Raw genomic sequence first — 60,948 nt, 5'->3', positions numbered from 1 at the left:
TAGTGTGTGTTTACGGTGGCATTTTAACTTTTCTTTAATATGATTCTAAATGTCGGGTTGAAAAGGCAAAGTATAAAGGATAACTTTTAGAAAAAGAACATTCCCTTTGTCCCACAATGCTTTGTGGATCAAAAAGACTGTTGGTATGCTTTAACATCAATTAATACTTCATGTAAAACATAAGTGTTTATCTGATTGTGTGTATCTGTGTGTGTATATATATATATATATGGTTCTGTGCATATCTGTGTGTGTGTATAGATGTATGGTTCTGTGTGTATCTGTGTGTGTGTGTATAGATGTATGGTTCTGTGTGTGTCCAGGCAGATAAGGAGTGTGCGTGTGGGAGTGTGTGTGTGGGAGTGTGTGTGTGGCGTGTGCGCCTGTGTGAGTCTGCCAGATCAGGAGTATGTGCCACGTGCGTATGTGAGAGGGTGTGTATGTGAGAGGGGATAAGGAGTGTGTGTGTGTGTGTGTGTGTGAGAGATCAGGAGTGTGTGTGTGTGTGTGTGTGAGAGAGATCAGGAGTGTGTGTGTGTGTGTGTGTGTGTGTGTGTGTGTGAGCGAGATCAGGAGTGTGTGTGTGTGTGTGTGTGAGAGATCAGGAGTTGTCCACCACCTGGTGAGGTAGGGTGACGGAGGAGCCGTTGATGAAGGAGCCATGTTTGTCCCGCCCCTTCAGGAAGTAGGTGAGCAGCTCTCCCTTCCCCTTCACAAACACCGGCCCCCGCCGCACGAAGCGGAAGCCGTACCCCTTCAGGATGATGTAGCAGTCCTCCACCACCTGGGGGTAGCAAAAACAGCTGTATTGGTGCTTCATAATGTGTGACTGTGTGTGTGTGTGTATATGTTGTTTGTGTGTGAGCCAGGTTCTCTGACACCAGTACTCCCAGATGGTTAATGCAATTGAAGCCTCTCTCTGATGTTGGGGGACCAGGGTTGGGGTTAACCCTATAACCCTTTAGTGGAGTGGAGGAGAGGGGAGGTAGACACAGGAGAGGAGTGGAGTGGTTAGGGTTAACCCTATAACCCTAACCCTGACTGATCTGTCACCAGACAAGATCGGCTTAATGCTGTTGTTATTGTAATGATGTAGGAGTTCTTCTCTGCAAGCTTTGCTTCTTTCTCAACCAACACCACCGCACACCCCCCTCTCCTCCACTCCACTCCTCTCCTGTGTCTCCCTCCACTCCTCTCCTGTGTCTCCCTCCACTCCTCTCCTGTGTCTCCCTCCACTCCACTCCTGTATCTCCCTCTCCTCCTCTCCTGTGTCTCCCTCCACTCCTCTCCTGTGTCTCCCTCTCCTCCACTCCTCTCCTGTGTCTCCCTCTCCTCCACTCCTCTCCTGTGTCTCCCTCTCCTCCACTCCTCTCCTGTGTCTCCCTCTCCTCCTCTCCTGTGTCTCCCTCCACTCCTCTCCTGTGTCTCCCTCTCCTCCACTCCTCTCCTGTGTCTCCCTCCACTCCTCTCCTGTGTCTCCCTCTCCTCCACTCCTCTCCTGTGTCTCCCTCTCCTCCACTCCTCTCCTGTGTCTCCCTCTCCTCCACTCCTCTCCTGTGTCTCCCTCCACTCCTCTCCTGTGTCTCCCTCCACTCCTCTCCTGTGTCTCCCTCCACTCCACTCCTGTGTCTCCCTCTCCTCCACTCCTCTCCTGTGTCTCCCTCTCCTCCACTCCACTCCACTCCTGTGTCTCCCTCTCCTCCACTCTTCTCCTGTGTCTCCCTCTCCTCCACTCCACTCCACTCCTGTGTCTCCCTCTCCTCTCCTCCTCTCCTGTGTCTCCCTCCACTCCTCTCCTGTGTCTCCCTCTCCTCCACTCCTCTCCTGTGTCTCCCTCCACTCCTCTCCTGTGTCTCCCTCTCCTCCACTCCTCTCCTGTGTCTCCCTCTCCTCCACTCCTCTCCTGTGTCTCCCTCCACTCCTCTCCTGTGTCTCCCTCCACTCCTCTCCTGTGTCTCCCTCTCCTCTCCTCCTCTCCTGTGTCTCCCTCCACTCCTCTCCTGTGTCTCCCTCCACTCCTCTCCTGTGTCTCCCTCTCCTCTCCTCCTCTCCTGTGTCTCCCTCCACTCCTCTCCTGTGTCTCCCTCCACTCCACTCCTGTGTCTCCCTCTTCTCCACTCCTCTCCTGTGTCTCCCTCTCCTCCACTCCACTCCACTCCTGTGTCTCCCTCTCCTCCACTCCTCTCCTGTGTCTCCCTCTCCTCCACTCCTCTCCTGTGTCTCCCTCCACTCCTCTCCTGTGTCTCCCTCTCCTCTCCTCCTCTCCTGTGTCTCCCTCCACTCCTCTCCTGTGTCTCCCTCCACTCCACTCCTGTCTCCCTCTCCTCCACTCCTCTCCTGTGTCTCCCTCTCCTCCACTCCTCTCCTGTGTCTCCCTCTCCTCCACTCCACTCCTTAGTCTCCCTCTCCTCCACTCCTCTCCTGTGTCTCCCTCTCCTCCACTCCACTCCACTCCTGTGTCTCCCTCTCCTCCACTCCACTGTGTCTGTCCCATGTTTCTAGTCGTCAGTTTGTAAGCCAGCAGTAGTTTCTCTCCTGACCTGGATGTTCCCCATCACCCCAGTAGACTCCATCCTGCTCGCCACGTTCACAGTGTTGCCCCAGATGTCGTAGTGAGGCTTCCGTGCTCCAATCACACCCGCCAGCACCGCCCCCTTATTCAGACCTGGCAGGGGGTTCAAAACACATCAAACTGTACTCACATACACAAACACACACACAGACACACGCACATACACACACACAGACAGACATACACACACACACACACACACAGTCACACACCACAAATCCCATTGCGGCTCAGTCCTCACCTATACGTAGCATGAAGTTGTTGAAGGACTGGTAGTTGATGTTCATCAGGGTGATCTTCATGGCCAAGGCAAAGTCTGCCAGGTCAGCCAGGTGCTGCCAGCGCTCGCGCTCACACAGCTCCTCCTTCTGGTCACAGCAGGAACTGCACTCAACACCCTTGTGTCTTCACCATCATCATCACCAATCCCACTATAACCTCTAAATCATGTCCTCATCCTTCCCGCCCACTCAATGACCTCTAGATGACCTCTGCCTAGCCTGAAGGAGAACTGTGGATGTTCTGTTTAGAAACTCTGGATACTTTTGATTGTTTGAGATGCGGTTCTAAATAAAGGGATCATCCTCATCAGTTGGGCATCTCATGTGAGTAACTCCTAGATTTGACATGTTTACATTCTTTTAGCCCACGCTTTGATCCAAACAGACTTATATCTAGAAAGTACAGCAGAACACCATTAGAAGGGCAGATATCTACAGTATGTTGTGGTCAGCATCAAGGAGGTGAGTATTAATCATCAAAGTACAGTTTTGGCTGGTCCTCACTGAACCTGCGCAAGCTTAAACTAGTAAACATTGATTTATACCATGGTCTGGGTGATTGGCTGCAGGGGTGTCCATTATCAGGTGATATATGGACACCAACTAAGTAGTTCCAGCAAAACTTTCACCTTCAGTCTTTTCAGTCTTTTCACCGTTCTAAATTATTGCGCTGACTACATAGTATGAGCCTGTACAAAGTGTCTGAAATAAGTAACCAGAACAACAGGACACAGTCAAAGCCTCCATTTACAATTTTGAAAGGGTTTAACAAGCTAAAATGTAATTACAACAATGAGTGACTTCAATATTTCTTTTAACCTATTTGAAAAATGTTACTATTCTGAATTTTCTGTGTCAGTGTCACATAGCTGCTCATCTCACATCCCACTCGCTAGTCAATCTACACTACTTCTTTGAATAAATGCCAACCTCTAATAAATGCTGCACCAAAAATGAACATTGTGTAAAAACGCCACCCTCAATTAAACGCCACACCCCAAAAAATAGTGATGATTTTGCGAATTTGCCTTTCATCACTAGGCTTTTTGTTTGACCTCCTTGTCTATTCTTAGTTTGTCTATGGCCGCACTGTAGCTACAATTCACAAAATGTATCTTACTAATTAAACGCCGCCTTTGAATAAACGCAAATCGTTGGCAAGTGACCATGGTACAAGCGGGATAATGCCCTTCGAGGTATACAATATCATCCGCTGCGCATCGGACGGTTCACGCCACCGCATCGTCCATTATTGGATGATATTGTACACCTCATCGGGCATTATCTCTAACTTGATTTATAAGATCATGTACATTTGTCTTGTCTGAAACACTGTTCAACCTGTTGCGGTTGAAAACATATTAATTATCTCACACACGCAAATCATGAATAAAGACATGAGCGGCAGTATTCCAGGACGTATCCTGTACCTTCAGACCCGCGTATCCATAGCTGGCGTCTGGGGTGACGCCGGAGGCAGCCATGTAGGTGCTGCCGATGGTCTTGATCTTGGTGATGCAACGGAACTGAGACTCGTCCAGGAGCTGCGGGGACCGAGGTTAAAGGTCACGTCTTAGTTAAAAACATTACAAATCACTTCCTGTTCCTGTTAGAGCGAAGCTCCTGTCTCTCTAGGGACGACAACATCACTGCTTACGCTGTCAAAGTCGGAGATGATCTCATTGAGGAAGCGGAGGCACTCAATGCCCCCGTTGTTGATGCTCTCCTCCGTGTAGAAGTCTGAGAAGTTGGGGATGGAGGCAAACATCACCCCGATCTCGTCGTACGACTGGCTGTACAGCTCCTGGAGGGGTCATTAGGAGGGGAGTGAGGAGAGTGCTGGGGGGGTTCAGCTTAGAGTATCTGACTTCAGATCAAGGGTTGCAGGGTGTAAATCCCTCCTCTCTACACTGCAATCTCAATGAATACATGATTATTATTCTTATAAATATCACGTTCAGTCAATTTCTTTGTTTCTGTTTTGTTGAAATAAATATAAGATCTTACAGCTCAGAGCTCCAGTAACCTCCCTCATTCTTTCCTATCTCTCAACCCTCCCCCTGAATGTCCTCATCCCTCCCCCTGCATGTCCTCATCCCTTCCCCTGCATCTCCTCATCCCTCCCCCTGCATGTCCACATCCCTCATCCCTCCCCCTGCATGTCCACATCTTAGTTAGAGGGTCTGTAAAGAGAGTAGAGTTAGATAGTGTATACAGAGAGAGGAGATAGGTAGTGTATACAGAGAAGATAGTTTATTTATAAAGAGTAGAGTTAGATCGTTTATATATAGGGCGTAGAGTTTATACATATAGAGAGTAGAGTTAACTACTGTATACATAGAGTAGAGTTAGGTAGTGTATACAGAGAGTAGAGATAGTGTATCCAGAGAGAGGAGATAGTATATATAGAGAGAGAATATAGTGTGTACAGAGAGAGGAGATAGTGTATACAGAGAGAGGAGATACAGTGTATACAGAGAGAGGAGATACAGTGTATACAGAGAGAGATGATAGTGTATACAGAGAGAGGAGATACAGTGTATACAGAGAGAGATGATAGTGTATACAGAGAGAGATGATAGTGTATACAGAGAGAGAAGAGCCCCACCCACCTCGTCCCTCTTCTTGGAACCAAGGAAGTGTTTGGCCACGTGTTCCGGCAGCATGTTGGTGACCAGAGCCTCGTTCCAGCGCCGCATCTCATACACCTTCTCCTTCTGCTCATGGACCTCGATCTTCCACAGGAACAGCGTGCGAGCCAGCTTCTCCACCTGAGGGGGGAAAAATGCCAGAAGCACAGTGAGCTCGTACACAGACCCACCTTGCTGAGGACCCACCCTGATGAGGACCCACCCTGATGAGGACCCACCCTGATGAGGACCCACCCTGCTGAGGACCCACCCTGATGAGGACCCACCCTGCTGAGGACTCACCCTGATGAGGACCCACCCTGCTGAGGACTCACCCTGCTGAGGACTCACCCTGATGAGGACCCACCCTGATGAGGACTCACCCTGATGAGGACTCACCCTGATGAGGACCCACCCTGATGAGGACCCACCCTGATGAGGACCCACCCTGATGAGGACCCACCCTGATGAGGACCCACCCTGCTGAGGACCCACCCTGCTGAGGACTCACCCTGATGAGGACTCACCCTGATGAGGACCCACCCTGCTGAGGACCCACCCTGATGAGGACCCACCCTGATGAGGACTCACCCTGATGAGGACTCACCCTGCTGAGGACCCACCCTGCTGAGGACCCACCCTGATGAGGACTCACCCTGATGAGGACTCACCCTGATGAGGACCCACCCTGATGAGGACCCACCCTGCTGAGGACCAACCCTGCTGAGGACCCACCCTGCTGAGGACCAACCCTGATGAGGACCCACCCTGATGAGGACCCACCCTGATGAGGACCCACCCTGATGAGGACCCACCCTGATGAGGACCCACCCTGATGACGACTTACGTGGCGAGAGAAGTAGTAGAGGCTGGCCATCATGACGAGGATCATGGAGGTGGTGGAGTACCTGGAGGGCACCTGCCCCGACCTGGCAGAACACAGGCTCGTCTGAGGGGGGGTAAACCACACCTGCACCAGCACTGCCATCCCATCATAATACACTCACCGGTAGTCCTGAAAACGGGCCATGTCGTAGCGGTCGAAGATGTCCCTCCAGCTGTAGATGTTGACGATGCCAGTAGTCACGGTGATGAGGAGCATGAGTGTGAGCTTGACCATGTGACTGACCTGGACCAGCATGGTGGTCGCCATGAGTGCCAGCACAGACATGTAGCTGTAGTATTTTGGGTTCTGAACGCAACCCTCCGCACCTGACAAGATGGCCGCCGAAGAGACGGTGGCGTTCCCGGGAGATACACAGCTCAGCTGTGGGGGAGGGGAGGAAAGACAGGGAGCGACAAGAGGGAGAAGGAAGGGAGGGATGACTCAGAAAAGCAGAGACATCACTAACATATTTAGTGACGAACATAACACATTTACCACCACCCCACTATGGTAATAGGACTAGCCTGACTGAGCTTCTCACCATGTCCACAATGTCGGCCATGGTGAGAATGAAGATGGCGGCCATGGCCCAGGTATTCCTGGCCCAGCGTGTGTGGTCCATCCAGGTGGAGAAACACACCAGTTTCTTAGGGAACACCTGAGGTAAACAACATCAGGTGTAAACATCCTGAGGTAAACAACAGCCTCATTCACCTCAAAACCAACAATCCTTCTTAATAACACCACAATGGGGTAGCCAGCGAGGGAGAGACAGAGAGGGAGAGAGAAAGATGGAGAGGGAGAGATAGAGGGAGAGACAGAGATGGAGAGGGAGAGACAGAGGGAGAGAGATAGAGGGAGAGAGACAGAAGGACAGAGAGAGAGACAGAGAGAGAGAGACAGAGAGAGAGAGAGAGAGAGAGAGAGAGAGAGAGAGAGAGAGAGAGAGAGAGAGAGAGAGAGAGAGAGAGAGAGAGAGAGAGAGAGGGAGAGAGAGAGGGAGACAGAGTGAGAGAGAGTTTTTATATGTGCTATTGCAGTAGGCCCTTCAGAGAGTCAGGTGGCTGAGCGGTTAGGGAATCTGGCTAGTAATCTGAAGGTTGCAAGTTCGAGCCAAATGACGTTGTGTCCTTGGGAAAGGCACTTCACCCTACTTGCCTTGGGGGGGGGATGTCCCTGTACTTACTGTAAGTCGCTCTGGATCGCTCTGCTAAATGACTATATGTAAATGAAATGTGCTGACGTGTATGTTCGTCCATTATGTTCATGGACTTCAAAAGCCTTGAAGCATGAGAAAGATAGCGAGCATTACAAGCTAAGGGCACAGTACCGATCAATATTTGTACATAACGGCTGCATCAATCAAAGCTTGTACATAACGGCTGCATCAATCAATACTTGCACGTAACAGCTGCATCAATCAATACTACAATACATTGCTGTTGTCAATACATTTAACATTTCCATGAAGTGCCTGGGCTCTGGTGTTTCAGGGTACCAAGCCCTTCATCAACACCACATGACACTGACACTAAGGCACGTTACACTTCCATTCTGCTGCACACGGCACAACATGGTTGTTCCACAGCTGTTTGATGGTGTTGCCGTAAGCTGCCTAAGCAGAATTCAACAGACCCCGACTGTGATGTGCATTTCAGGTCATATTTCTTTGTCAATAGACGACTGGCTGACTTCTGCTCTCTGATTGGTTGTTCTTAAGGAAGAGGAGGAGGGAGAGGAAATGGATGGAAGAGAGGCGGAGACAAGAAAGGGGACAGAGGGGGGAGACCTCTCACCCGAGGGAAGATGGCCGCCAGGGAGCAGATGGTGAGGATGAGCAGCAGGATCTCTCCCACTGCCAGGGTGAGATAGTTGGCTATCAACCTATCAGGAGACAGAAGAGAGAGGTGAGAATGGAACATGTGCAGGGAAAGAGAGAGGGAAGGAGACAGAGAGGGAGAGACAGAAATGGAGAGACAGAGAGGAGAGAGAGTGAGGCAGAGAGAGAGAGCAGCTCACTGTGGGTCTATGAGAGCCTCCATGGCTGCAGTGAAGAGCAGCACCACACAGGAGCAGCTGAAGGCAGCGCCGCTCTGTTTCTCCTTCTCCACAGAATACCTGGTCTCCAGCTCTGGGTCCACGAAGCGCAGCGACAGAGGGTTGGTGTGTCTCCCCTTCAGACTGACGGAGGGAGGGGGGGAGGGAGAAAGAGAGGAACAGAGGGAGAGAGGGAAAAAGAAAGGAACAGAGGGATAAAGGATTGAAAAAGAGAGAAAAGGGGAAATATGTTGCTGGTCCTCTAATGAGACTCACACACTCACACATACACTCAGACACACACGCACACACACACTCACGCCTGGATGGTTTCTCTCTCCAGCAGAGCCTCGTTGAGCAGCTTGTTGAGCTCCTGCTCGTTCTCCTGGGCATCGATGACGCGCTCCGCAAGGTCCCTCAGCCTTAGCCTCCGCCGGGGGTTAGGGAAGGACGGGTTCACCACCTGGGGGTGCGGGAAGGTGAGGAAAGGAGGGAGGGAGGGAGGGAGGGAGGGAGGGAGGGAGGGAGGGAGGGAGGGAGGGAGGGAGGGAGGGAGGGAGGGAGGGAGGGAGGGAGGGAGAAGGTTGGGGGAGGAAGAGAGGGTGGACGAGAGAGAAACAGAGAGAGACAGAGAAAGGGAGGAGAGGGAGAGAGAGACAGAGAGAGACAGAGAAAGGGAGGGAGAGAGAGAGACACAGAGAGACAGAAAACGGGAGCGGAGGGACAGAGAAAAAGTGGGTATGGCACAGGTGTAGAAAGCAGTATTTGACAATGCCACAGGTGTACTGAACACTGTGTGTGTGTGTGTGTGTGTGCGTGCGTGTGTGTAAGTGTGCATGCGAGTGTGTGTGAGTATATGAGGGTGTGTGTGTGTGTGTACCCGTGTGTCCAGGTCCTCTGGTTCCTCAGGTGTGGTGCAGGCTGTGTTCACACTCCCGTTACACTCCCTGGTGTTGATCAGCAACGGAGAGTTCCCATTGGATGAGGTCACAGACAGCTTCTGATAGGAGGAGGGACAGGAGCTGTGAGGTCATACATCAGGTGTGTGAGTATGTGTGTGTGTGAGTGTGTGTATGTTTTGTATATATGTGTGTGTGTGTGTGTGTGTATGTTTTGTATATGTGTGTGTGTGTGTGTGTGTGTGTGTGTGTGTGTGTGTGTGTGTGTGTGAGAGAGTGTGTGTGCTCTTCTCACCACTCCGTTGATAGCATTCCGCCCCATGGGGTCCTTGGGGACGACCACCAGGTAGGTCTGGATTCCTCGCTCCTTCAGGTAGTCACACCTCTCCCCCCCATCCCCCGGCTCCACCTCAAACTCCCCCTGCAGACACTGCATGGTGCTCTCCGAGATGTGCACCCGCCTGGGGGGAAGAGAGGCGGGGAGATCTGGATGTTAAACCTGCCATCTCTTTCCAGGAACTAACTAGGCTAGCTAACTAGGCTAGCTAACTAGGCTAGCTAACTAGGCTAGCTACCTAGGCTAGCTAACTAGGCTAGCTAACCCTGGTCTTCAGGGGTGGTGGCTGGTCGGCAATGTCTCACCCTGGAACCCCTCCAGCCTCCATCTTGTTGGCAACGGTGACGTCGGTGGACCAGACGTCGTACTGCCACCTCTTCTGCCCCAGCACACCCCCCAGCACGGTGCCGCTGTGGACCCCCACGCGCATGTCCACCTGTGTCTGGGTCTTCTCACGCACATACCTGGGGACACACACCTGTCACACCACACAACACTACCTCCCTCCTCCTAAGACCTGTCACACCACACAACACTACCTCCCTCCTCCTAAGACCTGTCACACCACACAACACTACCTCCCTCCTCCTAAGACCTGTCACACCACACAACACTACCTCCCTCCTCCTAAGACCTGTCACACCACACAACACTACCTCCCCGCTCCTCCTAACACCTGTCACACAACACAACACTACCTCCCTCCTCCTCCCTCCTCGTCCCCCTCCCGCCTCTCTTACGAGATGGCGTCCACCATGGCCAGTCCCATCAGGATGGAGCAGGCGGCGTGGTCGTCACGGTAATCAGGCAGGCCACAGATGCAGTAGTAACAGTCTCCCAGGATCTTGATCCTCAGTTGGTGGTGTTTCTACACACACACACACACACACACACACACACACACACACACACATGTACTGTATGTCAGTGTGTGAGTGTTTGTGTGTGTGAGTGTGTGTTTGTGTTTGTGTGTGTGTGTGTGAGACTCACGGCGGCCAGCTTGTCGAAGCGAGCAAACAGCTCGTTGAGTAGCTTAACCAGCTCCTGGGCGCTGCAGGAGGAGGAGAGCTGGGTGAAGCCCACGATGTCAGCAAACAGGATGCTGAGGAGAGGACACATGTTAGCCAGGATGCTGAGGAGAGGACACATGTTAGCCAGGATGCTGAGGAGAGGACACATGTTAGCCAGGATGCTCCTCCTGCCCCTCCTCCTCATGCTCCACCGGGTGCCCCCCACCGGGTGCCCCCCACCGGGTGCCCCCCACCTGGTGCCCCCCACCTGGTTACCCCCACCGGGTGCCCCCCACCGGGTGCCCCCCACCGGGTGCCCCCCACTACCTGACGTTCTGGTGGCGGTACATGTACATGGTGTTGAACTGCTGCATCTCTTTCTGACTGGCCTCCTTCTTCATGTCCTGCAGCATCTCGTCTGCGATGTGCTTGGGCAGGATGGACAACAGCAGGCGCTCCTGGGGGGAGGGGGGAGTAGGATGAATGGATCCAGACTTAAAACGACACACACAATCAAAACAGATGTTTGCACTATGCCTCCACCCAGGCCTAGCTACAGAGCCTGAATCTAAGTGATCAAACACCAGCAATATAAACTTGAATGTGTCAAGCAAACAAAGGCTTAAATACACACAAACCACATACACACACCACATACACACACAACATACACACACACAACACACACTACACACACCACATACACACCACATACACACCACATACACACCACATACACACCACATACACAGATACACGTACACATACACTCTGACGCATGCTGATGAAGACACATGACTGTGTATCCCCTTCACACACACTCCCAGTGAGAAGAGGTTAAACACAACAGTGAGAGAGAGAGAAATAGACAATGAGAAAGAAAGAGAAGAGAGGGAGAATGAGAGAGGAGAAAAACCTAACTGCTGTATTTTAGGAGCAAAGTATGTATCAGCCTGTCATGGCCTTCGAGACAGCCACAATGAGAACAATGTATAATGTGTCAAACATAACATGTTTTCATTTTTGTTTTCATATTTTGTAAAAATTTTACTGTAATTAAAAAAAATTCTAATCGATCATTTGATTATTACTATTATTATTATCATTATATAACCTTGTGTATGTGCGTATGTATGTGAATTTATGGGTAGATACATGTGTATATACTGTATACGTGTGGGTGTATGTACACGTGTGTATGTGTATATATATATATATGTGTGTGTGTGTATTTATTTACTTATTTATGTATTTATTTCTACCGATTATTTGGCAACATTGATAATATACCAACTTGAATAATAATAACATGGATACAAGTTGTACACCTGTGTGGTGTAGCTACATGTATGTATGTGTTTATTTACCGTGTGTGTCTCTCTGTATGTAAGTGTATGAAATACAAGTATATATAAGGCCTTAATTTACATTGATGAATATTTGTCTAATTCTACCGTTGCTTTGGCAATATGAACAATTGCTGTTTTCATGCCAATAAAGCCCTTTGAACTGAACTGAAGAGAGAGAAGGAGAATGAGAGACAGAGAATGAGAGAGAGAGGCAGAGAGAGAATGACAGAGAAAACTGGATGAGCGAGTCAGCACTGTGATTACAGCTGACATCGTCTCAGGAGATTGGTCACCATGGTAACCTGCAGCGACCGGAGGCTTCTTGATTGGCCAGGTGCCCTCTTCTCCCAGAAGCCTCTGCTTCTCCATTAGTATTCTGGGACTTCCTCCCCTCATGGTCTTATCAGACTCTCTACCTCTCTCTCCCTTTCTCTCTGTCTCTCTCTACCTCTCTCTCTCTCTGTGTGTCTCTCTGCCTCTCTCTGTGAGTGTGTGTCTCTCTCTCCTCTCTCTCTGCCTCTCTCTCTCTCTGTCTCTCTGCCTCTCTCTCTCTCTGTGTGTGTGTGTCTCTCTCTCCTCTCTCTCTGTGTCTCTCTCTCTACCTCTCTCTCTGTCTGTCTGTGTGTGTCTCTCTACCTCTGTGTGTGTGTGTGTGTGTCTCTCTCTGTCTTTCTCTCTCTCTGTCTCTCTCCCTGTCATTCTTTCTCTCTGTCTCTCTCTGGCTCTCTCTCTCTTTGTCTCTCTCTCTCTCTGTCTCTCTCTGTCTCTCTCCCCCTTTCTCTCTCTACAAACCCCCTTGCCACAGGAGAGACTGCAGAGGGAGTGATACCACAAACACACACACACACTTGTGCATGCACAAGGCATACATAAACTGTCCACATGTGACTGTTGGTATGTATACCTGACTACCACATACACACACTGCTGCCTATGCCTTTCTTCTCCTCTCTCTTTACCAGCCGCATTATGACCTTCCAGTACTTCCTCTGTCTCAGTCAGTCCCCCCAACCTTCCTTCCCTCCCTCCACCCTTCCCTCCTTTCCCTCCCTCCACCCTTTCCTCCTTCCTTCCTTTCCTCCCTCCACCCTCCCCCCCTCCATCCCTGTCCCCAACCCCCCCCCCCCCCCCCCTCCGTCTCTCACCTGCTGCTGGCTCTGCTCCTCCAGGTTGAGCTTTACTTCCAGGGACTGGCGCGCCTCCAGGAAGGCCTTGCGGTGCTTGCGGTCGGCCATGTAGTAAGACATGACTCCCACAGTGATGGAGCACATGTAGATCACCAGGTTAGCCAGGAGCTGCTCAGAACACACACACACATATAAACACGTACACACACACGTACACACACACATGTACACACACACATGTATACACACGTACACACTCACCCACACACACATACATACACACACACTCATGTAATGCGGGGGCTGAGGCAGGGTACTGTGGTCTGAACTTTCCTGATCGTCCCGGTCAAAGCTAGAGTAGCTATAGTGGCAGCTATAGTGTCCCCTGGCCTGGCAGCTATAGTGTCCTGGCCTGGCAGCTATAGTGTCCTGGCCTGGCAGCTATAGTGTCCTGGCCTGGCAGCTATAGTGTCCTGGCCTAGCAGCTATAGTGTCCCCTGGCCTGGCAGCTATAGTGTCCTGGCCTGGTAGCTATAATGTCCCCTGGCCTAGCATCTATAGTGTCCTAGCCTGGCAGCTATAGTGTCCTGGCCTGGCAGCTATAGTGTCCCCTGGCCTGGCAGCTATAGTGTCCTGGCCTGGCAGCTATAGTGTCCTGGCCTAGCAGCTATAGTGTCCTGGCCTGGCAGCTATAGTGTCCTGGCCTAGCAGCTATAGTGTCCCCTGGCCTAGCAGCTATAGTGTCCCCTGGCCTGGCAGCTATAGTGTCCTGGCCTGGCAGCTATAGTGTCCTGGCCTAGCAGCTATAGTGTCCCCTGGCCTGGCAGCTATAGTGTCCTGGCCTGGCAGCTATAGTGTCCCCTGGCCTAGCAGCTATAGTGTCCCCTGGCCTGGCAGCTATAGTGTCCCCTGGCCTGGCAGCTATAGTGTCCTGGCCTAGCAGCTATAGTGTCCTGGCCTAGCAGCTATAGTGTCCTGGCCTGGCAGCTATAGTGTCCCCTGGCCTAGCAGCTATAGTGTCCTGGCCTGGCAGCTATAGTGTCCCCTGGCCTAGCAGCTATAGTGTCCTTGCCTAGCAGCTATAGTGTCCTGGCCTAGCAGCTATAGTGTCCTGGCCTGGCAGCTATAGTGTCCTGGCCTAGCAGCTATAGTGTCCTGGCCTGGCAGCTAGCGTGTCCTGGCCTGGCAGCTATAGTGTCCTAGCCTGGCAGCTATAGTGTCCTGGCCTGGCAGCTATAGTGTCCCCTGGCCTGGCAGCTATAGTGTCCTGGCCTGGCAGCTATAGTGTCCTGGCCTAGCAGCTATAGTGTCCTGGCCTAGCAGCTATAGTGTCCTGGCCTGGCAGCTATAGTGTCCTGGCCTAGCAGCTATAGTGTCCCCTGGCCTGGCAGCTATAGTGTCCTGGCCTGGCAGCTATAGTGTCCTGGCCTAGCAGCTATAGTGTCCTGGCCTGGCAGCTATAGTGTCCTGGCCTAGCAGCTAGTGTCCCCTTGCCTGGCAGCTATAGTGTGCTGGTCAGACGATAATGTGCCAATATGATAGAGAAACAAGAGAACATGGAGAACAGAGGACAGGGAGGTAGAGAGCAATAACTCTGGCAATATCTAAGAGGCCTGTCTGGGTCAGGACACTTCAAACCGTTGCTCTGTTTTCCACTCTGCTGTTTCATAAATTCAGACATGCAGCAGAAGGATCAATATGGTCGTTTCATGGCGGAGACTGCAGCAGGGGCAGAGCACGTGCTCAGCCACACCTCCATGTGATCAGCACAGCTGCTCTGGGGAATCAGCCCACACTTCCTGGATGGCTAGTTATGACATGTTAATGAACGGTCATGTGATTTACTTCCTCTAAAGCAGTAAACAAGGAAGAGCTAGCATGCTGCACCTCTGGCTCCCATAGGTGTAACTCACCAGGTGAGTAACTAACCCTAACCCTAACTCACCAGGTGAGTAACTAACCCTAACTCACCAGGTGAGTAACTAACCCTAACTCACCAGGTGAGTAACTAACCCTAACTCACCAGGTAGGTAACTAACCCCAACCCTAACTCACCAGGTGAGTAACTAACCCTAACCCTAACTTCCCAGGTGAGTAACTAACCCTAACCCTAACTCACCAGGTGAGTAACTAACCCTAACCCACCAGGTGAGTAACTAACCCTAACCCTAACTCACCAGGTGAGTAACTAACCCTAACCCTAACTCACCAGGTGAGTAACTAACCCTAACTCACCAGGTGAGTAACTAACCCTAAGCCTAACTCACCAGGTGAGTAACTAACCCTAATTCACCAGGTGAGTAACTAACCCTAACCCTAACTCACCAGGTGAGTAACTAACCCTAAGCCTAACTCACCAGGTGAGTAACTAACCCTAACTCACCAGGTGAGTAACTAACCCTAACCCTAAATCACCAGGAACTACTCCCCCATCTCCTCTTCCCACCTGTCTCCCCCGTCTCTCCCCCCTCCTTATTTGTCTCCCCTCCTCGTCCTCTCCTGTCTCCCCTCCCCACCTGTCTCCCCCGTCTCCCCCCTCCCAACCTGTCTTCCCTCGTCATATGTCTCCACCGTCTCCTGTGTCCCCTCCCCACCTGTCTCCCCCATCTCCTGCCTCCCCACCTGTCTCCCCTCTCCACCTGTCTCCCCTCCCCATCCCCATCTGTCTCCCCTCCTCACCTGTCTCCCTCCCCCTCCTCACCCGTCTCCCCTCCCCACCTGTCTCCCCTCCCCACCTGTCTCCCCCGTCTCCCTCCTCCTCACCTGTCTCCCCTCCTCACCTGTCTCCCCTCGTCATATGTCTCCACCGTCTCCCCTCCTCACCTGTCTCCCCTCCCCACCTGTCTCCCTTCCTCACTTGTCTCCCCCATCTCTTCCCTCCTCACCTGTCTCCCCTCCTAACCTGTCTCCCGTCTCCCCCCTTTTCACCATATGCCTCCACTGCCTCCCCTCTCCGCCTCCTCACCTGTCTCCCCAGCGCCCCCGCTTGGATGTGATCCTGCTGCTGCTGTGCGATGGTGACCCCCAGTACCAGGGTGTGAATGCTGCAGGTCACGGCAGTGATCAGCACGATGGGTGTGAGTCTGAGTGGCAGCGTGAGGAAGCAGGAGAAGCTGAAGAAGGCCTGCCAGCCCACCGTGTCGCTGGCCTGGTGGCAGCGGCCGTAGTTCAGTCCCAGGTAGCAAAACACCTGCGCAGCAATCAGCACCCACAGGGCATAGGGCACCACCCTGCGCGTCACCCGGCCGGGCAGCAGGCCAAAGCGACACAGCACGTAGAGCAGGATGTCGGACGCCAGCCCCACTGACGCCACCGCCACTGACGCCATCTTGTCACCGGTGTACACCACAGCACACATCACGATGATGTAGCAGTCGAAGAGCGCGGCAAACACCACCAGCACCAGCAGGGTCTCGTGGCGCTGACGCCGGAAGTATGTCTGGTACAGGTTCTCCAGAGACTCAGGGGCAAAGGTGAGGCGCATAAAACGGGGCAGGCAGAGGCAGCAGCCAGAGCTGCGGACCGTTACCTCGTGCGTCCGGCCCACCGCCTGGCCCGGGTCGGACGGCAGTGTCACCGAGCAGTCGGCAGAGTACTCTGCTGAGTACTCCGGCTCTGAGAAGGCCCGGTTGCGAGGCATGGTGAACACAAACCAGGGGCTTGTAAACAACAACAACTCTGTTTAGGGTGACCTTTACGATGGAGGAGCAAAATCACCTTCAGAGCCTGTTTTGTAACATCCCCCTGTTCTGTCGATTGGTCAGAGGCTCACCCTAACCTCACCCAAACTGTAAACGTGCTGACAGTCAGGCCCTGTTGTGTGAGGACCAGTCACTCCTACATGCTGGTTTTGTGTGACTGGTCATTTTGGTTCTGGGCCATGGCGAGGCCTCTTCCGGAGGAACGGAACACACACAAGCTTCCACACACCTCTAACCCTAACACCTCCCTTCACAGTGTCTATCAAGTACTCAGGGTACAAATGTGTCTATCAAGTACTCAGGGTACAAATGTGTCTATCAAGTACTCAGGGTACAAATGTGTCTATCAAGTACTCAGGGTACAAATGTGTCTATCAAGTACTCAGGGTACAAATGGCGGCTGATGCGGTTCCTTCAGAAGCACCAGTCCAGGTATAAGGGCCGTAATGCCAATATAGTCCCTGAATTGAGCTCACGGTGCCACATGAATGTCCTTGTTTCCTTTAAAAAAAGCCTTGGTGTTTATTTCCTATCTCCGTTCTCGGTCCACTGCAGTCGGCGCCATCGTTCACGTGGGGTTTCCATGGCGAAAAGTAGCATAAGAAAAACACCGGGAAGGTGGAATGCAGAAGGGGCACGGTAGTTGGCAAAGCCCCTTCCATCCAACCTTCAAGACTAGATATAGTAGGCTACAATCTCTCACGCCGCTCCAGTCGCAGAAGTGCAACTTCTTGATGACCAGCGGAAAAGGAAAAAACGAATGCTGACATGTAGCCTAGGCTGGGCCTTGACTGTCCATATGAAAAGACGGCATGTAGTTCATTACAAATGTGTCCCTTGAGTAGATAGCGTATGTGCTTTAAGAGGATAATATCCCCGGAGCTCTATGCTGGAGTGCTGCTCATTTCATAGAGCGCGTCCAGGAAACAGGCTACATGTTGCGCTCTAAACAACACTCTACTGAACAAGAAAATGTATTTCTAAAATAACACAAAAAACATCGAAAGGGAATCCTCCATTTAAATTGCACAAGACTGCTGTGTTCTTGCCCCGAGTATGAGTGTAAAGACTATTTTAAATTCTTGGCATAGCCTAACGATAAGAAGAGTCAATTTAAACATAGGCCTCGGTGTGAAATCGGTTTTGCTACATTTCAGTTTAAGATGAATATGAAGGCTTGGTTTGGTATATTCACCGAAACCGATCGACTGGCGAAAAAGGCTCCATTTCACACATGTTGTTAATTTCACACATGACTGACAAAAATAGCCAAAAAAACGTGATCTTTCAGTCTGTCATCTGCCGATGACAAGATGTTTGGGATCTGTGAGCCTCCTCTCTAACGACTCTGAGCCGAGGGTTAGTGCCAGATGCTGTGAAAATCATCCGCATATTGTTGCATCCGCTTACCGAGCCATGAAAAAATGGACACTTTAGGTCCCCTTTAGATTGCTGTCATCTCAGTGGGGATTAATGTCTCTTTCGATCATGAAATCAGCACCCGGCTGGCATCTTGGTATCATATAAAACCCTGTACAAGCCTCATCGACAAATGTAGTGGCTGTAACGCCGAATACTGCCTTGATCTTCAACAGCCTTCCGTAGAAAACGCGGAACAACACTGCTCTCTTACTGGCTACTATGACACTTTCTCCCCCCGTTAAGCCCGCCCCCATGCACAACCGAGAGCTTTCTGTCACCAAAAGAAGGGACAAACTTTGAGATCAGAGATAGACATTTTGCAAAGTTGCTTGCATTTTTTTATTATGCTGAGTAAAATGTTGGCGTAAGAATGACTTTTCGTCATATCAAGTCATATCAAATTGTATGAAAGTATTAAAACATATTTATAGACTTGTTCAAATATTGATCTGAATTGCCATGGGCAAGGGCAGCCTTTATCAGCCATCAATATCAGACTTTATCTGGCTCATAAAATGAAAGAGAGAGACAGAGAGAGAGAGACAGACAGATAGAGACAGAGAGAGACAGAGACAGAGAGAGACAGAGACAGAGAGAGACAGACAGAGACAGAGAGAGACAGAGAGAGACAGAGACAGAGACAGAGAGAGACAGACAGAGACAGAGAGAGACAGAGAGAGACAGAGACAGAGAGAGACAGAGAAAGACAGAGAGAAGCAGAGAGAGAGACTGGACCAGGTCAGTGTGGGGGAGGTATGGTAATCACTAGCGGACTGGACCAGGTCAGTGTGGCGGAGGTACTGTAATCACTAGCGGACTGGACCAGGTCAGCGTGGGGGAGGTATGGTAATCACTAGCGGACTGGACCAGGTCAGTGTGGGGGAGGTATGGTAATCACTAGCGGACTGGACCAGGTCAGTGTGGCGGAGGTATGGTAATCACTAGCGGACTGGACCAGGTCAGTGTGGCGGAGGTATGGTAATCACTAGCGGACTGGACCAGGTCAGTGTGGCGGAGGTATGGTAATCACTAGCGGACTGGACCAGGTCAGTGTGGCGGAGGTATGGTAATCACTAGCGGACTGGACCAGGTCAGTGTGGGGGAGGTATGGTAATCACTAGCGGACTGGACCAGATCAGTGTGGGGGAGGTATGGTAATCACTAGCGGACTGGACCAGGTCAGTGTGGCGGAGGTATGGTAATCACTAGCGGACTGGACCAGGTCAGTGTGGGGGAGGTATGGTAATCACTAACGGACTGGACCAGGTCAGTGTGGCGGAGGTACTGTAATCACTAGCGGACTGGACCAGGTCAGTGTGGGGGAGGTATGGTAATCACTAGCGGACTGGACCAGGTCAGTGTGGCGGAGGTATGGTAATCACTAGCGGACTGGACCAGGTCAGTGTGGCGGAGGTACTGGACCAGGTCAGTGTGGGGGAGGTATGGTAATCACTAGCGGACTGGACCAGGTCAGTGTGGGGGAGGTATGGTAATCACTAGCGGACTGGACCAGGTCAGTGTGGCGGGGGTATGGTAATCACTAGCGGACTGGACCTGTCTGACACCGGCTGTCATTGACGCTGCCATGAGGTCTGTATAGATCCTTCCACTGACACCCTAAATTGATTCCCTGATCAATATCCAGACAGCAGGAAATTATGTATCAACATCTAGCTTGTAGGGTTCTGTGGCCTCAATCAACCAATCACATCCCCTCCTCTCCCCTCCCCAGAAATCACATGAGTCCATCCTTTGAGGCTAATGTGCTCACATGGTTTCCCCATTTTCATACACACACACTCACTACACACTCTCACACACACTCACTACACACACACACACTCACTACACGCTCTCACACACACACTCACTACACACACTCAATAAGCGCAGCTAGTTCTGGCAGGGCAATCGGGCAGCACGCGTCAGTCAGTGATCGGGGACATAAGGCGTCTTACTCCACCTTCCTTACTCCTCCCACTACCACACCCATGTAGCAGCGCATATCCATTGGGCCACGTCCGATAAGGCGTCTTTAAAAGACGCGCGGATATGCACACACTCACCCCGGTCGTTGTATGATCAGTGCCGCTGCCACCCTCCACCGTCCCCTTCTCCCCCATGCTGTCTGTGTATCTATCCAACAGGGGGATTATATCTCTATTGCTCCCTGCCTCATATGTCATGTATGTATGTGTTGCATCGAGGAGGCAGGGAGTGCTTCCCTTAGATCATCCACTCCGCCAAAGTAAATCTACATGTCCATGTCATGTAACAATAAATGCTCAAATCTAATACGTGATTGTCTTGACTGAACTACACACACACACACTCACTACACACACACACTCACTACACGCTCTCACACACACACTCAATACACACACTCACTACACACACTCACTACACACACTCACACACACACTCACTACACGCTCTCACACACACACACACACACACACACTCACTACATGCTCTCACACACACACACACTCACTACACGCTCTCACACACACACACACACTCACTACACACACACACACTCACTACACGCTCTCACACACACACACACTCACTAGACGCTCTCACACACACACACACACTCACTACACGCTCTCACACACACACACACTCACTACACGCTCTCACACACACACACACTCACTAGACGCTCTCACACACACACACACACACACACTCACTAGACGCTCTCACACACACACACACACACTCACTAGACGCTCTCACACACACACACACTCACTAGACGCTCTCACACACACACACACACTCACTACACACACACACACTCACTACACGCTCTCACACACACACACACTCACTAGACGCTCTCACACACACACTCACTAGACGCTCTCACACACACACACACTCACTCAGTACACACACACACACTCACTACACGCTCTCACACACACACACACACACTCACTACACGCTCTCACACACACACACACTCACTAGACGCTCTCACACACACACACACACACACTCACTAGACGCTCTCACACACACACACACACACTCACTACACGCTCTCACACACACACACACACTCACTACACGCTCTCACACACACACACACACACACTCACTAGACGCTCTCACACACACACACACTCACTAGACGCTCTCACACACACACACACTCACTAGACGCTCTCACACACACACACACACACACACACTCACTACACACACACACACTCACTACACACTCTCACACACACACACACTCACTAGACGCTCTCACACACACACTCACTAGACGCTCTCACACACACACACACTCACTCAGTACACACACACACACTCACTACACGCTCTCACACACACACACACACACACACTCACTACACGCTCTCACACACACACACACTCACTAGACGCTCTCACACACACACACACACACACTCACTAGACGCTCTCACACACACACACACACACTCACTACACGCTCTCACACACACACACACTCACTACACGCTCTCACACACACACACACACACACTCACTACACGCTCTCACACACACACACACTCACTAGACGCTCTCACACACACACACACACTCACTACACACACACACACTCACTACACGCTCTCACACACACACACACTCACTAGACGCTCTCACACACACACACACACTCACTAGACACTCTCACACACACACACACTCACTAGACGCTCTCACACACACACACACACACACTCACTAGACGCTCTCACACACACACTCACTAGACGCTCTCACACACACACACACTCACTAGACGCTCTCTCACACACACACACACTCACTACACACACACACACTCACTACACGCTCTCACACACACACACACTCACTAGACGCTCTCACACACACACACTCACTAGACGCTCTCACACACACACACACACACACACTCACTCACTACACACACACACACACTCACTAGACGCTCTCACACACACACACACACTCACTAGACGCTCTCTCACACACACACACACACACTCACTAGACGCTCTCACACACACACACACACACACTCACTACACGCTCTCACACACACACACACTCACTAGACGCTCTCACACACACACACACACACACTCACTAGACGCTCTCACACACACACTCACTAGACGCTCTCACACACACACACACTCACTAGACGCTCTCTCACACACACACACACTCACTACACACACACACACTCACTACACGCTCTCACACACACACACACTCACTAGACGCTCTCACACACACACACTCACTAGACGCTCTCACACACACACACACACACACTCACTCACTACACACACACACACACTCACTAGACGCTCTCACACACACACACACACTCACTAGACGCTCTCTCACACACACACACACACACTCACTAGACGCTCTCACACACACACACACACACACTCACTACACGCTCTCACACACACACACACACTCACTAGACGCTCTCACACACACACACACACACTCACTAGACGCTCTCACACACACACACACTCACTAGACGCTCTCACACACACACACACACACACACACTCACTAGACACTCTCACACACACACACACACACACACTCACTACACGCTCTCACACACACACACACTCACTAGACGCTCTCACACACACACACACACAGTTTGTCTTCCTCCTTTGATGTGTAATTCCGTCATGAAGGCCTGCGAACCAAAGGCCATGGCAGTGTTCATGTCGCCTTGGAAGTGGTGATCCAGAGGATTTGTGGCCCAGAGTCACACCAAAGGAGCTACAGGTGACACTCCAGCAGTCAGTGTTCATTATTACATTAGTCCTGTGGAGAAAAGAGAGACCAGCCAACATGTTCATTATTACATTAGCCCTGTGGAGAAAAGAGAGACCAGCCAACATGTTCATTATTTGCTTCCGGAGTTACAGAAGACAGAGGATAATGAGCTAAATAAAAAGATTGAGATTATGGGATGGATTAAGACATGTCATTTAACATCTGGACGGCAGATTAATAAATAATTGTAAAATTTTTCATTGATTATGTTCTTGAATATATTTGACAATAAACGTGGTAAATGATGTGTGGCTGTTGATCTGATGTGCAATTTATGATTCCAGACTCATCCTAAAGTGTTTCTGAGAGCAAATCATTTATTTTATTTCTGTAAAAAATATTTGGTGTATTCGACTTCGTGCAGTGCAAACGGTGCCGACAGACGGCTGACTTGAAGCAGCCAATGGCATTCACTGCTTCAAGTCAGCAAGCTGCAGCTGGCTGTCGGCGGCGCCGGCGCTGCATGAAGTCGAACACACCTATTGACGTGACCAATCCACACCATGCTAGTCTTTGCTAGGACAACAATGATAATGTATTTTTGCATGATCTGTCAATCACCCTGGGATCTGCGACGGTGACCCCTTCATCCTCTGCCAGGAACCTTGGGGTTACCATGGATGACGAGCTCTCCCTCACGGCCCACATTGCTGCAGTCTCCCGGTCGTGTAGATTCACCCTCTACAACATCCGGAAGATCAGGAGATACCTGTCTGAGCACTCCACCCAGCTGATTGTCCAAGCACTGGTCCTCTCCAAGTTGGACTACTGCAACTCGCTGCTCGCCGGTCTCCCAGCATGTGCAACCCGCCCTCTCCAGAGGATTCAGAACGCAGCGGCCCGCCTGGTCTACAATCTACCCAGACGCTCCCATGTTACCCTGCTCCTCATCTCCCTCCACTGGCTTCCCATCACGGCCCGCATCAGATTCAAGACCCTGGTACTGACCATCGGAGCAGTGAACGGGACTGCACCCGACTACATCAAGTCTCTCCTGCAACCTTACACCCCCACCCGTCACCTACGGTCTTCTTCAGACAACCGCCTGGTGGTCCCACCGCTCAAGAGCGCCCGGTCCCAAAACAAACTCTTCTCCTGCCTGGCTCCCCAATGGTGGAACCAGCTCCCCACCTCCATCAGGGACACTGACTGTCTCCCCACCTTCAAGAAAAGGCTCAAGACACACTTGTTCCGGTGTTACGTCCCAACTGGTTCCCAATTTAACTGGTTCCCCAGCTGTGCGTGCACCTATCAGTCTGCTTCTATCACCAGATTCGTCACAAATTCACAAACGTATTACTGGCGATTTTCAAGTCGGATCTCATATTTGCTGCGGCAAATATGAAAGTAGGCCTATAGGCTATGGGCTACGTGTGCACCACATTAGAGTACCATTCGCGACAAAATAAATAGAGACAAAATAAAACATTTGCAGGTTCGCATGAAGTGGGATTCGATCGCACTAGAGCAAAAACAGGTGCGAGAGTCAGTTGATATACACCTCGAGCTATACTAGCTCTGACCAATGGCCTGAATGGTTACGTATTTCTTAACTACGTTGGCCTTCAGGTAACCTTCACGTAATCTTCTGAATCAACTGGTTTCCATAGACAATACCCGAATGTAGGCTACTAATCACGTATTTTGGGTTATTTGGAGGCAATAACCGTATTTACCACGACATCAAAGCTCTAACACCACATATTAAAAATTCATACTAAGAACGTCGCTGCTAACCCAGACAATACGATCAAAATACACGTGACACAACATGGGAACGTTCGTTTCCTAAGCGATTTGTGCAGCCATGGCTGAGTGTTTCTTCGCTAAATCTTTTTAAATCAATTCATTTCATAATAGTATATTCTGAACAAATGTAGTGAGCACTACATTACAGCCATTCACACCATAATAAATGGAAATAAGAAAATAAAAGATTCGAGCACGAACAAAAATACATGCTTTTTAATGAGCCGTTTCGTTACACCGCGGGCTACTAAACAAATAACTCATAAAGTCACAAATGTATTAAGTACGTTGGCGTTCAGGCAACATGTTGTTTTGGTTCTTCTGGATCAACTAGTTACCATAGACACTACCCGAATGTAGGCTACTCATCACGTATTTGGAGTTGTCTCAAGGCAATAGCCATATTAACCACGATGTCACAGACTGACAACACATATTGTGAAGTAATTTAGTAGTTTAAATCGTCGCTGCATGATATAGAAACGTGGGCACAGACATGATCCTACTTCTGATACCCTTTCAAAAAAACCTTACCATTAGTCTACTAAAATATGGTTAGTACACCTTTAGTTCACTTTTGATATACTTATAAGAAGTAGCCTATAGGCCTACGTAGAAAACAGATGTACCAAAAAGCTATTGAAGTTTGAAGATTTATTTTGAATAAAAAACATTTTGTTACAACCTGACATGAAAATAAACAAAATAAAGGCTGTGCAATGTTTAAGCATATATATTTTTAATAGTTAAACATAATTTTTATGTTCCTAATTCATGTTGTCGAAAAGCTATTGAGTTTTGACATTTTAAATGTGTAGGCCTAGTAGATGGTTTGGGAATCAGAAATCGATGCATGATAAAAGGTTTTTCTTTGTAGGTACAAACACACAATCCATGGCTTATCCATGGCTAACGAAGCTAAAAGACTGTTAATGTCTTTAACCCGTGTATCTTCTATGAAAATAAATAACGATTACAACTGAAGCAGAAGTATGAAATTCCAGGGTCTAACATTAAACACCAATGCTGCACTTTACTATTCGTCAGTCAACTGCCAGAACAAGAAACAACAAGTATGCTGACTGCCTATATTGCAGGTAAAGAAAATCTGAAGTGGAGAGCAAATAAAATGACAAACGTTCAATATTCCAGTAAACCTGTGCAGGTTAAATCACTTTGGTATCGGGAGTGGGATCATAATCTCATCAGAGGAAGCTATCTAGCCGCAGTTGATGTCGAACGCACCTTTTTTGACGGAGTGACGTAATGACGTTGAGCTGACGCTTGTGCAGCTGACGTGTAGGCTGGGGAAGGAAGTAATGTCAGATAGCTTTGACACTTGGGTTTCAGCTACTTTAATTGTGTGCACACATTAATAGTTCATAATGTTATTAGCTAGGTAGCTAACAAAACTACAACAGAAGAAAAAACGGAGCAATTCCTACAGGTAACTCATGGCTAGGAAGCTTGCCTCCTAAAACGCGGATACGGCTGCTAGCAGTAGGAAGCTAGAGAAGCACATAGCTAGTACAGCTGATCATCTTTACGGCTGTATTGCCTATGCGCTTTGGTGTAACTGAGCCAGCTGGGCTCCAACATGGCAGTGGATCTCATTTCTGTTTATGCAGTTATCGCGTGTATAATGGTTGTGTTACATGAGAATACTGCAAGCTTCTGTACACCCAGTTTTCAAGACAAAACAATTGTAGGATCATCCCGTTCTTAAGCTAATGAAATTAGCCAGCCAGCAGTAGCTAGCAACTTAGCTCCTTTATACCTTGTTTACTCACTGCAAATAATGGACATGTCAACGTACGGGCTGTATCCACACCGACGTCGATTGACAAACTTCCACTTACAGTTCTGAATCATGTTAATTGCTAGGTGTTCATTTGTTTATGTTAAGTTTATGTCTGTGTTTTGTCTTGTGGGTCCTATTTCTACAGTGCAATCAGAATTGGAGAGCGAGCTACCAAACGTTGAGTCATGGGTAGACGGAAGGTACCAGACTTGTACCGAGCCCCCTTCCCCCTCTATACCGTCAAAGTAGATCCTACAACGGGGTTGGTAATCACGGCGGGCGGCGGAGGTGCCTCGAAGACGGGGATAAAGAACGCTCTGGTAATTAAGAGCCCTTTATGTTGCTCTGATCTGATTGCTCTGTTGGGATGGGTAGAGCTCTGTTGTAGAGCATTTAAAATCAGATCAAGAGATGTTAAATGAACACATTATTTATGCCCTGATTGTTAATTCTTCTATGGAGGGATAAGAATCACCCAGTTGTTGTTGTTGCAGCACTTCCTGGGTTTGGGGATGTCAGGGGGCCAGTTCACTGCCACGCTGCTCCACACCCACGACACAGAGACTCGGGCAACCATGAACATGGCCCTGGGGGGCGACGTCATCGCTGCGGGGCAGGACGGTAGCTGCTGCCTCATGCGGTTCAGACGCAAGGAGGAGAAGGAGGGACGCAAGGCTGCAGCCACAGAGGGTAAAGAGGGGCAGCAGCCCAGCAGGGGGTCTGATAACAGCAGCCCAGCAGGGTCTCTGTAAGAAGGGCTGAATAGTGCTCAGAATGCTGATATGTTTCTGTGGTTCCCCATGTGTCCATCAGGGGGCAGCAGCGAGCGGGGTGGAACCAGGAGGAGAGCAGGGCGGGGGGCCAGAGAGGGGGCCGCGGGCGGGGACACCAAGGAGGACACGCCCCAGATCTGCGTGGAGGGGGTGGGAGAGGTGCAGTCTGATCTCAACCCCCAGGACCCCCTCCAGAAGGTGGTCAGGTTCAGCCCAGACCTCAGTCTGCTGCTGGTCGGGGGCACGGACGGGCACATACGAGTCTGGGAGGTCAGCTGGGGGGGAGGGGGAGGGGGGGGGGGGGGTTTGGCTGGGACAGGTACAAGACTGTACTACAGTAGTATCTCTTGTTAAACTGTTGTCTGACTGTACTTCCTACAGTATCCGTCCCTGAAGGAGAAGTATGACTTCAAAGCCCACAAGGGGGAGGTAGAAGATTTGGACATTAGTGAAGACAACAAGGTAGGACATTAGTGAAGATAACCTGGTAGGACAGTAGTGAAGATAACCTGGTAGGACATTAGTGAAGACAACCTGTTAGGACATTAGTGAAGATAACCGGGTAGGAAAGTAGTGAATACAACAAGGTAGGACAGTAGTGAAGACAACAAGGTAGGACATTGGTGAAGATGCCCTGGTAGGACAGTAGTAAAGGTAACCTGGTCAGACATTAGTGAAGACGTGAAGACAACAAGGTCATACATTAATGAAGATAACCTGGTAGGACATTAGTGAAGATAACCTGGTCAGACATTAGTGAAGATAACCTGGTTGGACATTAGTGAAGGTAAAATTGCAGAAGCCTTTCATTCAACGTTCTAAAGTAGCCAGTGGGATTTTATTGTGTGTGATATGCATGCATATGTTTGTGTTCCAGCACCTGGTGACGGTGGGCAGAGACATGGCCTGCAGCCTGTGGTGTGGGACGCAGCTAAACATGAGTCTAGACTGGAGCAGAGCTCTGCCACAGGTGGCAGAGAGGACCTACAGATACCAGGCCTGCAGGTACCCTCATACAGCCCTACAGATACCAGGGCTGCAGGTACCCTCATACAGCCCTACAGATACCAGGCCTGCACTGCAGGTGCCCTCATACAGCCCTACAGATACCAGGGCTGCACTGCAGGTACCCTCATACAGCCCTACAGATACCAGGGCTGCACTGCAGGTACCCTCATACAGCCCTACAGATACCAGGGCTGCAGGTGCCCTCATACAGCCCCACAGATACCAGGGCTGCAGGTGCCCTCATACAGCCCTACAGATACCAGGGCTGCAGGTACCCTCATACAGCCCTACAGATACCAGGGCTGCACTGCAGGTACCCTCATACAGCCCTACAGATACCAGACCTGCTGGTGCCCTCATACAGCCCTACAGATACCAGACCTGCAGGTACCCTCATACAGCCCTACAGATACCAGACCTGCAGGTACCCTCATACAGCCCTACAGATACCAGACCTGCAGGTACCCTCATACAGCCCTACAGATACCAGGGCTGCAGGTGCCCTCATACAGCCCTACAGATACCAGGGCTGCAGGTACCCTCATACAGCCCTACAGATACCAGGGCTGCACTGCAGGTACCCTCATACAGCCCTACAGATACCAGACCTGCTGGTGCCCTCATACAGCCCTACAGATACCAGGGCTGCACTGCAGGTACCCTCATACAGCCCTACAGATACCAGGCCTGTAGGTGCCCTCATACAGCCCTACAGATACCAGGGCTGCAGGTACCCTCATACAGCCCTACAGATACCAGGGCTGCAGGTACCCTCATACAGCCCTACAGATACCAGACCTGCAGGTACCCTCATACAGCCCTACAGATACCAGGCCTGCAGGTACCCTCATACAGCCCTACAGATACCAGGCCTGCACTGCAGGTACCCTCATACAGCCCTACAGATACCAGGGCTGCACTGCAGGTACCCTCATACAGCCATACTGATACCAGGGCTGCAGGTGTCCTCATACAGCCCTACAGATACCAGGTCTGCAGGTGTCCTCATACAGCCCTACAGATGCCAGGCCTGCAGGTACCCTCATACAGCCCTACAGATACCAGGTCTGCAGGTGTCCTCATACAGCCCTACAGATACCAGACCTGCAGGTACCCTCATACAGCCCTACAGATACCAGGCCTGCAGGTGCCCTCATACAGCCCTACAGATACCAGGCCTGCACTGCAGGTACCCTCATACAGCCCTACAGATACCAGACCTGCACTGCAGGTACCCTCATACAGCCCTACAGATACCAGGCCTGCAGGTACCCTCATACAGCCCTACAGATACCAGGGCTGCAGGTACCCTTACGTACCCTTTGACGTAAGCCTGGCTTAAATGGTAAACTAGCTTTATGGAACAGCCCCTTGATCACCTGTTGTTGTTGTGGTGTCCCTGTGGTGGTGGTGTTGTGATGATGGTGTTGTGATGGTGGTGTTGTGATGGTGGTGTTGTGATGGGGTGTTGTGATGGTGGTGTTGTGATGGTGGTCATGTGATGGTGGTGTTGTGATGGTGGTGTTGTGATGGTGGTCATGTGATGGTGGTGTTGTGATGGTGGTGTTGTGATGGTGGTGTTGTGATGGTGGTGTTGTGATGGTGGTGTTGTGATGGTGGTGTTGTGATGGTGGTCATGTGATGGTGGTCATGTGATGGTGGTGTTGTGATGGTGGTGTTGTGATGGTGGTGTTGTGATGGTGGTCATGTGATGGTGGTGTTGTGATGGTGGTGTTGTGATGGTGGTGTTGTGATGGTGGTGTTGTGATGGTGGTGTTGTGATGGTGGTCATGTGATGGTGGTGTTGTGATGGTGGTGTTGTGATGGTGGTGTTGTGATGGTGGTGTTGTGATGGTAGTCATGTGATGGTGGTGCAGGTTCGGACGGGTGGAAGACCAGGAGGAAGCCCGCAGGCTGTACACCGTCCAGATCCCTCACAAGCGAGACAGGAAGCCCCCACCGTGCTACCTCACCAAGTGGGATGCATCCAACTTCCTGCCCATGCTAGTGGCCCCCTGCGGCACCGAGGTCATATCCTGTCTGGCTGTCAGGTGAGGGGGAGGAGGAGGGAGCAGGGGGATTCTGTTTAGGGCACTGTCTCAGAGAAGTAGTTGGGATGAGCCTGTTTATCTGCGGTTTATGTGATGTGTTTTACACTTAAGTGTTGTTGTTGCTGTGTTTCCTTCCCAGTGACTCTGGAACATACTTAGGGCTGGGAACTGTGACAGGATCCGTGGCTGTCTACATTGCCTTCTCACTCCAGGTGTGCGCACACACACATTCAAAAAACAAAACCCATCCCACATTGGTTGTAAAGGCAGGTAATGTTGTTGAGATTTTTGGGGGTCATATTTGCTGACATAAACTTCACATCCTGATAGCAACCAATAATGAATGGTTTGATAATAAATAAAATCTATCCGTTATCCATGGGCGTCCAGGACTGTAGTAAACATGACCGATCATTAAGGTTGGACTGGAACTAATGATTGGACGGCATTCGGACCAAATGCAATGATTGCACGGGCTTCTCGTCTGTCTACCTCCCGTCATGCGCTTTGGATTTTGAGGGTTTGCAAAACGTATCTATCCTGCCATTAAGTGTGTGTGTGTGTGTGTGTGTGTGTGTGTGTGTGTGTGTGTGTGTGTGTGTGTGTGTGTGTGTGTGTGTGTGTGTGTGTGTGAGAGAGCAGAAGCTGTACTACGTGAAGGAATCTCATGGCATTGTGGTGACAGATGTGTGCTTCCTGCCTGACTCTGCTCAAGGCCAGCTGATGCGAGGCAACCACGAGGCTGCCATGTTGAGTGTGGCGGTGGACAGTCGCTGCCAGATGCACACTGTCCGCAGCAGAAGTGAGTTCTGGTGCCCTGCAGCCCCAACCCCTTGTACACCTGCCACTGACGACCAGCTGTGCTGGACTACTGTACATAATGCATCAGTAAACCCTGGTCTCTCCCCAGGGTCCCTCCCGCTGTGGCTGCTACTGGTCCTGGGGGGCCTCCTGGTATTGGGGGCAGTCCTGCTGCAGCTTCTCCTCCCAGGATCTCTGTAGCTGCTGACCAGGACCTAGAGGAGCCCTGTAGCTGCTGACCAGGTCCTAGAGGAGCCGACCAGGACCCTGCAGACGTCAGGCTGTGTTCCCGGAGCCTGCAGCAGCAACACCACCACCACACCTCAGCCTCACAGACAGCCTGCTAACAGCATCCTCATCTATTATTGATTTTATTTAATTTCTGAAAATGGTTTGTTTGATCCCTGGTTCCTGTGACAACCCTGGTTACCCACATGACACACTTGGTTCAACCAGACCTGCATCCGTCTTCAAATATAATTCTGTATCAGGGTGAGCGTTAAGGGCCTGTGGGGTTAAGTTAGTGGGAGGTTCTGTATCAGGGTGAGCGTTAAGGGCCTGTGGGGTTAAGTTAGTGGGAGGTTCTGTATCCTCACCAGGAATGTACAAGGACCAAGGCCTTTTTTATTCGAATATTTAAGGAGTTGTGTAAAATATATAAATCTACTTTAAAAAGATGTTTGTGTGGTTGTGTATCCTTGTCCCCTGCAGATAGAGCTGAGCCCTGCTTCTCTGCTCGGCCACTAGGAGGCAGGGTTTATTAAGTGAGAAATCACATTTTATTTTCCCTTTACATTTAGAAAAGTTGAATTTTATCATGTGAAATGGGGATCCAGGAAATTGTGTTGCTATTTCACATAAATCACACCCAATTGTTGTGTCTGGTCAATTTGTCCAGACACAAGTGATCATCTTCAAAGCAATCAAAAGTTAAAACCCAATTCAGTCACAAAATGGCAAAAGCAATACCAGCATCTTTTCTGGTGGAGATTTCAGTCTGTCGTTATGTTCTGTAGGGAAGGGAGGGAGAATTTCATTGATCAAGACTACAGTGTTGAGTTAAAAACTTGTGGAAGAAATGGCTAAAGTACGGTGGCCCTGAAGTGCAAATCACACCCCCTAATATGAGTACATCCCCCAAATGAAAACACTCCCCCCCCAATACGAGTCAACTCCCCCCAAATCGGATGACTTGTTCACCTCCCCCCAATACAAAAACACGCTCCCCCAAATGGAAAACGACATTACATTAACTCAAAAACACATTACATTTACATTACATTTAGTCATTTGGCAGACGCTCTTATCCAGAGCAACTTACAGTAAGTACAGGAACAATCCCCCGAGGCAAGTAGGGTGAAGTGCCTTGCCCAAGGACACAACATCATTTTACTCATCATTTTACATTTAACATTTACATTTTACATTACATTAACTCTGACGGAAAGGGTAGGTACTACACTTTAGCGCTGATTGGATGTAACTTAAAGAATCTGCAATTTATTGTTGAATTCATCATTGGAGTGTACTATCCATGTTGGTTCAATGTAAAGGTCAAGAACTCCTGGATTGAAGGACCTAGGCACATCCGGTTTCAACTGGACTGCCTCAAGTCTCAGAGGCAGGAGGTGCTGGATCTAGTGATGCCAACAGTGAGAAGATCTGCTTGGTATGCCCACAGTGAAGCCATACTCCAAACAATGCTGTGCTCAGAGGATCAGAGGGAGAGGATTGAGGCGGTGGAGAGAATCCTGGCCATGAGGGGAGAGGGGGACCCAGACACTCAGCTGGGGGACTCCTCTGTCAGAACCAGAAGGACACCTGACATCCAAGTATTGGTGACTTGATCAGCTGGTCTGAAGGTGTGTCAGAGCCACCTCTTACCTGCCCTCTAAGCATCTCGCTGGTGAAAATGTCATCAACACCCCAATGGAGGTGCTCAACTGGCCTTGCCACATGCAAAGTATTGAGAGAGACTGAGGCTTCTGAGGGTTGTTAAAATGGTGACTGAGGCTTCTGCTAAGTAGGTGCTACCACAACTTTTAGCTTCTAATATTACTGGTATTTCTCCCTTAAGGCTTTTTGTATTTCTCCCTTTAGGTTATTCTCAGTTGTTAGGCGATTTATTCGGGAGACTGTGTTCACGTTCCTATTTCAGACACACATGGCCGATAAATTATTTTTGGTTTACATACAACCACAAAAAACTGTAGCCATGTCTGCTTTAACACCATTGTCTACTTTCAGAATGGAAACACTGCAGCGAAGCCTAAAGTGGGCAAGGGGTACGCTCTTGAATGATGCTTCAGCAGATGGCCTGATAGCTGCAGGAGATTTGCACCTATGGTCGGCATGCACAACCAGGTGAGAATCATTTCAGTGGGGGTGGGTAATCACAGCTCGGCTAGTCCTTTGCAGGTTTCCTTGTTCAGTATTTTTTTACTGCCCTTGCTCAGAATCAGAAGAATCAGAATCAGATAGATGGCAGGTATTCCCCACGTGTTCCATTCTACACTCAAACCACATCTAAGGTCAATTGTGCTTTGGGTTGAATGCCATAAAATGCACGGTTTCCAAAATGTTGGCATGAATGGATTGTCAATAATCAAGTACTCTAGTGATACGTTGTCTCACCTGGGCATTGTCACTCTTTGTGTCTTGTCAGGCACTTTGCATTAACCTGAGGGCAGCTGCCTACCCATCAAGAGGCTGCATAGAAGGTACAGTGTTGCTGCTCTGAGTTCTTGATGACTCATCGATGGAAACTACAGACTGAAGGTAAATGCTCACTCGCTCACTAATTTTCTTGGTATATCTTGGTTTTTGAAACTGTAGGTTGTATCTTAAACGCTATCAGGTAGCTCACTTGTTTATCAACTAGAGCAAGAACTGACATGGATATGTGGATAAGAATAGTTTCATGATGTTGCTGCTACTTTGGTTATTGATACAGAAGTAGCACCCTGAAATATACATGCTTATATTGACTGAAGTCCAATGTTATGTTTTGGGGGATAGAACAGGATCTGGTAGAAGATAGATTTCTGTGATTGCCACCTATTGAATTGGATAACCATGGACTGGAACAAGATAATCAATATTTTCCTGCTGTAGTGAATGTAGGTTACGGCTCGACATTAAATTATAACAAGGAAAAGAAGAAGTGAATGTAGCTTGTTTCATAACAAGATAGGTTGATGGAGTGATAGGGATGATTGTCATTGTTTGTTTACTAATTGTAAAAAATATACAATGTATATCTTAAATCTACACTGATTGCCAAACATAAACTGTTAAAAACCAAGTTGAAGACAGACAGTACTTTTTGTGGGGAATACTGCTTTGGTCGCACTCTTTTTGGTCTTTTGGTGGTCGCAAAAATCTAGAAACTCTAGAATTCTTGTTGCCATCTAGTGACACTGCCTTTCGTCATCCAATTTGCTAAGTGGCGCTGTCAGGTAAAACTAGGGCCGTAGAACTGCGGCCCTAGAACTGCGGCCCTAGAACTGCGGTGCCTGCAGGCACATACTATTGGAGTAGAGTAGAAAAATATGGAGGATTATAGGGGCCAAAACTAAATAAATAAATACTTGGATAAATAAATAATTATATAACACAAAGCTTAAATAAATGACACAAAATATATAAATGTTACATGTATTTGTGTGTATATATATATATATTAGAGCTGTCAAACGATTAAAATATTTAATCGCATTAATGTCATAGTTAACTCGCGATTAATCGCAATTAATCGCACATTTTTATCTATTGTAAATGTCCCTTGATTTCTTTTTCATCCATTCTTTTTTCAAATGTTAATGCTCTTCTCGACATGGATAAGTGGTTAGGATTTCGTGCAAATGTTTTTTTTTAAATTGAAAACAACATTGCAATCGCCTGGCTTTGACGAGCGGGCGGAGAATTCGCATCAGCTGTGTGCTGCGATGATAGCTCACCACGACGTGCTGCGATGATAGCTCAGTTCACAACGACAGAACACACTGATCACTTTGGTCTTGTCAATGGAACCATTTGGCAACCTTTTAAAAGTAAACTTTCCATTCAGAATCTTATTGGCATCCATTTTGGTGTCTGGCGCTGGCAATCAACTCAAAACGTAACCTTAGCCTACTACCAGAGAATGTGTAATCCGTATAGGGGCTCTGCTACTACTCTTTAGCCGGCTCGCAAGCCCAAACAAGTGTGTGGCGTGCCTGTTTTGATTCCGGTCTAGCTGGATCCGGTGTGGTATTGTCGTTTTTCTAACGTCAGTAGTTGTTGCAACAGAATGTGAAAAAAACGACAAAGTTTGCTCGGTCAAAAAGAGCACTAATCGCGCAATTAAAAAATTGACGCCGTTAATTTGGGTTTGCGTTAACGCCGTTAATAACGCGTTTAACTGACAGCACTTATATATATGTTTACGTTTTCATGTGTTTACATTTATTCATTTATACTTACATTTATTCATTTATACTTACATTTATTTATTTATACTTACATTTATGTATTTATACTTACATTTATGTATTTATACTTACATTTATCCACGGTGAAACTTCCTGCAGCAAAATAAATCTGTCGTCCCCCCGTCACCAAGTCAGGGGGCGGGTTAAAGCCTCTGATTGGTGATTCAACTTGAATCGACTGCTTTTGACTATTCCAAGGTGGCAGCACCTTGTGCGGATTCAATGAATGAAATATTGAATGCTACAGTGGTCGAAATGTTGGCGGAAGCTGAAGAGATGGAGGCACCTGCCAGTTCACTTTTTTTTACATCATATCGAGAGCTTCGCTGAAATTATAGGAATGATATGGACAGATATTGGACAGAACAGCTGACTCAGGGAAGTGCAGGGGCGGAGGGGTCTGTGTTATGGTTAACTCTCTCTGGGCTACGGATGTAGCGGTATTAGCATCTCACTGCTCTCCGGTCCTTGAGCTGCTAACTGTAAAAATCAGACCCTTCTATCTACCTCGGGAATTCACTGCGTTCGTCATGAGTGCAGTCTACATCCCCCCCCAGGTAGACAAGGCCGCTGCTTTGGATGAACTGTATGGGATTATCAATGGTCTGGAAAATGTGCACCCAGAGGCAGCCTTCATTGTTGTTGGTGATTTCAACAGAGCTAACATGAAGAAAGTCCTGCCCAAATACTATCAGCACATTGACTTCTTCACACGTGGAGACCAGATCCTTGACCATTGTTATACAACATTCAAGGGCAGTTACAAACCCCTCCCCCGCCCTGCCTTTGGGAAGGCTGATCACACCTCCATTCTTCTTCTCCCCGCATATGAACAAAAGCTCAAACAGGTCAGACCGGTTGAGAGGTCAGTTCACCTATGGGGTGACGAGTGTGTGGCGACCCTCCAGGACTGCTTTGACACCACTGACTGGCTGATGTTCAGGGACGCAGCAGATGGGGACATTAACGAATACTCAGACACTGTCTCCAGCTACATCCAGCACTGCATTGATGACGTTGTCCCCAAGAAGGTTGTCCGGTCTTTCCCAAATCAGAAGCCCTGGGTTGATGCCGCGGTCCGGGCCAAGCTGAGAGCCCGTACTGTGGCCTTTAATTCTGGGGACCCTGATGAGTACAGGAAGGCCAGATACGACCTTCTGAAGGCCATCAAAGCAGCGAAAAGGGCCTACAGGACCAAGGTGGAGTCCAGCTACCATGGCTCTGACCCCAGGCGCATGTGGAGTGGACTTAAAGCCATTACAGACTACAAAGGGAGAGGCTACAATGAGACCCAGTCTTCTGTCCTACTGCCAGACGAGCTGAACTCCTTCTACGCTCGCTTTGAGAGGGACAGTGAACCCCCTGCAGTGGAGCTACCTGAAGGCCAAGCCAGTGGTGTGCCTACACTAACTGTAGCTGAGGTGAGGCTATGCTTTAAGAAGATCAACCCTCGCAAGGCACCTGGCCCAGACGGCATATCAGGTAGGGCCCTTAGGGGCTGCGCTGACCAGCTGGCAGGGGTCTTCAGTGACATCTTCAACCTCTCCCTTAACCTGTCTGTACTCCCCACCTGCTTCAAGAGGACCACCATCATCCCTGTGCCCAAGAACACCAAGGTCACATGTCTGAATGACTATCGCCCAATAGCACTGACCTCTATCATCATAAGTGCTTCGAGCGGCTAGTCAAATCATTCATCTGCTCCTCGCTGCCCCCCACACTGGACCCTATGCAGTTTGCATACCGGTCCAATAGGTCTACAGACGATGCCATCGCTCTGACCATGCACACCGCTCTCTCCCACCTGGACAAGGGGAATACATATGTGAGGATGCTGTTCATTGACTACAGCTCTGCATTCAACACCATCATCCCCTCCAGACTGGTCTCCAAGCTTGTGGACCTGGGACTAAGCACCTCCCTCTGCAAGTGGATCTTCCACTTCCTGACGGGGAGGCCACAGGTGGTGAGAATCGGTGACCGCACTTCATCTGTACTGATCACCAACACAGGCACCCCCCAGGGCTGTGTGCTCAGCCCTCTCCTGTTCTCCTTGTTCACCCACGACTGTGCGGCTACGCACAGCTCCAACCTCCTCGTTAAGTTTGCTGACGACACAACCATCGTGGGCCTCATCTCTGACAGTGACGAGTCAGCCTACAGAGAGGAGGCTGACACCCTGACATCATGGTGTCAGGACAACAACCTCTCTCTTAACATCAGCAAGACCAAGGAGATGATTGTGGACTTTAGGAGGCGGCAGGAGGAGGAGCATGCACCCCTATTCATCAATGGATCGGAAGTGGAGAAGGTCAGCTGCTTCAAGTTCCTCGGGGTGAACATCAGCAATGACCTCACCTGGTCTGTTCACACGGACAAGGTGGTCAAAACGGCCCGTAAGCGCCTCTTCTTCCTGAGGAGACTGAAGAAGTTTGGTATGGACTCAGTCATCCTTACTAACTTTTACAGATGCACTATAGAAAGCATTCTGACTGGTTGTATCACAGTGTGGTATGGGAGCTGCACAGACCGGGACCGCAAGGCCCTACGAAGTGTGGTCCGTTCTGCTGAGTTCATCATCGGCAGGAAGCTCCCAGCCCTACAGGACACCTACCACACACGTTGCCTTAGGAAAGCCAGCAGGATTCTAAGAGACTGTTCCCACCCATCCTTCAGTCTCTTTACCCCGTTGCCTTCTGGCAGGCGTTACCGCAGCATCCGGTCGCGCACACGCAGACTGGACAACAGTTTCTACCCAAGGGTCATCAGGCTTCTCAATGGACACTGATATGGACATTTTTACTGCACACTAGTCACTTATACACTGTCACTTTCAGCTACTGGTTGCTCTTTCAGTAACATTGCACTACTGTACCTCGCCACCAGGCTCCTGTTCATCCTGGTCATTGACAAAGTCACTGATCTGTAAATTTGCACTACTGCACTGTACTCCATTTAGGTTAGATTAGTTTATAGGGTTGTAACAGGTTTTTTTTTTTTGTGTATTAGGGTTAGTATAGCGTACTATTTATTGTTATCTGTAATTTAGGAAGTTTTAGTGTTAGGGTTAGTATAGTCGTTTATTTATTGCTATCTGTATATTTAGGAAGTTCACTTATCTAAGCTCAGCATAGATGTAAATTTGTTCTGTGTACTTATATGTTATGTTATGCCAAGTGCTTGCGTTGTCTTGTCTTAAGAATTTCAGTGCCCAGTCTAACCTTGTGTTGCTCTGTGCACCTGACAAATAAAAGACTTGAACTTGAACTTGATATTGGCCCTAACTGACACAGACATCAATGAAAATGTGTTCACGATCCTCAGCGAGATGATACAGCATAGGGGTGGGCATATCGATCTTAAGACCGACAGTGGCCGGGTTGGGAAACCCGGCAACTATCGATACCAACGTTGGTATCAATAGCCTGATTGATAGCGTGATAAGATCGATACTTAAGTTTCATTCCACACTGAGTACACAACTCCCTTTACATCATAGTGGTTGTGCAAACACCGTCTAACTTCGCTCAAACTCACTTTGCCCCTCCACTGCTTTTCTAAGCCCAAAGTATCGGTATTGGCAATACTGGCCCTGTATTTACTCCTTGGTATCGGATCTATACCACATCGTGCAGTGTCGCACACCCCTAGCAGCTGTAGAGTGAGGCGATAGAGGATCCCTCTAGCTTGAAGAGAGCTTGATCGACTGGTTGAGCCTGCCTGGTGTGTAATACTGTTCATTCACCAATCAGAGGCTTTGACCCGCCCCCTGACTTGGTGACGAGGGGACGACAGATTTATTTTGCTGCAGGAAGTTTCACCGTGGATAAATGTAAGTATAAATACATAAATGTAAGTATAAATAAATAAATGTAAGTATAAATTAATAAATGTAAGTATAAATGAATACATGTAAGTATAAATGAATACATGTAAACACATGAAAACGTAAACATATATATAAATACACACAAATACATGTAACATTTATATATTTTGTGTCATTTATTTAAGCTTTGTGTTATATAATTATTTATTTATCCAAGTATTTATTTATTTAGTTTTGGCCCCTATAATCCTCCATAGAAAAAAGAGAATTCTTGATAACAACAGAAACATTTTACATAGAAAGCTATAGGCTTAGACTGACATCTAGTGGACAATTAGAACAACACATGTTGCAATTTCTGTTCAATTTCTGCATTTCTATCACACAATAAATATATAGGCCCTATATATTAGTTTTTCTTCTGAAATGCTGTGTAATTTTGTAAAAACCGGAAGTGAGTTCATAGTTTTTGCGCACACTTTTCCCAAGGTTTCTCGACATTGCGCACAATTTCTCAGTTGGACTGTGTCTCAAATGAAATATGGCTGATCGATTTCGAAAGAGAATAACTGAAATGCGGAATTGCATAAATAATCGTTTTGATAGTCTGCTTGAAGAGGAAGCTCCAGAGCAAGGAGAGGATAGCCTTGCTGACAGGTAACATCACTGCAATAGTAGGCTATGATATATGGAAGGTAATTAGACTATTTTTAAATTTTTGGGTGTGCTCACGTCTTCGGCGAGCACAACCATTGTTCTATCACATATACAGAGCTGCCAACTCTAAGGTTTCGCCGTGTGACACAAGTATTTTAACCATTTCTCACACTCTCACACCACACCTTGTATATCTCACGCGGCAACGCCAAACAAGTAGCCAATCTAACGTTGTAAACAGCAACGGACGACGCGCAGGGTAACGGAGTGAAGCAACATTGACGCGCAATCAGCCCTGTAAATTCGCCTTGTCTCTTTGGGGGGGGGGTTTGAAAAAGTTGGCAGCCCTGCATATATATTATTTATTATTTTTGCCCCCCTAAGGATCCGTCAATATTTGGACTACATAGACAACGTCGGTGTCAAAATGTCTTGGTCACGTTTGCGTTGCTTCTATTGGGATTTACGTTCCGTTGCGCGGTTTAGGAGGTTACAACGTTTTTGTGGCAAAAAGTGCCTTTAGTCAAGGCACAAGCAGAGAATTTCTAATAAAGGGAAAACTCCCACCCTCCGGAAACTTCCGGGTTCTGAACTGGTTGCAGTTCCACTCAAGTTCCATATGAGGGCGCTAACGGTCAAGTGCAGGATGAATGGAGATCCATTCCATAGAACTATACCCCTCAAAATCAATTTTTCTCAGGATATAATTTTTTGTCTAGTAATTTGAATACTGAATTCGAAAAGGGAGGCAAAAAAAAACGCACTGCTGGGTGTTAGATTTTTTTAAAGTCGCCTTTCCGTTCTAAAAAGCCTTTTGAAAATGTCATTGACGTCATATATTGAATTGATGTTTATTGGCCATGAAAGTTTGCACAGACACGGAATTTGATTTGGCAGGAGAGCCTACCTAGGCAGCCATCAAAGGCGCCCACCAGAAAGATTACAGCAAAGCATAACATGAGGAGAGAGGAGGAGAGAAAAAGGCAACCCCCATACAATGCTCCTAGAGGAGTACAGTATGGGAACAGGCAAAAACCTCAGCACATAAGCCCACAAACATTAACAACACAACATTACAAACACTTGCAATGGGAAAGGGCGGTGGGGTAGACCAGCAGCATCTGGACCTGCGACCGTAATAGGCGCTGGACACAGACCCGCCAGCCACCCAGGGAAAAGCAATCGAAGGCGTTGGATGGGGGTGGGGGGGTGGTGGTATCTGTAGTAGGTGAAAGTTAGTGTGTGAGTAGGTCTGGGTTGGCGCCCTCGACCTAGGCCACAATCAGTCCGAGTCTCTCTATGCAGATAGTGTTGGCAAGGAGACGTCCTTGGTCATGACCCGGGTAGAGACCAAGCCACAGATGTTGATGGTGGGGGAGTGGGAAGGGAAGAGCAAGATAGTCTCGCTTCAGCGCTCTCCAGGGGAGTTGTTTTCCAGCAACGGCCTTGGCCAAGGCCTGAGCTGGTTACGGGGCCGAAAGTAGATGAGATTGGTGTAGATGTTTAGACGAGTAGATGCGACTCAATTTTCACGTCCACCCTTCAGGAAGGCCTCCAGATCCTCAAACCTTCTTTGCTGAGCCGCGAACTTATCCCTGTTGTACTCCCTATTCTGCTGTAAGTTCACAGTCAGTGCTCCAACGGCTCTGCCCACCGTCTCAATCAGGTCGGGCAGCCTAAGGGGGCTTTTGATGGCTGCAGCCGTTTCCTTGACTTTCCGATACACAAGCCAACCGCCTAATCCACACAGCAGAAAGCCTGTAATCATGGTTCCGAAAATAAAGATGTCTTCAACATCCTCAACGGAAAGCGCCGCTAGACACACGACACGCCAATTGTCCCACGCGCCCATCGTGTAGCCAGCTGCAAACGTCCCGTCCGGACATTTGGGTTCCCCCGAACCCGAGCTTCTCTTCGAGAAGATGGTGTCAATTGCATTGAGAGACCAGCTAATTAATTCCATGCTTCCAGTTTCGGAGAGTGATGGTGAGAGAGTATCTTGAGACAGACAAGACAGACAAGACAGAGCGAAGCAGGGAAGGTCAGGGAGGGGGGGATAGAAAAATGCGACCGCCTTCGTCGAGAGCCAAGAGGGAACATAGAATGTAGAGGGAATGTAGATATACATCGTACGACCAGAGCTACTGCTTGACGGCAAGCTCTGGTTACTTCCACTTTTCTTTCAAGGCATCGACAACATAGCCTGACGTTGTCATACTCATAATTCTAGTCAGAATATGAGTCTGAGAACTCTCCGTTGGGCTTTGACTACAGGGCGTGTTTCAAACAAGCCTGGAAAACAAATGCCTCTTCGCTCAATTGGATAGATCTACAACCAATCAGAGCAACAGAGTATGTGACGTATGTTAAGCACCGCATAGTTGTTGTCAACAGAACTAAACTACAAGCAGACTTGAAGTATGCTTGAAGAATGAATACAAACAATATTTGCCGGTGTTGTAAAATGAATTTAAGGGTAGGGAGAGTACTTGTTCACACGGTCAACCTTTTTGAGCGAAACAATAAAGAGCAATGCATATACGAAGTTCTCCGTTTAGGATTACAACACCATCGGGGCCAGCTGATAAATTAAACTTTTACCGAATCCCGTAGGAAGGACGGCAAAAACATATTTTCCATCGACAAATGCCTTGATTGCGTCTCTCTGTTCCTCTTTCAAAATTAATGCGCTGTCGATGTCTTCTAAAACAGACTCGATGGCAGTATCATAACATCCCAGATCTCCAGCGGTAGCCATGTTTGTTCAAAACAAATTCAACTTAAGCGCTCTTTTGTGACGTGGGTGATTACGTTACTGTTGATCATCTGTCCATCATCGTATAAAGCCCGCCCTGGCAATTTAATTGGTTCGCCCAGATTCTGGTTTTCTGTAGTTGGTCCCCTATACGAGACCCTCCAGACCCAACTTCCCGACCAAATTTTTTGGGGGGCGGGGAGAAGTTGGGCTGGCAGCCAGGCTATCGACAACACAGCTGACAGGTTAGACTCTCCCTGTCAATACACATGCTATAACAAGTTTTGGCTTGCTAATGTTGTTGCTAATGTTGCTAAAGCTCTGACATTCTGGTTCTGCTTCGGATACCATCAAGCGGGATCACTGGTCGTAGTCAGTCCTTCACTAACCAATCAGCATTCGTTAGCAGAATGCTAGCGTGTTATGGGCAACAACGACTTACCCTGTAAGAAATCGAAAGGACATAAGTACTCGTTCATTCAACTTTTGACCTGTAATCTATGTTGAACATGCAAAAACTACAATCAAATCTGAGATTTATCAACGACAATCAGGCGAAAGAGACTAATTTAGCCGTTTAGCTCCATAGACTCCCATTCATTTTGCACTCGACCGCGATCACTCCCAGTGGAACTCTGGTGGAACTGCAACAAAATTTGGTACAATGGGACTTAATAGGGAGTGGGCAGGCTCTCCTTAAACAGGCTCTGACACAAGGGTACTCAGTGCTAGTTACGTGTACACGTCAGAACACGTTAACAACGACGCATAGGTACAACGTGCATAGATGTTCTGTTGCATAGCGAGTATCGTCAGAGCCTGTTTTATTAGACATTCTCTGGTATCGTGCCGTGGAGTACTTGCAGCACATGTAAATTTAAGCAAATCAAGACTTGCATGTACAGTGAGTAATGTAAAATTAAATAATCTATTTAAACTCAAGCTTGTGTGGTTTGTTGCTGTTTTCAATGCCACAACCTAAACTTTATGTCAAAAGAAAAGATTTCTGGCGCTTTCAAACAATTCTATCAGTGATGTTAGGCTAGCAACAGCAGCTTGCTCGTAGCAAACTTCTTTTGAATTATTCAGTTCCCCCTAAATTAATGTCAAATTTATTTTCGTGTTTGGGGGCATATTTTCAGTTAGCAGACAGTACTGTTTGAATCACGATTCCATCCTGAAATACTGCCAGTGACAACGTTGTTACAGTAGCTTGTTTCAAAGGGGGTTCGCTTGTTTCAAAGGAAGTTCTTAATGAATTATGAGTAGACTAAATGCTTGAAAATATCACTAGAAGGGAAAAACTTAAGGGGACGGACCCACTTGCGACCGACGCAAGCGAGCACACCCTACCCAGAAATTGTACCCTCTCTAGTTTAAACAGCAAAGGGAGTCAGGTGGCTGAGCGGTGAGGGAGTCGGGCTAGTAATCGGGTTGCCAGGGTTGCCAGTTCAATTCCCGGCCTAGTAAAATGACATTGTGTCCTTGGGCAAGGCCCTTCACCCTACTTGCTTCGGGGGGAATGTCCCTGTACTTACTGTAAGTCGCTCTGGGTAAGAGCGTCTGCTAAATAACTAAAACGTAAAATGTAAAAATGCAATGCATTTTTTCAAATGACAATTCAATGGGCAAAGTGGCAATGAAATCCTAAATTCAGTTAGAATTTTTTTGAATACAGATTTGAATGAAAGCTTATTTATAAGTAGGCTATGTGATATTGCAAATCAAATTGACAAGGTTTTTCGACTCTTTATTGAAATGGAAATGCATTTTTTAAATGGCAATTCAATGTAGCAGCGAAACAGCGCCCCCAGGCTATTGCATTAGCAGCAGTAGTAGGTTACACGACTGGTTACCCTGAGTGCCCGGTGGCATGCTGTAAAATGTAATCTTTCACCCTGAATAAAATACAAAACATATATAATTCTATATATAGCTAGCGTATTGGATTTCTTGCATCATGTGTGTAAAAGTAGTTTCATCGACATTGTGAGACAACGTTGGCCTCCGATCCCGTACTTTAACATCTTTCACTCTGATTAAATACAGCAAAAAAAGAGCCATAACTACTGTGTGTATAGTAGATAACATCGTGCTACATCGGATTTTTACTTAATGTGTATCAAAGTTGTATTTACATTTAGTCATTTAGTTCAAAGTTGACTGCACACTTTGCCATGACGTTATACGAAGTACAACAGTGACTTTAGAGAACTACAACTCTGCATTTATCTGTCTGACAGGCCCCCGAGCGTGGTGCATTGTGGGAAGGCAAGCTGTTATACCAGAGAATGGCTGTTTATCAATCCGAAGAACGCTGAGAACGCAAGTACATTCTTAGAAGGACGCAAGGACGGAGGATGAATTGAGATGGTTAGGGTTTTCCTGGACTCGCAGCATTATGATAACACTGACTACAAAAACTAGATAACAAAGCAAAAAAATGGTCCCTCTACCTGTAATTTTACGTTTTCTGTAGCCCTTGCTAACTTACAGTACCTAATCTTAAATAGTGACTGCACTGAAATGCTAGGTAGGTTATCGAAAAGTCGGAGCAAATTTACAAATTAGCCGTTTCAGCAATAAAATAAGAACATTTTCAGCGACTACACTGCCTATTTCTCGATTTACACGCACCGTTTAGCTGAAATATGAAAAGTAAAAAATTACAGTTGTGAGGTTTGTCCGCCTCGCTTGACATCTTGCATTGACTTCTGGGAAATCAGAAGCGTTCTCGCTGGTCAAGTCACCATCCGATGCATCCTCGATAAAAGGGGCGGATCAAGAACATTTCCAGGTATTTTTGGCGTTCTTGGTGACTTGTGTTCTTTGGATTGAAACCGTACTTGGTCAATGAAAGATGGCGTCAAACGAGTTCGCAAGAACACAAGAAAACGTGGATTGATACACAGCCAATGTCTAATAAACAGGCTCTGGTTATACTGTTACAGTAGCAATCATTAATAAAACAGGAAGGTCTCAATATATCATATAAAATAACAATATAACATTTATTTATTTTTCTATGGAGAGTCCTTTACGTAGGCTTGATGAGCTGATATAGCCTATTAGATAATATCCTGACACAGTATTTTGGCCATTCTTTATAGTTAACCCCGCAAATTTCCAAGATACAACCGTATTCTACTGTTTTTTAGGCAAAATTGTTTTTATTTGAATCCAGGCATATTGTCGATAAATGTTGCTTGTTTATTTATTTGATGTAGCCTATGGCTCTAGGCTATATTGAAGGTGGTTTATGTGTATGATATCAATGGTCATTCACTGTTTTAGTGTTTTTGAGTTTTGTCTAAATGTAAATTATAATGTATTTATATTAGGGATTCTACAGTTTTCCTTAATATAACAAAAACAAATTACTTCCCTCGAAGATTTAAACTTTTTAGAAATGACCAATGTGGAATGATCAGTCACCCACGGGCAGGTGGACCTGCTCGTTCTGTCCCAACAAGGAGGCGTAGCCGGACCGTAACTTTTAGGGTTAGACTTTTAAGGGCAGGAGCCACACGCTCCTCCACCACCGGCAGTAAAAATATTGCAATTTATCTTTGTTGATGTTGCTTTCTTTATAGCAATATGTTCATTTGCATGAGCTTTCCTTTATGTATACTTACTTTTTAGATAGCACCACTCAGACCTTGGTGGTCCAAGAGACCAGGCAGAGAGGGATTTTAAAGCTGCGCTACAGCACCTATTCCCTCAGCTCAACCCTGAAACTGATTACGATATTTGCAAGGTGTATTCGCACAGGCGTGTTTACCAATTAAATGTAACCGCTGTAACACCTGTTGCAAAACTTTAAAGTGGCCAACTAGAAAGGTCAGCCCTATATATTTGGGAGAAGGTAATAAAACCCAGATTTTTCACTCTGTGCTTGATGTGATAAACTGGATCAGTAGATCACTTTTTTATTTTAGGTTCCTATATGTTTATTGTGTGCACCTTCCTGCCAAAGTAAATTCCTTGTCTGTGCAAACTTTCATGGCGAATAAATCCCATTCTGATTTGATTTACTTGATGCTTTACAGACTGCTTCCACAAACAACCCCACACCTGTGTCAGCACCACTTCCTGTGGCCTTGCCGCTGCCAGCACCACTTTCTGTGGCCTTGCCACTGCCAGCACCACTTCCTGTGGCCTTGCCACTATCAGCACCACTTCCTGGAGCTTCTCATTCAGTACCACTTCCTGTGGCCTCCCCATCATGGAGTGCCCGTTCTACATCTCCTGATGTAGATGAAGTGCAAGTTATGAGAGCAATATGTTATTTAAAGTATTTGACAAATTAACAGACTAGTCAGTTTAGGGCCTTTATTTTGAATAGTTCTAGTTTTTTGTGTAGATCTCAAGCAACTGATGCAGTTGATGAGCAGCATGGTGGACTCAACATCTACTCCTGATGGCAACCAGATGAACATCCTGCGAGACAACGTGTTTGAGTGTGCGCTCAGAGGTTTTCGGCGGGCACGCTTTAACCCTGAGGCGAAATTGGACGTTGTCTTCAGGGATGCTAATGGAATTGAAGAGGAGGCAGCTGACAAGGGTGGGCCCACGAGGGAGTGCCTCCGGCTGCTGATAAGTGCCATCCACTCATCCGATATATTTGAGGGACCAGACTGGGAAAAATCCCTTTCCTGCAACTCTCAAGGTGAGTTACTATTTGTTATTAGCCCTTTGAGCCCAACATCTTTAAAAAATTGTCAATTGTGTATGTGTATACTATGTGTTAAAAAATATATTTATATACAGTATCTACAGCACTCTATGATGGCGTGTACAAACAGGTGGGAAGAATTATTTCTGTCTGTCTGGTACATGGGGGTGTAGAGCCACAGTTCTTTTTTAGAACGGCTCTACAGGCAAGTCTGTGGCCTACAACCTCCTGTCACAGACATAGCAGAAATCAACGACTACAACTTCCTGTCACAGACATAGCAGAAATCAACGACTACAACTTCCGGGAAAAGTTGACCAAGGTACTTGATACTGTGAATGTTTTTATTTCTCTCATGTTGTAAGTTATTATCCTGTTGGTTTTTATGAATAATTTCATTATTGACACATCCTTTCAAGGTTATTAATTTACAGTGTGCATTCGCTCATTCATTAATTTAAATGATCAAAGGCAGGGGCGTTGTTAGACCCTTTTTACAGGGGTACGTGCCCCAGTATAACGACAGAACCTGTTGTTCCCCCCGACTGATCCGGGGATCTCAGCTAGGATTGAGGCTTGCCTCACAGACGAGCTCTCTCTCACGGCCCACATTGCCGCAGTCTCCCGGTCTTGTAGATTCACCCTCTACAACATCCGGAAGATCAGGAGATACCTGTCTGAGCACTCCACCCAGCTGCTAGTCCAAGCAATGGTCCTCTCCAAGTTGGACAACTGCAACTCGCTGCTCTCCCAGCATGTGCAACCCGGTCTACAATCTACCCAGATGCTCCCATGTTACCCCGCTCCTCATCTCTCTCCACTGGCTACCCATCAACGCCCGTATCAGATTCAAGACCCTGGTACTGACCTTCCGAGCAGTGAACGGGACTGCACCCGACTACATCAAGTTTCTCCTGCAACCTTACACCCCCACCCGTCACCTACGGTCTTCCTCAGACAACCGCCTGGTGGTCCCACCGCTCAAGACTGCCAGGTCCCAACACAAGCTCTTCCCCTGCCTGGCCCCCCAATGGTGGAACTAGCTCCCCACCTCCATCAGGGACACTGACTGTCTCCCCACCTTCAAGAAAAGGCTCAAGACGCACTTGTTCCGGGAGTACAACGGCACTTAGGAATGGTTGGCTAGACCCGTTGTTAGTTTCCTCCAGGATCACAATGACTCTGATTGAGTGACTTGTTGCTCTTGTAGGTTAGTTATAACGAAGTTAAGTCTTGTATTTGTTGTGCCCCAGTAAAATAAAAAGTTTGAGTTTGAACAATTTACTTTATTAGTCAGTGCGTTCATTTAGATTGATAATCCCAGAAAAAATAAACGCAGTATCCCAATCAACGCTTGTAAAAGTGTTTAACCTAAAACACAAACCGATGCATGCAGAATTCCATGTCAGCACGCTCTTCTGAGCTTGTCACTGCAACACTCACAGGTCCAGGTGTCGGACTCCGCACACAAGACAGAATTGAGGTAGGCTAAGAAAACATTACAAAACTAAAGATAGTTTCTAAATTATAGGCCTACCAATCATCTTATTTAGACTAAAACATATAAACAAAATTACATGAAGCTGAAAAAAACAGTATTTGCGCTTAAATGAATGCGAAAAAAATGTGCACGCTCGCATTAACTATTGATGTCCCTGCCAAGGCTGATATCAAACTTGTGTCCCTAAACTGTTGTATAGTGGGTTAGATAAAACCAGACCAAAAATGTCATGTCACATAATTTTTACCTCATCACTCGCAACTCAGCTGGACATGAGTTTTCAGTATCTTACATCTCTACTAGATGTATTCAATCAGTAACTACTTTCAATGACAGTATTGTGTTCACAGTATTAAGGTTTGCTTTTAAATGTGATGTTTTTTTTAATGATCTTTTGCAAAAACATTTCAGAGCAGAGCGCTGACAAATTAACCCTGGAACAGATCCAAATTTTCACATCAGGTGCTTCAACAATTCCTCGGTTCGGCTTCCCAGTTTCAACCAGCATTGAATTCTTACATCACCAAGGGGATGAGCCTGTGAGAATCTTTCCAGAGGCAAACACTCGTGCCATAATTTTAAGATTGCCCATCCATGCCACTTATATGGGTTTCAAAGAAAAGATGGAGAGTGGAATCCTCCAGTCACCTACCTTTGGTACCATTTCATTTCACATTTCAGAGTTGTCATTAACGTTGTCTGATTCGCCCTCTGACGAATTCTGTTCTGTTTTTAATAAAAAAACAGAAATTTGTATTTTTTGTTGTCTTTGTCTTGTAGGTTTTTGGCAGATGCTTGCAGTATGAAACTTGAGTATGAAACCTGTTGATCTAGTCTGATACTTTTAACACGCTATTACTCTATTTATTCGATCTCAAAAATACAGTTTCGATATATGTATACACAGTACAAGTCAAAAGTTTGGATACATTTTCCCACTGTATACATACACAATTAGTGTGTGATAGAAGATAGTTGAATCTTCGCATTAGCATATTTAAGGCAGCTAGCACTACAGAGGCAGCCTCGCCTGGCAGCCTCAGTGCACGAAGACTCAGTCGAACAAAGACAGGGAGTCTACTTGCGGGAGTCCAGCGAGGAAGGCCGACGAGGCGGATCACCTCTTCTGATAAGTATCAACCTATTTATATTCATATTATATTCTACCTAGAACTTATTGATAGCTAGCATGTGTTTCAGACCTGCAAACTTGTCGTTTTTCGGCGAATTACGTTTATTTAACGCCTGCAATTGCACGTGTAAATATACAGGCGTTTATTTAACGCCTGCAAGCGTTAACTAACGCGTACATTCATGTGTAACTTTCGTCTGCACATTTACGGCTGCAGCCGCTTATGAAACAGTTGACGGGGCTTCCTTAATGGATGTCCGATCAAAAATACGTGTTTAAATTACGCGTACCTTTGACCCAGTCGGCCTTCCATAGTTAACCCTTTTTGCAACTAAATACATGAAAATCCACTAATGGAAATGATTATTGAATTATCAGGCATCATTTTTCTACATTTGACTAATTTTGTTAATGTTTACTCCAACAGTGGCCCATTCACGCGCTTAACTCAAAGTGGATATACTCCAAGTTGATTTAACTAACTGAAATCGGCCGTTCTGAAACCGAAAAGTCTGAATTAAAGGTCCCATGACTTCACTTTAGGAGGTTATTTAACATTAATATGAGTTCCCCTAGCCTGCCTTTGGTCCGCCAGTGGCTAGAAATGTCAATAGGTGTAAACCATGCCTGGGTATTCTTCTCCGTCTTTGAGAAAATGAGAGCTCAAACCCTCGGTTTAGAAAATCCCCTATTGTGATGGTTTTTCCTCGAGACATCATGGCTTGCAAACGACCGAAACATAGCAGTTAGCCCCGCCTCTTTCTTCCTCACAGCATGTAAAGCTACAGACACAGAAATAGCGCGTCCTGAGGAAAGCTTATTGTGGGACTGCTCGTAGTGTCTGTAATTCTGCACCAAGGCTGAATTTCGGGGAGATAGACTTCAGATACAGTATTAGGGGACCACTAAGGCCTATATAAAAGCATCCAAAAACAGCATGTCATTGGATCTTTAAACCAACTCAGGATTAGGTTTACACTCTGGTTAGCGGTGGACATGAACGCCAGGTGGCAGAACTTGCGTAACGACGGCTAGCTTAACTACACGGACGATGACGAAATATCTACAAAACATGAAATTTTAACACAGCTAACAAAGTTACGTTGCCGGAACGTCATTCAATGACCAAACATTTGTTGCCGCAAAGTCTTTGGTGACGTTGCGGCATTGAGGAACTGAAAGACCCCAGTTGGTAATGGCGACGTCACAAAATGACGTTGCCAGTCTGTAACCGCGACTGCTAGCAACGTAATTTTGTGACGTTGCCAGTTCGTAACCGCGATCTTCTAGAAACATACATTTGTGACGTTGCCAGTCCGTAACCGCGACCTCCTAGCAATGTAATTTTGTGACATTGCCAGTCTTCAACCGCGAACTCCTAGCAATGTAATTTTGTGCTCCGTCTTAGCAAACACAAATTTTGTGTTTGCTAAGGAAGAATTTTAATATTGTGATGATTTGTCTTTGGAAATGAAACTCTTAAGAGTCGCTTCCCTTTTGGTCACATTTAACAATTTTGTATTACAAAATTATTGGAGCACAAATTTGCATTGTGTGTCATACAGCTTTGGTATGCTATACAAAGAAATGTTTGCTTATGTTACACATGACCAATTGAATGCTTTTGTACATGTTTATAGTAAAGAATCAAAGACAAAATGATATGCCAAATTCAGTGAAGTATTTTATTTATTAAACCTACGTTTCTGCATATGAGAACATTTGTGACCGATGCTGGGGCTGAGTTTGTTTGTTTGTTTTATTTGGATCCCCGTTAGCTCCAACATAAGCTGAAAGGGGCAATTGACTGTTTTTTGGGGGTATTTCACACTGTTCCTTAAGGTCTCCGAATAGGGTATGTAACATTGGTTGGGTTGAAAATGGCCCGGGTGCTGTTCTATGCCTTCTGACAGATCCTCTGAAATGTTCCCTGGAAAAAACACTAGCTTTTCTCCTTTTATGGTATGCTCATTAATATTTAGATAAGCTGCGCGCTGATTGGTTGGTTATCAACGAGTGAAGCTGGGAGCAAAAACGCAACACGGCCAACAGCAGCACTCGCTGAAACACCAAAGTTGGAGACTTGAAATAAAAACGCGCAAATAAATCTATTGTGTCTACACAACATTGTTTTCAACAGATTGACTATATATCATTTGAAATGATAACATTACTTGTTTCCACTTCTGTTGTTGAAGCAAACTGGATTGACTTAGGTGGGTAGAACGTTAGGCTACAGCTTAGCAACCAAACCATATCGTGATTCTACTCGGCTTCAGTTAGCTAGCTAGGCTAGCTCTAGATATCTTGTTGTAAAATAACATGATAAAGATCTGGACAAACATGCATCGTGAATTGTAGATTTTCATTACACAGGTTATTTATTTGAATGAAACACAGTCAGGAACATGAATCAACGTTAGCCCCATTGCCAATAAACTAGGCTAAATTATCACACATTCTACCTATGCTCTTGCGTTAACTAGCAAGCTAAACTTGTTTACATGCCTACAGTCTAGGTGTTACTAGTAACAGTTACTAGCAATGCTAACGTATCTTGTATCTAGAACCTGCCTTTCTCCAGTTCTTTCAAATAGATTATTTAGACAGGCGTTAGCAATAAGCCAGACTGCTGTTCGTTTTCTGGATATTTTTTGGAAGCTTCCCTTCTAATGCCGACTACAGCTAGTCTAGCTAGAGTCATTTGATGTGTGTAGAAACGTATTTAGCATTCTACCTGGTATGCTATATACAGGAAACGTTAGCATTGCTAATAACTGTTAGCACAACATCATACTGTCCTTATAGCTTGCGGTTGCAATGAGCATACGGTCGGAACAGCACCTCTTTCCAGGTTCAGCTTCCTAGCAAATCCTGCTTGAAATTGTCCAAGGTTGTCAAAACTGTCTTGGGTGAAATGTTCAGAGCAAATGAATGATTGAGTGTCGAACTTCGCAGGGATCTTCTCATAGACAACAGCAGCCATGCCTGTTGAATGTTTGGCTCCTTGGGAAGACTGTAAGTGTTAGCCTTCCCTGTACAGCCTGGAACACAGCATTTACGACCGTGGTCCATTTTCAATATCCTTGTTATAATTCAAAACGTTCTCCTTTGTAATTCCTTATAAGTAGCCTACACAGAGCAGCGCGCAGCTAAACTAGTATCGGAGATAGACGCTACCTCGGGCTGGTCTGGATGTAAATTCTGGGGCGTGACAAAGATACAGACCAGAGCCAATAAGAGGGCGATCACCGGTCCTACGTAGGACCGGTAGCTTTGTTGAAAAGCTAGCGTTTTACAGCTTTTTTATAGGAAAAAGGTGTCATTGGACTTTGATATTCACGGTATGTTCTGTTTACCCACCGAACTGTCGTTATTCAACTATGACAAGGTAAAATTGGTTTTGCAGTCAATTGCCCCTTGAAAGCTATTCTTCCTGGGTTCCTACAATCTATTAGCCTGGCTCTGCCCTCCTACGTACTTACGCTCAATTTGGATTTTGCTTCTGTACTAGGTCTGGGAGTTTGACTTTGAAGTCGGTTTTCATAAACACATTTTTTGTAGGTCCAATCAGCGATCAGAGGGAGTGGCTGAGAACACTGACGTTAATGTTGTGCACTAGTTTGAGTAGTTCAGTAATGACGGCGGAGAAGCTATTCTGCGGTTGTGGCAACGCTGCCGAATATCCATAGGTTTAAGCCGGAGCAAGAACATTCCCTGCTGAGTTTTGTTGGTGGCCATGATGTTGTGGCCCTCCTCCCCACGGGTTCGGGAAAAGTTAGATTTTCCAGCTAGTGCAGCTAGCTCCGTTACAGTAGTGGTGAAGGAGTTGGCTAAGGCGAACGCCTGCGATTGGTTATGGCAAATCAGAGTGGCTCTGGGCAGATCCAATACTTTTAAACTTAAACAGAGGATCCGCCTTCAAGGAAGTTAATGTTTGTCAATGGAGCGATCCCAGACCCTCTGTACAAATGAAAGGTACGAGGGTCTGGTTAGGACCAGGCTAACCAATCTATCATGTGACAATACAATTTACGACATCACATTTCACACCATACACACAAGACATTATTCAGATTACAAATCATATTTCCAATTAACACAATTAATCACAAAAACTAAATGAAAAATACAAAAAAAATAATAATATTGAGAAGGTCGACAAGATTACGCTACCCCGAATAGATTTTGTAATTTTATATTATATATATTTTTTAATAAGATATAACGAAAGCCCTATGACTGAATCTCTTTTAATTGATCTTAATTATTAATATTAATTATAGTTCTTAAGTGATTTTTTTAAACCATACTGGGTGTTTTGTTGTTTGATGGTATTTGGAAGAGCGTTCCATTCACACATAGCTCTATACCTGACTGAACGTTGAATCGATTTGGTTTTCACTTTAGGTAACATAAAACGACCTCCTACTGAATGCCTTGTTGGAAAATGATGTATATCATTGCCAAACGATCATTTGTGTAAAACAATGTGTAAATAAACGGTGAATACAAAAATCTATTTTTAACTGTAAACCATGAGAGGTTTTCATGCATTTTATCCACATTTGATCTAAACCCACATGACAGAGCCACACGTGCCGCTTTATTCTGCATTACTTGTAGTTTTCTTATATTAATTGCTGAGGTGCTGGACCAAACAACAGAAAAAAAAAAAAAAAGCATGAATTACTTGTTTGACAGTCTGTGGTGTAAAGTGTTTTGCACACCTTTTAATAACAGACAAAGTGTTGCCCATTTTAGTTACCAGTTTTTGAACATGTCCATCCCAACACAATCTATGATCAATTGTCACTCCCAAAAGTTTAGCCTCTTCTCTTTGCTCTACAGAATTTTTTTCTATGCTGAGTTCAAGTTTTGGAACATAAAGAAAAAGGAGTTCCAACCACTAAACAAGTAGTTTTAGATACATTGAGAATCAATTTGTTACTCCTTATCCAGTCCACCACTAACTGTAGCTCTTTTTGTAGGTTTGTATTTAAATCACCAATATCAGTTCCTGCTAAATATATAGTGGAATCATCAGCAAACATTGAAATGCTTGCTTTATCTAAAACCAATGGAAGATCATTGGTAAAGATTGAATAGAGGAGCGGCCCAAGACAACTTCCTTGAGGCATGCCATGTTCCACAACCCTTACCTCTGAAAAACTGCCATTAAAGTAAACTAATCAGGGTTCATACACATTTTGACCGGATTTCCATGACTTTTCCATGCCTTTTCCATGACTTTAAACCAAATTTCTATGACCAAACTTTTTGTGAAATCTTGGTGTATACGTTAAAAAGTTGTATTACACGGCTGTTCGTAATACTGTAGAATGCTCCATTCACCAAAATGGGGCTTCCCAACGTTCTTCGGTGAACAATTTTTTTACATTTGAACTTTGCTATGCATATTTGACCGCTGTCAATGGAAGTGGCCTTTTTGCCTCAGATTCACATCTTTTGTAGCACTCCGCAAGCAGTCCGGTAACTTTTCAACCCCAGCGTACTCCGTTGCTTAGCGACGTCAGCTGATTTGAAGCCTAAAGAATGTTCAATGTCTAACTATTTTTCTGCTGATCAACACTACGAACGGTAACAAATAAATTGTGAAAAGACACACTGTGTTAAGTTGTTTTTTTGACAAGTAGCTGTGTAATAGAACGCCGGTCATAGTCGGGAAAATAAGCCCCTTCAGCCTACATTACCTCCGCAGTTAGGACTTCATTTTTTGTTACAGCATCGGTTATCGACCCCTGCTGCTAGTATGCGTAGCAGTGGACCTCGCTGTGGTAAGAAAGCCGGTGATGGGTGCTGCTGTAGCTTTGCTAGCAGCACCCATCACCGGGCTGCTGTAGCTTTGCTATTAGCAGCGCTCTGATGTTTGCTACCTTTGGAATGGCTAGTTAATGCCGCCTCTCCCATGTTTGAAATGTCGAATGATTTTCCACCACACAACCGACATTTTGCTCGTCCCGGGTCTTTGTCTGTTTAATGTATCTTTCCATTTGTAGCCAAGCATCGTTAAAGCTACACTTTCCTGGCATTTTGAATTATCCCTTGCGCTTCTCTGAGTTACTGTTGCTATGGCCATCTAACTTCAGTTAGTATGAGAGCGTATGCCTGCTTATATTTTGAACGTATTTCTTTTAAACGAATGTGAATTATTTCAAACTCAACGTAAATGAACAACATGAAAATATGATTATAACAACTTTCCATGACTTTTCCAAAACTTTGGGGATTTAATTTTTTTCAAGCACTTTTCCAGGCCTGAAAATAACCATTTAAAAATTCCATGACTTTTCCAGGTTTTCTATGACCGTACGAACCCTGCTAATTGTCTTCTCTCTGTCAAATAACTTTCCATCCATAATAATGCGGTTCCTGAAAAAGCATAATATTTCAATTTTTTTAACAGTAAATCATGATCAATGATATCAAATGCTGCAGTAAAATCCAGCATTACAACACCTATTATTTTCCTTTCCTCCATATCCTTGAACCAGTCATCTACCATCTGAGTCAAGGCAGTGGCTGTTAAGTGTTTTCCTCTATATGCATGCTGAAAATTTGTAATTAAATCATTGTTTAAAAAATAAGACTGAATCTGTTCATAAACAATTCTTTCCATTATTTTACCGAGAATGGGTAATAAACTTATTGGTCTACTGTTTGAGCCAGAGAAAGGCATTTTCTTATTTTTAGGTATTGGCACCACTTAACGTATTTTCCATAAAACACATTAATTGCACATGAATTACATGCATTGTCTACATTTATACGTGCTGGGATGCAACATTTAGGCTAATATTGTGTGTGATATTCATGTAGATTAAATTACAAAAGTGTCAGAACTGAGAGCAGTCAAGTGTGATCTCCATTTCTGGATAAACCACTTGCACTCAACGTCGCCGTTAAGACGTCGAGGCAACGTTGTCCACGGGAACAAAAAGTAACATCTTCAGCCGACCAAGGTACGATGTTGTGGCAAAGTTGTCTATGGGACAAACTGGCAACATTCCCTTTATAACGTTGCTACAACATCACCATGACGTTGCCAGAAGGTAACGTCGTGGTTGGTAACGTCGTGGTTTACCAACTGAGCACTTACTGGCAACGTTGCCTCAACGTCATGTGTTGCATAGTGAGCTTGTTGGCTACGATGTTTGCCTGATGTTCACCTAAGGCAGCATGCGGCGGAGTAGCCTACAGTTGTTTTGATCAGACATTTATTTCTCCCTTAAAATAGCAACGTTTCTGATGCTGTAGAAATCAGATCAAGGTATGTGAGCTCATCCTTCCACACCGTGACTGTCAGATCCACACCAACTAAAACACGGTACTTTTGTGAACACAGTACCTACACAGACTTATGAACTTCAGAAGTACAAACACAGTCACGCACACACCCACAACACCCAACAGGTGGCGCCATGTGGATGGTTCATTGCAGTGTGGATGGAAGTCCCCATTTTGTTGATTTAACCTACATACAGGCTATTTCAGACACAACCTTTCCACAGATACACGCCTTGGGATATGGTGTGGTGGAGGGTGTGTGTGTGGCTGGTCTCCTCAATGACGTCCAAGAGATTTTCACTGTCAGTTTCACATCCTCCCATAGATCTGAGTGTCCTGCTGGCCTGGGTTTGGTGCATACAGTATGTGATAAACCTCTCACCATCCTCTCGCACATGGTAAAATAAATTAAGTAAATGTAATCCACATATTGTAATGTCTCTTTGGAGCCAGTTATTCATAATTAACTTACATTTATTTAGATTTCTATCAAAGTTGAGATTTTCAAAGTTTTCTAAATTCAAAGAAATCAAGTTAAAATATAGCTACAAGCAGCAATGTGGTGGCCAAGCAGGTCAGATGACCCAGAAGAAACTTTCGACATCTACTGACTGCGGTGTACTTGGCTTCCTTTGCAGTGGCTTACAGTCTCGCTAAACAGAATCAGAGACATGACAAGCTTGTCAGTTTTGGCTGGATTCGAACCTCTGACGTTGACGTTTCCAGGACACCAATTTATCCTAGTGATGGTGCCAAATTTTTGCTGATTGCAGCGCCACCTAGAGGTGAAATGGCATGACCTATTTTGGACCGCTTTAGAACAATGTCCCTAGTCCCTATACGAAATTTGGTGTCAATGCAGTAAAGAGGTGCTGAGATATGACCTCACTTCTTTTATGGTGGCTTGGTTGACGACTTTGTTTGCCTGTTCCAGTCAAAAGGTTTAGAAAATCTAAAAAACATGTGACGTCTTTTGTGTGGCTTGGTCTGAAGATGATCTGTGCCAAATTTGGTGAAGATTGGACAAACCTTATAGGAGAGGTAGCAAAAAACGTTATATTCAAAATGGCGGCCACATCAATTCAGCCACATAAATTTGATGTGGCTGTAACTAACAAACGGTTGCAAAAATCAAAGCTCCAGGGGATGATTTTTGTGAGGCTTGGTCTGAAGATCATCTGTGGCAAAGATTCGACAAGAATTGTAGGAGTAGCGAAAAAAAACTTTTCCTTTACATTCAAAATGGCGGAGAATCTATAGAACTGGGTATGTTGTTGGTTGAACTCGTTTTGATCCACGGAATCCTACGATACCTCGTTTTGGACAATGGGGCATATGGTTCAAAAGTAACATGTGTAAACACACCTTCAACTTTGACCCATTGGTGGTGCTAGATGGTTGGAATGGGAGACATGAAACTTGGTGAAATTGATGAGGGGACTGGTCCCAAAGAGTGTGCCAAATTTCACAACTTCTGACAATGTGGTTCTAGGGGCTGCCATAGACTCCCATGGCAGAAGAAGATGTGTAATAATAAAAATAATAAGAATAAGTAGAAACCCTCTGGTGGCTTCGCCACTTCGCAGCTTGGCCACCAACTGAGGGTACAATTTCTGGGGAAATTGTAGGGTGTGCTTGCGTTGGTTGCAGAGGGGTCTGTTAATTAACTAATTTGATACTGATTTGAACTGATGTTTCTGTATATTTTATATAAAAATACTTATTATTTATGAAGATTGCATAGATTTTAAAGCATACATTTGTTGCTGTTCATTTACAATTCAAAATACTAAAAGTGAAGTGTAGAATGAAACGGTTGTTTTCTCATTTTCCCTGCAAGATGGAATAAGTGATAAGCTATAGCAGCCTCAGTTGGAAAGTTGGATCAAATGAAGATATCGGCCAATCCGGTGTTGTGCCATCAGATGCACGGCTTCCATGAGGCACCCCCTCGTGGGAGCGCGTGCGAACCACTCGGAATCAAAAAATTAAGGATTTCGTCTTGATATCGCAACCAAACGGAGGGGAGACAGATGTCTCACATTGTACTTTATTTGTTATAGAATTCAAGAGAAGAATGTCGGTACTGTGTAAATAGAAGATATTATTCTCAACACAAAATTCTTAACTCGTAATTCAAACCGTATAGTAACGAACGCGACCCAACATTCTTGCTCCACAACATCGCATTCTGAGGAAATATACCCCAGCTATTACAAAAGTGTCAGAACTGAGAGCAGTCAAGTGTGATCTCCATTTCTGGATAAACCACTTGCACTCAACGTCGCCGTTAAGACGTCGAGGCAACGTTGTCCACGGGAACAAAAAGTAACATCTTCAGCCGACCAAGGTACGATGTTGTGGCAAAGTTGTCTATGGGACAAACTGGCAACATTCCCTTTATAACGTTGCTACAACATCACCATGACGTTGCCAGAAGGTAACGTCGTGGTTGGTAACGTCGTGGTTTACCAACTGAGCACTTACTGGCAACGTTGCCTCAACGTCATGTGTTGCATAGTGAGCTTGTTGGCTACGATGTTTGCCTGATGTTCACCTAAGGCAGCATGCGGCGGAGTAGCCTACAGTTGTTTTGATCAGACATTTATTTCTCCCTTAAAATAGCAACGTTTCTGATGCTGTAGAAATCAGATCAAGGTATGTGAGCTCATCCTTCCACACCGTGACTGTCAGATCCACACCAACTAAAACACGGTACTTTTGTGAACACAGTACCTACACAGACTTATGAACTTCAGAAGTACAAACACAATCCGGTGTTTGTACTTCCAATCCGGTGTTGTGCCATCAGATGCACGGCTTCCATGAGGCACCCCCTCGTGGGAGCGCGTGCGAACCACTCGGAATCAAAAAATTAAGGATTTCGTCTTGATATCGCAACCAAACGGAGGGGAGACAGATGTCTCACATTGTACTTTATTTGTTATAGAATTCAAGAGAAGAATGTCATTATTAGAAGATATTATATAGAAGATATTATTCTCACATTGTACTTTATTTGTTATAGAATTCAAGAGAAGAATGTCATTATTAGAAGATATTATATAGAAGATATTATTCTCAACACAAAATTCTTAACTCGTAATTCAAACCGTATAGTAACGAACGCGACCCAACATTCTTGCTCCACAACATCGCATTCTGAGGAAATATACCCCAGCTATGATTACCAAAGGAAATGTATTTTGTTTAGCAGGTAAAAAATCAAGGGTTAAGGGTGTGGAAGTAGGCCAGACTTTATTTATACACTTTATACACAATTTTGAAAAAGTTATTAAGATTAGTTCAGTCAAGACAATCACGCATT

General features: G+C 46.6%; 2 protein-coding genes and 1 long non-coding RNA gene across 14 annotated transcripts; 2 read left to right on the top strand and 1 right to left on the bottom strand.

Moving 5' to 3' along the window:
• Window positions 1-528: 528 nt before the first annotated feature.
• On the bottom strand, window positions 529-18,463 carry adcy3a (adenylate cyclase 3a). Of its 3 annotated transcripts, none has more exons than XM_047042297.1 (20): window positions 16,094-18,463; window positions 13,147-13,296; window positions 10,980-11,110; window positions 10,633-10,744; window positions 10,383-10,510; window positions 9,948-10,106; window positions 9,601-9,766; window positions 9,287-9,406; window positions 8,727-8,869; window positions 8,389-8,550; window positions 8,166-8,253; window positions 6,911-7,027; window positions 6,491-6,750; window positions 6,331-6,412; window positions 5,466-5,624; window positions 4,511-4,657; window positions 4,284-4,397; window positions 2,814-2,940; window positions 2,541-2,665; window positions 529-784 (listed from the first exon to the last, which is right to left on the bottom strand). In XM_047042297.1, exons 1-20 carry the CDS (start codon window positions 16,766-16,768, stop codon window positions 602-604), a joined length of 3,348 nt encoding a protein of 1,115 aa, XP_046898253.1. In that variant the 5' UTR covers window positions 16,769-18,463; the 3' UTR covers window positions 529-601. The 3 variants fall into 3 exon arrangements, with proteins under 3 accessions (XP_046898253.1, XP_046898269.1, XP_046898261.1); XM_047042313.1 differs by having other exon boundaries at window positions 8,488-8,550; XM_047042305.1 differs by having other exon boundaries at window positions 9,287-9,403.
• A 7,670-nt stretch (window positions 18,464-26,133) lies between these two features.
• preb (prolactin regulatory element binding) lies at window positions 26,134-31,968 on the top strand. Of its 6 annotated transcripts, XR_006957706.1 has the most exons (11): window positions 26,134-26,304; window positions 26,804-26,978; window positions 27,153-27,348; window positions 27,472-27,701; window positions 27,813-27,893; window positions 28,309-28,473; window positions 28,711-28,752; window positions 28,901-29,707; window positions 30,317-30,490; window positions 30,630-30,702; window positions 31,133-31,151. XR_006957706.1 is itself a non-coding variant. In XM_047042278.1 (10 exons), exons 2-10 carry the CDS (start codon window positions 26,844-26,846, stop codon window positions 31,490-31,492), a joined length of 1,269 nt encoding a protein of 422 aa, XP_046898234.1. In that variant the 5' UTR covers window positions 26,134-26,304; window positions 26,804-26,843; the 3' UTR covers window positions 31,493-31,968. The 6 variants fall into 6 exon arrangements, 5 of the variants coding, with proteins under 5 accessions (XP_046898234.1, XP_046898225.1, XP_046898241.1 ...); XM_047042278.1 differs by lacking the exons at window positions 28,711-28,752; window positions 28,901-29,707 and adding an exon at window positions 31,401-31,968 and having other exon boundaries at window positions 28,309-28,436; window positions 31,133-31,292; XM_047042269.1 differs by lacking the exon at window positions 31,133-31,151 and having other exon boundaries at window positions 28,711-28,937; window positions 29,133-29,707.
• An 8,057-nt stretch (window positions 31,969-40,025) lies between these two features.
• LOC124477556 lies at window positions 40,026-48,357 on the top strand. 5 transcript variants are annotated; one of them, XR_006957166.1, is made up of 4 exons: window positions 40,027-40,249; window positions 47,054-47,673; window positions 47,775-48,001; window positions 48,300-48,357. It is a non-coding gene; the product is annotated as an uncharacterized LOC124477556 (long non-coding RNA). The 5 variants fall into 5 exon arrangements; XR_006957165.1 differs by having other exon boundaries at window positions 40,026-40,249; window positions 47,054-48,001; window positions 48,243-48,353; XR_006957164.1 differs by having other exon boundaries at window positions 40,026-40,249; window positions 47,054-48,001; window positions 48,300-48,339.
• Window positions 48,358-60,948: the final 12,591 nt, after the last annotated feature.

Source organism: Hypomesus transpacificus, chromosome 2, assembly GCF_021917145.1.
Source record: "Hypomesus transpacificus isolate Combined female chromosome 2, fHypTra1, whole genome shotgun sequence".
NCBI lineage: Eukaryota > Metazoa > Chordata > Actinopteri > Osmeriformes > Osmeridae > Hypomesus > Hypomesus transpacificus.
The sequence above is the reverse complement of the archived record's forward strand: the minus strand, read 5'-3'. Positions and strand labels throughout refer to the sequence as shown.

What these genes read in the sequence shown, in the direction of transcription:
- adcy3a (XM_047042297.1), bottom strand. Translation starts at nt 16,768, where the DNA reads ATGCCTCGCAACCGGGCCTTCTCAGAGCCGGAGTACTCAGCAGAGTAC. An exon ending in GCCCGTTTTCAGGACTACCG is followed by an intron (nt 6,413 to 6,490) that starts GTGAGTGTATTA and finishes GTGTTCTGCCAG; the next exon opens with GTCGGGGCAGGTGCCCTCCA. An exon ending in GTTCCAAGAAGAGGGACGAG is followed by an intron (nt 4,658 to 5,465) that starts GTGGGTGGGGCT and finishes TGACCCCTCCAG; the next exon opens with GAGCTGTACAGCCAGTCGTA.
- preb (XM_047042247.1), top strand. Translation starts at nt 26,844, where the DNA reads ATGGGTAGACGGAAGGTACCAGACTTGTACCGAGCCCCCTTCCCCCTC. An exon ending in TACAGATACCAGGGCTGCAG is followed by an intron (nt 28,474 to 28,710) that starts GTACCCTCATAC and finishes CCAGGGCTGCAG; the next exon opens with GTACCCTCATACAGCCCTAC. An exon ending in TACAGATACCAGGCCTGCAG is followed by an intron (nt 29,708 to 30,316) that starts GTACCCTCATAC and finishes ATGGTGGTGCAG; the next exon opens with GTTCGGACGGGTGGAAGACC.